This window comes from Rhinopithecus roxellana, chromosome 3 (genome assembly GCF_007565055.1).
Source record: "Rhinopithecus roxellana isolate Shanxi Qingling chromosome 3, ASM756505v1, whole genome shotgun sequence".
Lineage (NCBI taxonomy): Eukaryota > Metazoa > Chordata > Mammalia > Primates > Cercopithecidae > Rhinopithecus > Rhinopithecus roxellana.
Window position 1 is genome coordinate 152628449 of NC_044551.1, and position 71471 is coordinate 152699919.

The 71471-nt window shown below is 46.8% G+C and overlaps 1 protein-coding gene across 1 annotated transcript; it reads left to right on the top strand.

The window, feature by feature from the left end:
- Positions 1–20652: 20652 nt before the first annotated feature.
- Positions 20653–54479, top strand: TGFBI (transforming growth factor beta induced). Its single transcript, XM_010359903.2, has 17 exons — positions 20653–20947; positions 25527–25625; positions 35100–35164; positions 37387–37547; positions 37901–38065; positions 38323–38469; positions 40484–40625; positions 43968–44180; positions 45022–45159; positions 45767–45912; positions 46711–46847; positions 47672–47802; positions 50091–50215; positions 51484–51586; positions 52151–52230; positions 53320–53344; positions 53842–54479. Exons 1-17 carry the CDS (start codon positions 20814–20816, stop codon positions 53880–53882), a joined length of 2052 nt encoding a protein of 683 aa, XP_010358205.1. The 5' UTR covers positions 20653–20813; the 3' UTR covers positions 53883–54479.
- The last annotated feature ends 16992 nt before the right edge of the window (positions 54480–71471 follow it).

Here is a 71471-nt window from a genome sequence, read left to right on the forward strand (position 1 = left end):
GTGGAGGGCTGAAGTGTAGGCTAGGGCCAGATCACACAGGTTACTCTGATTGCATCGGGGAGCTACTAAGGTACTTTGAGCTGGGCAGAGGAAGGTGGGACAAATCTGTTCATGGAGACATTTTGAAAAGACCTTTTGGTAAAACCAGGGTCCCATCCTTCATGTACAGGGATGACCTTATACATCCATTCTTGTCGTTTTCCAGGAGGCAGAGGAAACTTGCCTGCTTCACCATCTAGTGCAGGTTTGGACACATGGGGAGAGGAACGTCTTTGGCTGTGGGGCAAGGAGGAACAGAGTGGCTCCCATGAGGAGAGAAGACACAAATTTGGTCGTGAAAGCATTGAATGGTTCTTCATTGACCAGGGCTCTTTTAATTGCAAGTGACAGAGGCATAATACAAACTAGCTAAAGTCAGAAAAATAATTTGTTGGCTATCAAAACTGATCGTTCCCAGGGCACAGCTGGCATGGAGGGCTCAGTGTTTGCAGGACTCTCTGTCACTTGGTCTTTCCCACTCTGCTTCTCTGTTTCTGTAGATGTTATTCTCTCTTAGGAGGGCTTCCTCCCAAATGTCCTTAGACCCATGAAGTGGCATCTCTGTCCTGGGCTTCATGCCTCTGGGGACCCTGTGCTTTGAGGTAACTTCCTTGAAATTTTCTAAGCCTCTTGGATGCCTGGAACCAGCTGGAGCCATCACTGACAGTCAGGCAGGGTGCCCGAAACCCACACCAGGACTCATACGGGCCCCGGTACTCATGTCTCCCCAGGGGGACATCTGACTCCCTTTCACCTTTGCAGGGTCAACCAGATATTCTGAGGAATTTTAGGAATCACATCCATGGAATTATCCAGGGACCCTGGGGCCAGGCCCCAGTTCCAGAAAGATGGTTTGGTGAATAGATCACTCTCATGAGGCAGTGTATTTCTTTCAGAGGATCCCGTGAGACTGGGCCTCAAGAATGGTGCTGACAAGCTGATTTGGAATCCTCTTACTTCCATCTGATCTGAGTTCAGAGCTCTAGGCTATACTGGCCTTTGGGCTTCCACTGTGTGTGAAGGCCCAAGTGCCAGTCAATCCTGTTCATTCATGTTCTGATTATGGGGCACCAGAGGGTGGTGGAGGTGGTGACCGGAGTCCTTTATCCTGTGTGCTTCCTGCTGCTGCAGCCAGGTAGCCGCCCACACTGCTGCACAGGTCAGGATCTGTACCATGGGCTGTGCCTGTCTCCTCCAAGAGTTTCCAGATCATTGTTTCAAAGCACCAATGGGCCCTTCAAATTGATGTCCTCTCTTGCATATGATTGATGTGCTGTCTTCTTGGGCTAGTTGTCGTTCATGCCAAATCAAGGACAGAGGTTCCTTGTGTAGATCCAGATAATAATAGAGTTCAGGCCTCTGCCCACCAACTCCCACATGGGGAATGGCCCGCGACCATCAGCATCTTTCTACCTTACATTTTTATTTACCTCTCCTTCATCCATGATTAGATATATAACCCTTATACAGTCAGCACCAAGTGGTCCAGTTTCAAGGAGGTGCTATTCAAAGAAACACAGTCCATCCACCCTAATTAATTTCAAAATAACTCAAGTATTTTGCTCCTTGAAAATTACATGGCTTGGTGTGGTGGCTCATGCCTGTAATCCCAGCACTTTGGGAGTCTGAGGCAGGTGGATTACTTGAGGCCAGAAGTTTGAGACCAGCCTGGCCAACATGGCGAAACCCTGTCTCTATTAAAAATACAAAAATGAGCCTGGCATGGTGACACACACCTGTAGTCCCAGCTACTCGGGAGGCTGAGGCAGGAGAATCACTTGAACCCAGGAGGTGGAGGTTGCAGTGAGCTGAGATCGTACCACTGCACTTCAGCTTGGGAGACAGAGCGAGACTCCGTCTCAAAAAAAAAAAAAAAAAAAAAAAAAAAAAAAAAAAAAAAATTAGCTGGGCACAGTGGCGCGTGCGCTTGTAACCCCAGCTACTCAGAAGGCTGAGACACAAGAATTGCTTGAACCCAGGAGGTGGAGGTTGCAGTGAGCCAAGATAGCTCCACTGCACTCCAGACTGGGAGACAGAGCGAGACTCCGTCTCAAAAAGAAAAGAAAAGAAAAGAAAAGAAAAGAAAGTTATATAAGGGATCTAAGTACATGCTCCACAGGAATCCCATACATTCACCAGACAGTCCACAGCTGCTCCAGCCAACTCTCTTCAAAGTTCTTACCTTTGCCAAAACTCTTTCTAAATCCACAGCTCTTAAGGCTTTTCTTCTTTATTTCTATGCCTCCCTCCAAGGAATGAATTATCTACATTTGTGCTGTCTAATATGGTAGCCACTAGCCGTATGTAGCTATCAAGCACTTGAAATACGGCTAGTTTGATTTGAGATGTGCTGTAAGTTTAAAATGCACACTGGAGTTTGAAGACTTGGGATGAGAAAAAAAGAAACATAGAATGTCTCACTAATATTTTTCATATTGATTGCATGTTAAAATGATAATGTTTTAAATATATTAGCTTCCATAGAAATATTTTTAAGATTAATTTGTACCAGTTTCTTTTTACTTTTGTAATATGGCTACTTATACAATATGATTTTATATTTATAAAATATAAAATTACATATGTAGCTCAGGTTGTATTTCTACTGGGCAGCCGTGGATCAGATCAATTAAGACTACCTAGAAGTCTTCATTTTTTTCTCCTTGCTCTGTGGTTCTTTCTTCTTTGCCCCGATATCTTGATTTAAAAACACAAAAGCTCCTATTACTGATCTGGCAGAAATGAAACTCTTCTTAGATAGGATGTCAAGGAGCAAAGGCTCTAGAAACAAAGGCATCCATCAGCTTTGTCCCATCACACAGATGTTAACTTGCATTTGGATTCAAACTGACATTTTAGGAAATAACTAAATTCACAGTCTGTGGAAATTGCCGCCATAATACTTCACCACATAGAAACAACATCGAGTGGAGGAAATTTTTTTTTCTGAAACTCTAACAAATCCACATTTTAGTCTAGAGTTTAAATTATTTCATTCATGAGGGAGCTTCTCTCTAACTTCTGTTCTTTCCAGGCCCTGCCACAATCCCATACTACTTAGTTGGCACAACTCATGTAAGACAATTAGCTCCTTTGATTTAAAACTGGCAGGAAACATTTTCCTGTTTCATTTTCTGCACTTGGATAAATGTCCAGTTCCCAATCTATCATCACCAACAACTTAAGACTCCACCATTTAGTCCCCGCTTCAAGGAGACTGTCTTGAACCATGAAAGCAAAGCTGCCATGACTCACACTTCAATAAAACATGTCTGGAAGTTTGGGAAAACAGCCAAAAGCACTTAATATAACCTTACGATAAGAGATATAAGGTAGTTGGGAATACAACAGGAGGATTCGTTTTAAGCTTTGAAATACTTTTTATCTGATAATCTTTTAAGTCTTTTGGATTAAAAAGCAATGCACATTGACAGCTAACAGGAAAAGAATTTCAATATCTAAGTGTTCACATATGTGAAAAAAATTGAATGTGAACTGAAAGCATGCATTTGAAATAAATCATGGCTAATGGGCAAAATTATTCTCCCTAGATTAATAAGGGAACAATTTAATCTGGGCGGCTGTAGTGAAAGATTTAAAAGCTAACTACTTATTGTTATCAGCCTGTGGTTTTGAAAATCAGAAATGAACTTGAAAAATGGTTTCTTAGAACCTCTAAGGAATAGGGGAGAGGGGGAAGACTTTCTCAGGTACATATTTTCTTCCTATAGTACCATTTTTTTTTTTTTTTTTGGCATATAAAGGACACGCATATACAATTTTAGAATTTGTTAGTATTTTTCCGTAGTTTTATATGTTTAATATTTCAGACAATTGCTTGTTCATGTTATTTGAGGAAGAGGAAGTAGAGTGTTGTGCAATTAAATGGAATCTCAAGAATTAACGCTGATATTTAGTAAGCCATTTCCTCTTACTGTAAGTGTCTAATTCATGCATTTCTCTATAAATGGCAAAGCTGCAGATCTCATCAAAAATTTCATACTCAAAATATGAATCTCTGAGTTCTTAGTTAACTTTAAGATGTCATTTCTTAAACATTTTTTGAGACAAGAGGCAGATCAGAATTTAGATATTCCATAACTGTTTTATTTTATGAAGAGATGCATGTACAGACATGAGCAAACAAAAGTTTCTTGGTGTTTGGCCTAGAAGGTTCTATTTTTTTCTCCTCTGAGCTGAAGTTCCTGTGTGAGAGTGAGACCTCATAGTAGAGTGGAAGTTGGAAACATTTGTGGAGATACAGGCACTTAAGCAAAAATCAGAGATGAGCTGCAACTTTTCCTGGCTCTGGCCTGAGGCTGGCTGCACACATCACAAAACCCCAGGGTAATGTCCTCTAGCTCCAACCATGTTGTTGCAAATGACAAGCTCTCATTCTTTTTATGGCTGAATAATATTCCTCTGCATATGTACCATATTTTCTTTATTCATTTACCCACTGAGGGACATTTGGGTTGATTCTATATCCTGGCTATTGTGAGTAGTGCTTCAATAAACATGAGATTGCAGATATCTCTTCAACATACTAATTTCCTTTCTTTTGGGATTATTTCCAGCAGTGGGATTGTTGGATTGAATAGTAGCTCTAGTATTAGTTTTCTGAGGATTGTTCTCTATAGTGGTTGTACTCATTTACATTTCCACCAACAGCATATGAGGGTTCTCCTTTCTCCACATCCTGACCAGCATTTATTATTGCCTGTCTTTTGGATGAAAGCCATGTTAACTGGGGTGAGATGATATCTCATTGTAGTTTTGATTTGCATCTCTCTAATGATTAGTGAAGTTGAGCATTTTTTGCACAAACCTGTTGGTCATTCACATGTTTTCTTTGGAGAAATACCTATTCAGATCTTTTCCTCATGTTTTAATTGGATTATTTGATTTTTTCCTATTGAGTTGTTTGAGCTTCTTATGTATTCCAGTTATTAATCCCTTGTCAGGTGGGTAGTTTGCAAATATTTTCTCCCATTCTGTGGATTGTCCTTTCACTTGTTGATTGTTTCTTTTGCTCTGCGGAGGCTTTTTAGCTTGATGTGATCCCATTTGTCCATTTTTGATTAGGTTTCCTGCGCTTTTGAGGTCTTACTTAAGAAATCTTTGCCCATATCAATGTCCTGAAAAGTTTCCCCAATGTTTTCTTTTAGTAGTTTCATAGTTTCAGGTTTAGACTTAAGTCTTGAGATAAGGGTCTACTTTTGTTAAGTGGAATAAACCAGGCACAGAAGGACACATTTTTCACATGTTCTCACTCACATGTAGAAACTAAAAATTTTAAAAAATTGATCTCGTGGAGATACAGATGATTACCAGAGGTAAGGAAGAGTAACAGGAATGGTGGTGTAAAGTGGGGATGGTTATTGGGTACAAAAATGCAGTTAGATAGCATGAATAATATCTAGTGTTCAGTAGCACGATAGGGTGACTATAGTTAACAATGATTTATTGTGTATGTTTAAATAACTAAATGAGTGGAATTGAACTGTTCCTAACACAAAGAAATGACGAACACTTGAGGTAATGGATACCACAATTATCCTAATTTGATCATTATACATTGTACGCCCTGTATCCAAACATCAGATGTACCCCATAAATACATACAACTATTCTGTATCCATAACAAATAAAAATAAAACAAAAATGACCCCAAGAAACCCCAAGGTAGCAGCAGCCTTCAGAAATCTTTTTCCCTATCCTTCCTCTTTGCAGGGCTTGTCCTCAGACAAGTGCAATAGATGGCTGTATGTTCTTAAAAATCTCCTTGGGAAGCTGCCCAGCAGCCTCTGCAGCCTGTTCCAAGCCTAACACTCAGGAGGCCCTTTTAAATGTGTAATATAAATTTGCCCCGCTCTAACCTGGGGCCCTGCGGGGTACTGGCCTTAACACCACATGCCTAGGTGAGACACAGGGAGAGAGGCTGACTCATTTCTGTCTCTGTTAAATATCCATTCTCTTATGTGTACTAGGGAAGCAACACTTTCTAACATTTCTCTTGAGACCTATGATTTGGGCCTAAGAAGATAATAATGAAAGAAATTATCTGGCTCTTTAATAAATCCTGCCATATGCCTGCAACCTCATCGGTACAAATTCTTATCTCAGAGAAGAAATGAGTCTTGAATGCAACCTACACTGATACTTATCAGAATCCTGTCTACAAAATGGGAAGGCAGATCCTTATTAGAAAAAGGTGTCTGGCAAGGGCAAGAAATGAAAGTGAAGGTCACCAGCAACTAGAAAGAACAGCAGCTTGGATTGTAGAACCCTGGAGAGGAAGGCATTTTGTCAGCCCTGCTAAGGCACATGAATGGCAATGATGGTGAGGTGATGTCTCCACCCTGTGTGCTGTCTGTAGACATTAAATATCTGGTTCTCTGCCTGATTTTTATGACGGCAAATTACTAAATGATTTCCATAGCATGAAGGGAAAACAGAGGAGGAGTCCAAGCCCAAATGCAAGTCTCTGCATTAAAGGAACATTTATCATGGACTTGAGCTGAGGCCAGGCTCAGGCTGCCAGATGGATCTGGAAGGAGCGATTGGAGAATATTTCCTTTGAAGTTTGGTGGTCAGCTGCTGCTGGCTTTGCTGATGAACCCATCTTGTTCTAGGAAGAGTAAGGCTATTATTTAGAAGGGAGAGAGTCCACATTTGAAGTTCTGTATTAACATTGCTACAAATGATAGAAAACTTTTTATTTCTAGGCAACGTTTAAAGCAACTTGCCTGGTGTGGGTTTTGCACACTCCCCTTAGGGTAGTAATTTTTAAAGAGCTTTAATTTAATGGAACAATTAGTATGTGAAGTAATCGCCAGCGGTGGTGGTGGGGATGGTTTGCAAGGCTCCCTGAGCCCCTCTCTGCCTGGGGAGGGAGCAGGGCGGGGGTGCAGCTCTGTGTGCCCAGGCAAGTGGCAGGTCTTTCAGGGTAAATAAAGAGAAGTGGGTTCCTACTCTGTCCCTGTAGCCCACAGGCTAATAGGATGGGGTGAAGTAGGGAAAGAAGGCATACAATGTGAATCCGAAGTAGAAAGTATAAGCGGAGAAAACACTACAGGGAGGTCACAATCAGGCAGAGGGGATCCAATAGAGGAGGTATCTTAACACTCTCCCCAAAAGGAGCAGAAATTTGGGCAAGAAATGGAGCAGAAGACGGCAGACTGTGGTGGGTATGTGAGAAACTTTGAGGCACGTTAGGGAAGAGAGAATCATCAGGTTGGATTGGAATGGAGGGGAGTGTCTGGAGAAAAGTCTGGAAAGAAAGTCAAGGCCATGTTGTGAAAGGTCTTCCTTTGGGTGGGAAGAGCTGGAGGCTGCCACGGTAGCCCAGGTGAGAGAACGAGCATGCAGCGGCGAACGGGTGGGCAGAATGCACAGAAGAGCTACCACAGATGAGGCTACTATTTAGAAGGGAGGGAGCTCACATTTAAAGTTCTGTATTAACATTGCTACAAATGAAAGCTATTCTCCATTGTGGCTGCACATCAGAGTCACCTGGGAAGCTTAAAAACTAGTGATGCCTGGACCACATGACCAGAGATTCTGGTTTAAGTGGTCTGGGGTGTGGCCCTGGGCATCAGGATTTTTTAAAAGCTCCCCATGATTACTTATTCTAAGTTGCAGCCAGGGTTGAGAACCACTGGTTGTAGCAGATTCTAGAAAACTTGAGGCAAGGTTAGTGATGCTGGCCCATAGACCATTTTTTGAGTAGCACTTGACCATGCCACATCAGCACAGCACCTGCCTGCATTTTCACTTCTCTGGGGAGGAGAAATTACAAAAACTTTCACCTTTTTTCATCAGCTATTCCCTGGGATGTTGGGCCCTGCTAAGAGAGGGCTGCCTCATTCACTGGTGGTTGCTGCCCTTCAAGGACAAATGGGGACTTCAAACGGGAACACACACATCCTTGGGGCTATAGGAAGACCTTTCAGGGAGCATGCATAATTTTTACCAGAATCAACTTCCAAGTCCTCAGTTTCCACATGTGCCCTCTCCTAAAACAGATCAGCCTGAGCATGTGCCTCCCCTCTGCCGATGTTCCTACTTCCCCTTCCTCAACCTCCCTTCTCCATGAAGGCAAGATTTCCCTCTCACCCGGCTTACCATGGGGCATAGTGCCAGGACTTCTAACAAAGGGGAATTAGAAAAGGCAGCCTCTCATTGTGCAATTAGAGTTTATAATAATAGCAAACACTTACACAGAAGTGTGGAGCAGTCCTTTTTCTAAGTACTTTACATAAAATTATCTCATCTAATCCTCCTAATAGTCCTGTAAGTAGGTATTATTCTTATTCTCAATTTGTAGAAAACATTGAGGTAGAAGCAGTTAAGTAACTTGCCCAAGGCTGGTAAGAGGGATAGAGCTGAGATACGGCAGAAATTTTCTATCAACTGCATAAACTAAATCTAAAGTTCCATTATTTTGACAAAAATGTAATATAATGCTCATATTCAAAATACAATGCTCTGACATCTTTTACTGTTATTTAAACACATGATAAAAAATCTTTATAAGTCAACTTTAAAATGTGCAAAAAAGGTCAATTCTTAGAGTTGGGTTGTGAGCAAAATATCTGAAGATCATTGATTTTGAGCCAAATAGCCCTGGCTATGACTCTTGGCTTAGTCACCATGCCATCTTGGCCAAATCCCACTCTTTCTGAGGCTTAGTCTCTCATCTGTAAAAATGGGAACAACCATCTCAGCAGGGTTGTTGAAAAGATCAAATGAGACAGCCCAAGAAGTGGCCTGGCCTGCAGCCAACTCAGGGTGAATGGCAAGTATTATTAACGTGGTTTGCGTCTGGCAAATCTTGGCATGTGGTAAGAGCTCCATGAATGTGAGTGCCCTTCCCCTTAGTAATGGTTCCCAGATTTGATTCCCATGGAAGCCCAGACATCTTGTGGAGAGGGAGGGGGTAGCATGAGGCCCCCAAGTTTCGTGCCTCCCATTGTTTTCCCTTTTCAACTTCCTCAAGGAAAATCTCAAAATGCACCTCCCCCAAGTTGCCTTCCCTGACTAATACAGCTTCACAATGACGTTTCTCTTTCATCATTTGACTGGCTCATGCCAGGCACTCCACAGTTAATTAACCAATGAATGAATGAATACCGGGAATGGGGTAGTGAAGAAGGCAGGCATTTTTCCCTGCCCTCATCAAACTTGCCGTCTGGTAGAGAAAACAGACATGTCACTGATAGATGCTATGGTGGAAGAAGAAAAGGAGCCACTAAAAGCCCACGGAAAGGGCACCTACCCAGGCTAAGGGCATCAAGGAGGGCCTCCCAGAGAAAGTGTAGTCTAAACTAAAATCTCATGGACACATGGAAGCCAGACAGCAAGAACATAGGTCTGTGTTCACAGGTTTGGAGGTGGAAAAAAAGCATGCTAGGTTCAGAGAACTGAAAATATTTTAGTAAACTCGGCTATAAAAATGTATGTTTTCCAGTCTTGAACTTGATTTATTGCCTTTCCTTGGCCCTCCCAGACAATGGTGTACTTCTGGAAGACATGATGGACCTTCTACATCTTTCGTGTTTACCCTGTATTTGCTTGACTATGCAATATCCACAGCTGACACTTTAATAAATGCTTAGTGGGTGTGGAACTTACTAGAAAAGGATACCTCTCTGAAGCTTTCTTGGAGCTCATTTCTACATTCCCTGGGCCTGGGCAGCACTGTATAGAATCCCTTCTAGCCAGAAAGGGGCTAACAGAATCCACCTATTGGCCCTTAAGACATGTATCTCCGGGAAACCATGCTCTGAAATATCTTTTCATGCATTATCCCAAACTCAGGGTTATGTATTAATAGGAGCATTTCCCCTGCAAGGGGTATTCATAGCCAGTGGCCCTGGGGCTGGGGCTCTGATTCTGTAGGATGGATGAATGACAATGAATGGCTTGTCTCATTCTGCATTTCCTGTCCAAGACCAAGGAAGGGCACAGGGTTGGCAGGAGGGAGGAGAGAGCAGGATTGTCCAGTCAGCCTCTGGCTGTATCATGGACAGGTCAGATTCAGTCACCAGCAGATGGACTCGGCCTTTCTTGCTGTCCCAAAGTGGCCCTTGCTAGCCATCTGTTCTCCTCTTCTCACATCCTTCAAGGCTTTCTGATCGAGTCCACAAAACTGACTCTTGCAAATGACATTGGGAAATAAGCTGTGGTCACCAAGTCAAAACCAACTGAGATGGGATATTTCTTTTGAGGCATGAAAACAAAGATTTTTGGTAATCTTTTAGAGCATTCCTAGCTGAACACTTTTCCCGGAAATCCATAAGTAAGTGCTCCTTGTGTCCTAGAGAGCAATGAAATTTATTCTTACACCACCCACACCAACTGAATGCTAGTTATGATAGGCTCTAAGGTGGTCCATGATACCACCACATACATAGGTAAGCTTACTTCCTGTGTGTCTGCTGGAGAAAGCCATGTTTATGGCAAATGCATTTATGTTTCCAGTTTTCAAAGTTCAGATCTGATTTTCCCTGGTTTGTGGGAAGCGGGTTGGCCAGCAAATGAAAATCAGCAGGAGGAGACTTTCCCAAAAATCAAAGGAAGATGGACGCAGAATGTGAGAAGCCTGGACTCCGCTAGCCTGGTCTCCAAGCCTTGGGCCACATGCAGTCTGGCTGGTATATGACCAAGGTCTGAGGTCAAAGGTGAGATTCCATACAGATGGAGACAGGCCAGTTGAACCATGCCAGAAACTACCACTTCCTAAGTGCACCTCTTTTCTCTACTGAAAGCAGACCCAACTGTCTTTAGTGAGTCCTTTACTATGTCTGTTTTGTGTCACGCGTATTGACCCCTCATATGCACTCTGAAGTCAGGAACAATCTTCTCTCACCTCTCCCCTCCAGAACTCTAGAGGAAGCAACCATTTCATCCATGATAAGAACAGGATCCTGAGCTGACGACTTCCTGCATACCATTTCCTTGGTTATGAGATGTTTTTACCCCAAATCCAGCCCATGTCTTTCCCTGTTGTTTATGATTATTAGATGTATGCACTTTTCTACCACCTTCTTTTTCAAGAGACATCTTGTCCTGAGGTTCTTGTGTCATTTGCTATCCACAGCATATGCCAGGTAAACATTCAGCAAGAAGCAAATGCTTCCAGCCACGTGAGTCATCTGAAAGGAAAACACAAGCAGGCCTTCTGCCGGGACCAGTAGCCGCCTGCTGTTAGCTGGGGAGAAAAGACTTTCATTCGTTTTTGTCACCGAGCTGATACTGTGCCAACGCCCACATCTGGAAACAGTTATCAAGAAAGAAGAGGCATGCAAGCCTGGGTCTCATGACCCTGCAGTCTTCCTTTCTGCTGCTCTATTTATTAACGTACTGGTTTAGAGTGATCAACCTATGTCCCCAGAGTAAGTTATTGAAACTAAATTTTTAAAAGACCACTGCTGTCACACCAATCTACAAAAACAGGCCAAGGTCTAACTTATGGGGTCTTGGATGGAGTTTGTATCTAAACACATTTTAAAGTTGCTTATTGTGTTGTACTTTAATCACTGAGCCAAGCCTTTTTAAGCTTTGCCTTAAGGTCTGTGCCCCTCCCCAGCTTGGCAGAACTCTGTCCTGTCTGTCTCAAGGGCTTGATAGAATTTGTACTTATTGGATCTGGACACACAGATAGAGGAGTCTGTTATTTTCACATCACACAGACCAATACACACAAATACATACTTGTTGCCCTTCCTTGCCTCTTTCACTATAAGTAACTAGAAAGTTAAGAAGGAACCTGAACTGTGTTTGTGTAGCACCAGCGCTATGTGATGGTACTTGCTGATCAGGCCCCGAAGATGTAAATAGAATCCACAAGGGCTTATTGGTTTTGGAGTTTGAAAAGTGCCCACAGAGAAGACTTGAACCTATTTTTGAGAAGGACCAAATCAAGTCATAAGATATTTAGTAGATCTCTCTACAACAGAGGGAGGAATAAAAGTGGCCATTAAGAATGAATACAGAGGAAAGCATTTCCTTCAGGCTTATATATGTCTCAGGAATTGTAAAGCGCTAACAAGAACCAGAAATTCAGACCGGCAATCCTGTCTCTAGTACTAACCCCGTCTCTGGTTTCTGTTTTGATGAGTTGCAGTCTACCTTGCTGACTTGGCTTCACTGTCCACCAGATGATGAATCACCTCTTCTGGGAAGAATCGGGTTCCCCTCTGGCTACCCCAAATTCCCCCCGTCAATCCTTGCTACCCTCCCACCCCCGTTGTGTGGTGTGTGGTTGGGTACTTCCCTTTGGAGTCCTTTTGCGTATAGCCATGCATTTGGCACTTATTTCATTGTATATGTGCCTGGCTCCCCACCAGAGAATGACTCACTTGCGTCTAGAACCGTAATAAGCAGCCGACTGCTCGGCTCCTAACATGAGCTCAGTAAATACTGGTAGAATCTATCAAGAACTGCTTTCTGGAGCAAGCTGGTTGTTCACACATTGTCAGTAGTATTTTTAAAAAGTAATGTAGAATAACAGGACTAACTGAACTTCTAGTTAGACTGTTACTTCAGGAATGTGCTAACTAACATGGCAAATCTTTTCTAGGCACCCTGGAGGTCATTTTAATTTTTTTGTTGTCCTGCAATTTTGGTGTATAAAACGTTCATTGAAATGACCATGCCACGAGTTTGAAGATTTCTCAAATCTTGATATTTAATTGATATTTCATCAGTGATTAATGAGGGATTAAAGGTTGTTGAAGACTACTAAGCAATTCTAGTTGATACACTGAAAGGAATACTGATTCATGGTCATCTAGAGAGTGGCTCCAGCAGCTCATGTCCCCTGCCTGTCTGGAGAAGGAGATGAGTGGCTGTATGCTGGCTGCTTTCTTCCCCAAGCCTGCCTCACTCACCGGAGCAGCTGCTAGAGTGTTGCTCAGTGAACATGTATGCGAGGGAGAAGATTTAGGGATTGTATTAGTCTGTTTTCATGCTGCTGTTAAAGACAGACCTGAGACTGGGTAATTTATACAGAAAAAGAGATTTAATGGACTCACAGTTCCGTGTGGCTGGAGAGGCCTCACAATCATGGTGGAAAGCGAAATGCATGTCTTACATGGTGGCAGACAAGAGAGAAAGTGAGCCAAACAAAAGAGGTTTTTCCTCATAAAATCATCAGATCTCGTGAGAGTTATTCACTACCATGAGAACAGTAGGGGGGAAACTACCGCCATGATTCAATTATCTCCCATCCAGTCCCTCCCACAACACATGGGAATTATGGGAGCTACAGTTCAAGATGGGATTTGGGTGGGGACACAGCCAAACCATATCAAGGATTTTCCAAAAATATGCAACTACATTACCTGGGGAGGGGACACATAGTGGTTTAGGTAGGACAACTACTGGGGGCTGGGCTGCCTCTGTTCAAATGCTGGCTCTCCTACCCACTAGCTTTGTCACCACTCCAACAAACTTCTTCACCTCTCCAGCCTTGCCTTCTTCATCTGGAAAACAGAAAAGAGGACAGTACCCAACCCATAAGATTATTTTAAGGATGGAATCACCTAATACATAAAGGTATTGAGAATAGGACCTGACACTGGTAAGCTCTTATTTTTCTTTAATAAGCCAGTATTCTATGTGGGCACATGCATGCACATGTCTGTTTTTTTCCTTCTGCTTGCTTCCCTGCCTCATTCTCAAATATATAGCCTTTCCTAAACACAGCCTCATCTGGAGGAAGCTTGGAGGCTAATTCTTGCTTTTGTTATCTTTAGAAGCAGAAATCATTCTAAACGTTTGTATCTTAACTGCAGAGCACTATGTGGTTTGTGTAGAGCACAGTATTCACCCCATTCCTGTCCCAGTGAAATATGAGGAGTCCCAGGGATGGAAGACTGAGGAAGCAAATGCTGGGAAAGACTGGGGAAGGGGGCGTTATGGCTGGCCTGCCACCGGGCTCAGTACCCAATCACTCGATGAGGGACAGTGGAAGGTCCAGAGAAGTCTGGGGTGGGTATCATGGGGCACTCTACATGGGGTTTAATTTTTGTCCTTTCCTGCCAGGGCAAAGGTGCTGATCTGGACAATGAGCAAGTTCTAAAATGTTAAAACCAGCAGGCAAAATACGGTGGCTCTCATCTCACCAGCTCTCCAGCCTGCACAAATTAATTTCTATACCATGGATTTGAATGTCCAGGGCGTTTTGGAGTAGGGTGGATGGGGTCAGGATAGCAGCAAATTCTTAGCAATTTTGAAAATGGCTCTCAGAATGGCTGCTGTGGAGTCATCAGTCATGGCTGCATCAACCCTTCTTCCCCTTTCTACCTTCTGATGCTGGCACAACATTGCAGCTGGGGAAGCAGAGACTTTCTTTCACCTAGCATGAGGGAGCATCCAAAGGATCAGGATGTGATGTTGGGAGCACCGGTCCCAGAGAAGCTCACTCCTTCTCCTTCATGCTGGGACTTAAGGCCTGTGCTAGGGAAGATGGGGAGGGAGCCAGGTCCAATGTTCTTTAAAGCCCTTCAGAATACCTGCCTGACCCAGAGGGCCACGCAAATGAGTCTAGTCCACAGCATATAGTGGAGCAGTCACCTACAGCAGAGCCAACAAATGTCTTTGTCTATTCTGACCACTCTATTATAGAATAGGTGTGAATTATGTTAGAAAGAATTTGGGAAGCCAGTCAACTGATGGATCCGCAAATGCTAACTGGGCTCCATGCTGACTTATTAGGAGGCTGTAAAAGAATCAGGGAGCAAACACATGGGCTCACTGTGATGATGGATGTTAGACTTCAAAAAGGAGAGGCTCCATCCAGTGGGAGAGCCATGGAAGGGAGACCAGCTGAAAAAACAGCAGTCCAGAGAGGTGGAGGAATTTGCCTGGGCAAAGCTTCTCAGCAAAGCTGGTTTTGGAAGAAGAGAATCACATACGTGTGTAGAGGCAAAAAAGGAGCATAGTGTTCACTACACGGGGAGCAGAGCAAGGCTGGGGTTGGGGGCCTGAGTGGGTGGAAGAGGCACAGGCCGGCCCTGCAAGAGCCCAGGCTGAAACTGGGGCACAGGGAAAGCAGGTTACATGAAGCAAAGGGGGAATTTTGCAGAGGACTTTAGAAGCCAGGTACAGTAGAAAAAGGGCAATACATGGGGATTATGGATTTATGTGTTCTTTCAGTATAGGGATTATGGATGTATGTGTTCCTCTTATCTAGTCTTTTTGTATTTTTTAAGGTTTTTTTGTTTTGTTTTGTTTTTGTTTTTTGTTTTTTTGTTTTGTGATGTGCCTGTGTTTCTTTTTAACATGGTAGGGTGCTGGAGAGGATGAGATGTTCATCAAAAAAATAAATAAATAAACCGAGAAGTCTGGATTTTCTTTTACAAACAATAGAAGCCATCGGGAGTGTCCTAGAAGTGCAGTGTTTTGGTAGAAGTGGTGTTTTAAGAAGATAAGACAGGCTACGTTGGGAGATGGATGACTGGGGTGGGAGCTGATGTCAGACTGGCTGGAGGCTGTGGGTGGGGAGAGGCAAGGCAGTGGGGACCTGGAGTATTTGAGTAGTAGAAGGGGGAACAGAAACATCTAGGAGAGACTTGGAAAGAACACCTGCAGGATCTTGGTGACTGATTGCATGTGGGTGACCAGAGAGCAGGGACCGGCAAAACTGAATGCAAGATTTCCAACCTTGAGCTGCACCACGGGCAAGAATGAAGAAATGAAGAAGGGGAGCTGGACCAAGGAGCCAAGGGATTTCTGCACTTTGGAATGAATCGCTGCCAGGTGGTGTCCATTTCCCTGAAGGCCTTTGTTCTACGTGCAAGAAAACTCAAGGGAAGCAGAGGAAAGACGTGTGTAAGCCAACAATCATCTGTGGGCATCCCTCCACTAAAGTATTTGAGGTCAGGCAATTAAAGCAACCTCAAAAGTGCCTCTGGATTCTTCTTAGATATTTTAGCAGAGCCAAATCAATGAAACTCTCATGAAAAATCAATTTCCCTGGAAAATGAAATTGGGTTCTAACCAACAAGTAGCATTTGGCAGGCCCTGATTAAGAAAGCTAGTGTTTGGAGAAGTTCTAAAAACAGCCAAGTCATTTAAGAAACTAAACACTGGGGCCTAATGCCATTCTAGGGCTGCGACGGCTGTTCTGTTCCCATCAATTGCAGAGCCCGAAGCCTCAGGTTTGTTTTAAGTTCCTGCCGTTACAAACCTGTTGATCATCCCAGCCTCCCTTGCAGGCTTTGAAAAGAGAGAAGAATGGAAGTTGACTGAGCCCAATTTCCCCTCCCCATCCAGTGTGTGGAAGACACTGAATATGCAACAACTGACCTTGCATCTGGGCATCTTGAAAGTCATCCACAAAGTGAGCTGGGTGTCAGCAGAAGATGAGAGTTCCTCTGTGGTCATTTCACTGATACGCATTTTCAGGTGCATTCCGTTTTCTTCCATGCCTACATAAATCGAATCCTGTTTTAACTGCCTCTGAGCTCATAGCTATTTAACATGACCCTGTAGTCCTGTGCATACAAATCACCTAGGGATCTGGTAAAAATGTGGATTCAGTGAGTCTTGGGAAGTTATAAGATTCCGCATTTCTTCACGAGAGCTAGAAAATAAAATAAATAAATAAATAAAAATGTTTTAAAAGTTTCCACATTTCTAACAAACTCTGGGGTTGTGCCGATGATGTTGTTTTGCAGATCACATTTTGAGTGGCAAGATTGTGGAAAATGCTTGAGAAATCAGTCCAAAATCCCCTAAATGGTACTACGATCATGCCTTAATGTTAGTAAACTGGGATGTTTCTTACCTTTATTTGTAACATGGAAAAAATAATTACTGTATATGAAGTACCATTCTAAGTTCTGTGTGTTATACAAGGGATGGCAATTTTCCCCCAAATTTGATTCACGTCTTTTCATTTGGATATCTCTTGCCAAAACTTACCTTTTTTTTTTTCCTCCCTAGCAAGTCTTGGGGAGCTGAATTTTAAGAGCTCTTTATTTAGCTACATGTGCCCTCTGAAATGATTTTGACTGTGTCTTCTGTCTCCATGGATGCCCAAGCATCACCAGGAACTTTAGGGAGTATGGAAAAGGCAGGCCTGGGGTCAGCTGGGCTGCAGATGCCAGCTCTCCCACCAACAGGCCCAGACCAGTTTCTTTCCTAAGTTTCTTTGTGAAGAACTTGTTGGAACGACTAATTTATCGTCATGCGTAAAGCTTGTTGTCATGCCCTACAGGGTTATTTTCAAAAACTGAACTGTTTTTGGTGACCTTTCATGTGCCACAGAATGTAAAAGCAGTCATTTTTTAAAGTGCTTGAAAAAGTCGAGTAAAGATTCTTCTAAGCAAGCCTCACTTTCTCCTGCTTAGATTGTTTAATCTGGAAGGAAAAAATTCTTTCTCAAATGACAGGGCTTCTGGTGCTCTGTGTTTGCCTGGTTGGCTCTGGGTCATCTGGGGATGGAGGGAGGGTCCCTGCTCCTACCTCCAGCAGCATCACTCTTGTCTCCAAAGAAGCACCAACCTCAGGTGGGAGAATGTTTATACTCACAGGATTCTGCTTTTCGTGTTTGAAAGAGGGAATGGGTGGTGGGTCACGGAGGTGGGATTTTTAAAAAAATATCTAAACCATAAATAAAGTATTACTGCAATCTCTTTACTGAGCTCATGGAAAAACTCAAGTCATCGAATGTTAGTTTTGCAGACTAGAGAAGTGAGGTCCAGTGAACTTGCTTGACTTGCCCTAAATCTTGCTAGAGAGAGCTGGAACCAGATGGCAGGGCTCCTGGCCTCTTACATACAAGGAGCATTTTTCCTAGAAACTGCAATGCAGCCAAATTCTACTGATCTCAGGGGAAACTTATTCTGGGAGTCAGCCTGAGCTTGAATCCCTTTGGGTTCTTCCCATTATCCTATGCCAAGCTGTCATGCCGAAACCGAGAAATGTTTTGCTTTCAACAAGTGAAATGAGCATTTTCAGATAATTATTTCTGTAGTTTCTCAAAACTATCATATCATTTAATTGAACCCTACTATATAGAACAATTACTGGGAGAGATAATAATAATAATAGCAATGCATATTTATTGGCCATTTTAGTCGAATTGTATCATGTAATCTAGTTTAGAGTCCTGTGAGGTGGGTTTTATCATCCTCTCTCTGAGGTTGAATAAGTTGCTCAAGGCCACACAGCTAGGAAGTAGTAGGACTGGTATTTGAACCCATCTTCTCCTTTTCTTCCCCTTCCTCCTCCTCCTAATCCTCTCTTCCAACACCTGCTCCCGAGGAAGCTCATCCAGTGCATGACTTTAGCTACCACCTGCTCGTGATGGTGACTCAAATCTGCATCTCCAATCCTGACACCTGTCCTGAGCTCTAGACCTTTGAATATAGCTCCCTCCTGTCCATCCTTCCTGGAAATGAAGGTGGCTGGCTTGTCACGCATAATGTGAACACAAATGGAGCACTCTCCTCACACACCCAAATGTGCACCTTCACCAGGGTGCCCAACACAGGTATCCCTTCCTGCCAGCTATGAGCCTGAGCCTCGAAGTTAGCTCCACTCCCCCTCCCTAACCCTGCATGCCCAAGGGGTTTCCAAGTCTAATCAATGCTGCCACTGAAATCACCCATACACCTGTTCCCTCCTCACCACTAGCTTGGTCACTCCACCTGCAGGCCCTCAGTTGCTTTATGCTCTTAGCAGGCAATTCCTCCTTCAGTACCCACACCACTCTGCTTCCTGCTTCCCCTTGCTCCTGTCCCCTCACTCTCATTATCCCTCTCCTTCCCCCTTCCCACCTTCTTTCTATTAGAGTTCTAACCTCTCCAAGCCCCTCTTGTCTTTCCCTGGCTTCCATCCTAAATCACCCTTTCCCTTCTCAGGCAAGCTTCTACATGCTACTCATCTCTCCATCAAACCACCATATTCAAGCTTCGGATATCTGCTCTCCACAGCCAAGTCCCCAGTGATCTCTCTGCTTCTGACACAGTGGACGCCATTCAGATCTGTCTTGCTGGCAGCAATCCTCACTTTGAGCAGCGCTTTCCTACTAGGACACCCCTCCTTGCCTACAACCCCATATTCCCCACTTCCTGGACTCTTCTGTCACTGGAGGATGAATTCCAGGTGTGAATCTTCATCCCGCGTCCCTTGCTTAAGCCCCCGATCCTCATATCCAGCTTTATCCTCATGGGATGCTTCACGAGGATGAATCTCAAGCACCTCAGACTCAGGGTGTCCCAAACCACTCACCTACCTGGCAAGCCTGCACCCTGCATGTGCCTCATCCTGAATGTGGCACCATCACCTGCCACAATATCCAGACCACAAACACCCTTCGATATCCTTGACTCTCCTTTCTCCCTCTGTGTACAGTATGTATACAGACTCCAAGTTCTACTGAGAATATTACCTCCTACCCACCTCACATTTGCCCAGCCTTTCCCATCTCTGCCTCTACCACCATAGTTCAAGCTCTCGCATGGTCCCTTCCTGGTTACCTGTTCTTCTTGCCTCCTTAAGCCTGCTCATGACACTGGCCATGTCACTTGCCTCCACCCATCACCTGCTAGGCTCTTAGCTGGAGTCTGGGACCTGCTACTTTCCTTCTCTTCTTCCCTACCCTTGACTCCACCTCCCTGTGCTTCAGTCAACCAGATAACTTGAGTTTCCTGAATGCATGCCTCAGTTTACCTGGTTAACTCCTTTTCAACTTTGAGGCCTCAGAGCCGGCATCACCCTGTCAGGGCCAGGTGCCTCTCTCAGCTCCCAAAGCCTCAGCTACTCTTCATGGAACATCATTGGCTTGGGTTGTGGATTTCCCCAACTGGGAGCTTTTTCACAAAGGGCTTAGGTCTCACTCATTCTATTCATCCATCTGTGTCTCCCCAGGGCTAGCAGTGTCAAGTAATTGATGGGTCATTAATAGGTGCTTGGGTGAGTATTACCTCTTTACCATGTGACAATTTGTTTACCTGCCCTGAGCTCCTCCAGGGCAGGACTCTTGACTTTGCAGCATGTATCTGGCAGGTACTGTTGCAGAGATGTTTACTGAAGGAGGGAATGAGTTAGTACCAAGGTGAGGACCCCACCCTTCCCTACGGGCTCCAAAAGCAGCTTAGAGCCCAACAAAACCTGCCCCACATTTTTGGCGTTTCTGTGGATCACACGATTTACTCATCAGTCTTTCAATGAGCTTGACAGGTGGGGTGGGGGTGGAGGGATTAGAGATTGAGGAGCTGGGGAGGGGGGGTCGGCTCCTGGGGTGCAGAAACGAGTCTGATGGGCCACAGTGTTTTGGGAATCAGCACTGCCTCCCCTCACCCCTCCCTGCAGTGTTCTGTAGCCTCAAGATCAGTGAGGGCCCCCAGCATGCAGGACCCAAGCCCCAGAGACAGCTGTCCCTCAGTCCCAAGGTCCCCATTTGGAAGCAACCACAGGAGGCCTAGGGGGCCCATACCCTTGGTTCGAGGGAGCCTGTGGCGAGAGAGGGAGGGAGGGAGGGCTGGCAGTGAGGGCGAGGGCTGGGAAAACTGTGAGCACGGGCACAGTGCGGAACAGGGTGGGTGCCCAGCGCAGCCGGGGGCGCGCGGGTTGGGAGGCGCCAGGCGGCCCGCCCTTCATGCACGGGCCGGCCCAGCTTCCCCGCCCCTGGCGTCCGCTCCCTCCCGCTCGCCGCTTACTTAACCTGGCCCGGGCGGCGGAGGCGCTCTCACTTCCCTGGAGCTGCCCGCTCGCCCGTCTGTCGTTAGCTCGCTCGGTGCGCGTCGTCCTGCTCCATGGCGCTCTTCGTGCGGCTGCTGGCCCTCGCGCTGGCTCTGGCCCTGGACCCCGCCGCGACCCTGGCGGGCCCCGCCAAGTCGCCCTACCAGCTGGTGCTGCAGCACAGCCGGCTCCGGGGCCGCCAGCACGGGTAAGCCGAGTCGCCCGGCCAGGGGCTGCGGAGGGTCAGGTCGTCGGGGCTCGGAGCGCACGCCGCTGGGGGCATTGAAGTGGGCTGGGGGCGCAGGGAACAAAGCCGGAACTAAAAGCCGGCAGCGTGGAGCGCTTGGACACCAGCCCCGCACGCGGTGGAAGGAGAGAGGGAGGGAGGTGGGAGACCATGGAGGGAAAGCGGTCGGCCGCCGCTTTGTAGAGGAAGTGAGTAGGAAAGCGAACCAGAGATCCTCAACTCAGGCCAAGAGCCTGAGACGGATAGCGCTTTCAGCTTCTGCTCCCAGCCACTGGAGAAAGGGGGAAATGGCAACTCTTTGGCCATAATCACCATGGGAAGGTGCCGAGGGCAAAGCCCACCCAGCAGTGCACCTATTCCAACCCAGCCAGGCCCCCGGCCAGCGACTCCAGACAAGAACCTAGGCCACACACGGTGGCAGCATCCAAGGTGCCCCAGGCTCCTGTGCACCTGGCCAGGCCCTGCACTCAGATACTGCTGGCACCCGACACTACTCTCTGGGCACAGCAAGGGCAGTGTGGCACTTCTTGCCCTGCCTGATGAAGAGCAGGAGAATGCACTGGGCCCTCACTCACACTGTTCAAATGGGGAAGCTGAGTCCCGAGTGGTTCCACTTTCCCACAGTCCTGAAGTGTGCACTGGAACCAGGATTGGAGTCTGTCTTAAAGTAGTAGCTGGGTTTGTAGATGTAGGACACTATCGTTGCAGGAATTCCTTTGAGACACTGAAGATGTGTTGACTTTAGGAGACAAACTCAAGCAGGTCTGATCTGATAGTGGCCCTAACACAGACCCAGGCAGAGGCAGGCAACATTTCTACATCAAAAACCAGGCCATACCTGCGTCACATATACCTAGGTTTTGCTGCAGCTTCCAGCCTACCTGGTTGCACCAACTTCTTTTTCACAACTAGGTACAACTATATATGAGTAGAATCTTGTAGTGACTCCTCAGAGGAGTCCCCAGATACCATCAGGGTCTGGCATTCATACCCACAAGCAATGCCCAGACCTCCAAGAGACTGGGCAGATCTGTACTCAAACCAAAATTGATTGGTGGGAGTGAGAGAGTTGACTTCATAGGCCCTGACAGTCTTGGCTCCTTGCACTAGGAGTGCTCTTGGTATGGGTACAGGCTGCCCCTTGTAGGGCATAGTTGCCCTTGTTTCCTCTGCTTGTGGCTTTATGGTCTAGGCCTTTCAGGAGTTTGGGACTTTGGGGGAGAGGGCCTGCTGGGAACACATCTGGCCACCCTGCACAGTGAAATCAAACCAGGCCCGGCTGCAGTGTCAACACCGTCCTGGAAATAGGAGAACACTGGGGATATCCTGGGGTCTTTCTGGAAGTGGGATAATCACCTTTGATTTGGGCAGTGTGCAGAATAGAGTGAGGGCAGTGTGCAGAATAGAGTGAGGGGGGATGTCAGAAAGATGAGAGGAATATGAGGCTCAACATCAAAATGCGAGCAACTGGCATTTTTATTGTCTCTGCCCACCTCTCCGTTGGTCTGTCTGTCTTTCCTGCCAATGAATTGTGTTATGTTAGGGTGCCTCAATCTGCTTGGGAGGTTTCCATTTCTTCTGTATCTTCACCCTAAGTCAGGAGAAGATCCTTATAGCATGCCCTGCAACAGTGTCACTTATAAGGGCATCTCTCTGCACAGCCACAGTGAAGGATCCTCAAAGGTGTGGAAGGCTTTCCATCAAGAGCCATCTTTATAGCAAACATCTTTCTCTTCAGAGCCCAGAAGAGTGGTGACCAGCTGGAAAATAAGGTTTTTTTCTTAAATGCAGATGCTCCTGATTATGAGTTCCAGATATTAGATCAACTTCCCCATGATACCCCTGCAGGCAAATCCTCTTGATTAGCTTCCTGCAGCACAGCTGGAAAGGCCTATTGTAATCTGTGATGGGCAGAGTAATCTAAGAAGTCACAGGAGCACCCCTCTCCCAGTAGAATCTGGATGCGCATGCACATGAACCATAGCAAAATGGTTGCAGGCACAGTTGTATTTACTGTGATCTAACTGTCCCTGTTAATGCCATAGGGCTGCCTGGCCTGGCACACATGGGTGTGGCACCTCGTGCAAATGGATAACATTGCTCAAGCTCCAGCCTTTCATTCAAAGTGGAAACTGGTATAAAGGGAAGGAAAACTTTGCTATTTTAAGGAATTGTAGCGTGCTGCCTGATACGAAGGAAGAAGTAATAGCTGTGCCTTGCTTGTGCGCAGCACTTGATCGCCACTTTTGCTTTCATCCTTACCACAACACAGTGAGATCTACTGTTCATGTTCCCGTTTTACAGGTGGTGAAACTGCAGCTTAGTGAGATAGGGTGTGACTTAGTTCAGAAACAGAATGCTGTTGGGAGAGTAATAACTATGATGTGGTCTCTTGACTCCCAGCTATATCTGTGTTGCTATAGGGGAGGGGAAATATAATACTGAAAGAGAAGTAAAAATACGATCACACTTCCAAACATCAACAACCAAAAACTGAACTGAATTTCCTGAAGCACTTGGTTTTCAAATCTAAGCTGAACATCAGTGCTGTTATTCTTGAGGCAGAAGGCCCAGAAGTGACTTGCTCATTTCAATTAAGCTTCAGCATAGATTTCCTATGTACACAGCCCACCCACACTCCTTGATGTGAGAAGGAGAGGGTCACAGCCGCCCCCAGCCTCTGCTGCTGCCACAAGGACAGCAGCAGTGGAAACACTCAGCAAAGGAATGTTGGAGCCACATCCACAAGAGACTTACTGAAGATTCGCCAAACGCCTACGGAAAGTTGCAGGGAATTCATCGACAGTAATTGCTTCCTGCTTGGTCAGATTGAAGAGCTTCTGGTATTCTATAACAATAAATAGGACTGGTGGCTGGATTATGGCCAGCAAGGACTCTTCAGGGGTTGTTCCAGGACTGTCTAACCTGTGAATCCTAGGCAGCAAACAGAAACCAGGTATTCAGAAATCGGGAGGATTTGGTCAGTCCCAGCTAGGACTAGGGAGGCACAGGCCTCTTCTGGCTGTGGTCCCTTCTCCAGCCTTCACTTCTCTTGCCCCCAGATCCTTACGTGCATTCACTAATGCTCATTGTCCCTCCCGGGCCCACTCACTTTCACCTGTTGAACAAAAAACTGGCCAAGAGGTGACAGTTATATCACCGTAGAAGAGACAGGGCAGAGAAATGAAGGGGCAGAATGGACTCCCACCCAGAAGCTTGACTCTGAACATTTGAGAATTGTTTAAGTTCCTGCAGAGGAATCATGATGGGGACAGTAGGTGTAGTTCTTACTGCAATATCGGTGTCTTCTTAAAAAATACGCCACACATCAAGTGATGTATGTGGATGGCATTTTTAAAGTAATAGGGAAAATGATGTTAAAGAAATACTTGACCCTTTGGGTGATACCTGAAGTTCTCTGAGCTCGGAGGTCTTATGAAAGCCCTCAGTATTGTTTGTTTTCTTTGCTTTCGCTGACTTGTGATTCAGTCAGATGCATGCCTGCCTCAGGCTCAGGAACATCAACCCTCTCCTAACTGTGACTACCTACGTAGTCCTAGGGGCTCCTAATGAAGCTTTTACAGTCACCTGGCCTGAGCACGGTTTGGGTCAGGACTTGGTATATGTGAATAAAATACACAAAATCAAAATCCTATGGTTCTGGAAAGGCTTCTTAGCAGAACCCCCAGGCATTTACACTCTGCTTTTTCACAGGGTCCCTGAGGATTCTTTGGATCTGGGTAGTTTGGGGAGCAGTATTATCAACAAGTTCATTTCACGCTCCTTCTACACCCTGCCTGGATGCTAGGCCCCATCTAGAATGTGAACAACAGAACAAGGCAGAACACTTGCCCTCAAGGTTCTGTTGAGTGTTAGATGCAGAGAAGAGATACCCCCCACCTCCCTGCATCACTTATAGGAATTCTGTTTGGAACCCAACATCAAATAAGGACTGCATCCACTGTCAGAGGATGGAAAGCAGCATGTCAACTGGGACATTGGAGAAAGGCTGTCTGGGTGAAGTGAGACTTGAGCTGGTATCTAAGTAATGAACAACTGAGAGTTAAATGGGAGAGCATCCCCTATCCTATCAGGGTCCTGACAGCAACCAGCCATGCTTTAAACTAGCTATAAAGCCTCTGGTTTATTGGATGGACAGTAACAATGGCTCGTCTTTGGGAGCCAAGCAGCTGGTCCAGGGATGCAGAGCATGTCTGTGTGGAGAGCTGCCTGAGAGATGCTTTCGTTTACATTTATCAATTGCCCGTGTTGAAGAAGGATACTTACATGAAGTTACATCAATGTGTAAGACAGATTTTAACAATTTTTGCAGGGGAAGCTTTCATGGGGGGCTGATGGGAATCTAGGTAAACAGAACCAAAGTCTACACCCAAGATACCCCCAGTACCAAGATCAAAATGACTGTCTCTCCTCTGTCTCTAGAAAGTTCCAGTGACCCAAGGAGGCCAACACTGTGGGAGTCATTGAAGTGGGGTGGACGTGCTGATCATCTTCCTAACTCTGCTGCTTCTGTTTTCAGCCCTAATGTGTGCGCCGTGCAGAAGGTTATTGGCACCAATAAGAAGTACTTCACCAACTGCAAGCAGTGGTACCAAAGGAAAATCTGTGGCAAATCAACGTGAGTATCGGTAACCATCCAGGAGACCAAGTTGTATACATGCTGGCTGCGGTTCCCCAGGGCCTGGGCCAGCCTTCTAAAAGGTCAGGCTGCCTAAAAAGCCATGAAGATGCATGTGCAAACGTGTCTGGGACCTGCGTGCTGGGGAGTGGCATTTTTAGGAGGCTGGCCAATTTTGTTTTGCATTTTTAAGGCTGCTGACAAGACTTGGAGACATTTTTCAGGGCTGGTTTGGGTTTGCAAGAAACATGAAACTGTGTGTGTGTGTGTGTGTGTGTGTGTGTGTGTGTGTGTGTGTGTGTCTGTGCATCTGTGTGTTTTTCAATCCTCACAAAATAATACAGATATGCAGTGGAGAAGCCACCATCATGTGACTCTGGAAAAGAAAGCCCGTTGGTGAATTTGTACTAAAGAACACTATCTCTATCTTACTAAGGTAAACACCCCAAAAAAACTTAGAGCGCTACATACACACATTATGAGACAGCATAGCATATAGTATTTGCACAGACTTCCTGATTCAAACCCTGGCTCTACCTGGGCCAGTTGATTCATCTTTAGAACCCTCCATTGCTTTACCTGAAAAGTTGGTATAACAAAAGGACCCACCTTATGGAGTTGTTACAAGGATTGAATGAAATAATGTACATAAGAGACTGAACATGGTGCCCAGCACATGTCAGTGCTCAATAAATGCTAGCTACTATTATTATTTTTACCCTAGAATTTGCAGATCTGGACCATACAAACAGAAGTAAGAGTGCCAACGGGGTGTGGACCAGCGTGGTTACAACAGGGCTTGTTGACGTCTGTATCAGCAAGGAGGGAGGCAGCTTTTACCCCACTGCCCAGCTCCCTGGTTGAATCAGGTGCATGTTCTAACAATTCTGGGGAAACCTAATCTGTTTTGGCGCTGTCAACAGATCTCAAAGCTGGCTCTCTCCTACAGTTAGGAAGATAGATGTGTGTGACAAATCTCCTGAGCCACTTGTGAGGGCCTGACCTTCCTCCTATCTCCATACATAATGGGACAATTAAGAAACTCTAAGCCACTATCTTGAGTGCTTTCCAGTGTTAGGGAGTTCTAAGTTTATTGTTGTGACATTGCTTTTGAGCAGACATCTCCTCCAATTTAATAGCCAACTGAAAGAAGAGATAATGCTCTTTCCTTAAACTGTACATGGAAATAAATATCCCAATGTGTGACCCTGATCATATCAGGCAGCTAGCAATCCTAATATGAATTGAGGGAAGTTGGGATTCATGGCAGAGCTGGGGAGATACCAGCAGACCCTGGGAGCCTGTCCAGGGCAGGTCCGTGGCAGCTTGCTCCATTCCTGATCAAGAGCCCAGCCTGCAAGCTAACAGTTGAGTGAGCTAGGAGGACACACTGCCAAGATTCAGCGAACAGACACCCAGCAATATTCAAGCTGCTACAAATGAAAGGAGACTATGCAAATTATATACCACCCATTCTTCCATGATGCCTGACTTAAAAAATTAGAAAGAAGAAAACCTTTAGTACTGATTGATTTTCTCCCATGTGTGTATATTATCTACTCAGATTAACAATTAATTACTTAATTAAATGCAAAGCCAGGCCTCACCTAATTGCTTCTTGGAAGGTGACTAGAGCACTAGTGCCAAGCAAACAACTCTTCTATATCTCAAGAGCCCTGGGCTTCAGAGGACCATCTTTTTTGTTAGTTCAAGTTTCTCTGAAAATGGAGACCTGTTTATGATGACAAGCTGGCTACAGGGTAGCATCTGCCACGCTGTTTCGGGGGTGCCTCTGGGCTGGCATTTGCCCAGCTAGTTAACAATAGCTTGATAACATTCTCTGGCAGTGTCCAGCCTGATAATACTGTCAGTGATGAGTCGCCTTGGCTCTTATACCTATATCTTGGTGTGCCAGAACAACGCACAAGCAGCAGAGCTGTGTGTTGCCACAATGTTCCTGATGAGTAGGTCATCCCCTTGGGGGCAGCTTTGGATATGATAATGTGATGATGTGGTGGTGCAGCTCCCTTACCCAGTGAGCACAAGGGGAGTCCTCTGGGAAAAGGAAGCAGTGGTCAGGTGGGAAGGGGAGAGGGCTGTGCTGGCTAGAGTTGATGGCATCCTGGGGAAAGCAGGTCCCTAGATGCCTTTAGTTGGATGAGGACCAGATTGGGAAATGGGAGTACAGTAATGGTTGGAGCAAAAAGGACTGTCTCAGCATGGGGTCCATAGGCAGTTGGAATTTTCTCAGCAAGACTCCAGAGAAGGAGACTGGAGCAGAGGTGTATGTTGGGATGAAAAGGAGCGAAGTATTATGGGGGAGGAGGCAGCTCAGGTCATCAAGCATCCCAAAACCAGAAGGAGAATTTCACCTTGGAAGCAGACAAGGGGTACCAGGCATACAGGGAAAGACTTTGTGGTAAGAAGTCACGCAGAGATACAGGAGCTGACTTGGTGAGACAGGAGCCTGGAGCCACCTGCCTGCTTTTGTGAGGCCCAGAACACCACTGCTATCATCAGGTGAAGCTCTGTTGCCTGCATACAAAAGCTTTTCTGCATTTACAGAGAGAGAAGGGCCTGAGTCTCCGGTGCAATGAGTCAAGCTGACATATGGACTTTATTACAGGAAGTGGTTACCAATGGGTCCCTATTTAGTGGCTTTTATTGTAAATTTTATTGTTTGGAAATTCACTTTAGCATTTATTTCAGATCCTAAAAAGCACCGGAGTGATACAATGGCTAATCAAACAAAGAGGACTGTGGAGGGCAGACAGTCAGCATCCCCCTCTGTGATTTCAGGCCCTGGTTTGATTAGTAGCCATAAAATTTTTACATGTGGCACTTTGAGCAAAGGTGCAGGAAATTGTAGTCAGGAAGCCTGGCTGCCTCTCGACAGGCCTCCTTTGTGCTAGCCCCAGGGAGAGGAGGCCTATTTAACAGCCAAGTCCACGTTGACATCATGGGGCTGGAATAGTCATAGCAGGAGCTCAGACATCATAAACGTGGCATAGGGAGGGCTGGTGGAGGAGCTAGTGGGTATGGGTGGCAGCTATTCATTCCAAAAGTCTTGAAATTGTTTCACGAGCAATACATTTCACAAGTGCAAAGCCTTTCTCTGGAGCCAAGACGAGCTGGCAGGGCACTCCTGTTTCTCTAGTAGCAAGTGTTGCTTTGCCCACGGGCAAAAATATTAGTACTTCTTCAGCACTGCATTAATGCTCGGAGATTTAACTTTTAAAGAGATCAGCTGGTGCATGGTCGAGCTTTTCCATCAGCTGGCAGGGCTTTTTCAGTAGGTGTCCTTCTGGGCAGGGCACCAGGGACAGCTGATGTGAAGCTAAAGAAGAGCTGTCCTTTTCCTCCCTTATATCCCACAACCTTGGTCCCAAGAGGAAAAAAGAAAAAGATGGTGGGAAACCATCCAAGCAGACCTCAGACCCATACTAGCGCCTCCTTTCCTGTTTCATATTTCTGGGCAGCCAGCTGCTGCTCTGGAGGTACTGAGATTGGACATACACCACACAGCAGAGATCGACCAAACGCCTCTGTTGGGCAGTGTTTCCTAAAGGTTCTGTCCCATTCTGTAAACTAGGAGGCTGACTAGCTGACAAGGAATTTTATTATGTTGGGTTTTTACATGAACCTATGTGCCACCTGGGGTAAGGCCCTGTGGTAGGTAGAAACATGACCTCCCAAAAGTGTCTACATCCTAATCTCCAATCCTGTAAATATATTCTCTTACTGGAAAAAGAGACTTTGCAGGTGTGATTAAGTTAAGGATCATAAGAGGAGGGAGATAATCCAGGATTATTTGGTGAGTCTAATATAATCATCAGGGTACTTAAAAGAGGGAGGCAGGCTGGGCGTGGTGGCTCATGTCTATAATCCCAGCACTTTGGGAGACTCAGGGGAGTGGGTCACGAGGTCAGGGGTTTGAGACCAGCCTGACCAATATGGTGAAACTCCCCCTCTAATAAAAAAAAAAAAATACAAAAATTAGCCAGGTGTGGTGGTGCACACCTGTAATCCCAGCTACTCAGGAGGCTGAGGCAGGAGAATTGCTTGAACTGAGGAGGCGGAGGTTGCAGTGAGCTGAGATTGCACTACTGCACTCCAGCCTGGGCAACAGAGCAAGACTCCGCCTCACAAAAAAAAAAAGAGGGAGACTGTGGGATCAGAGTCAGAGAAGACAATGTGATGATGAAAGCTGACGTTTGAGTGATGCAACCACTAGCCAAGGAATGCAGGCAGCTTCTAGAAGCTGGAAAAGACAAGCAATGGATTCTTCCCTACAGCCTCTGTAAGGAATGCAGCCTTTGATTTTAACCCCATGAGGCCTATTTCTGACTCTGGCCTCTGGAATTGTAAGATAATTTGCATGATCTTAAGCCACTAAGTTTGTGGTAATTTGTCACAGAAAGCAATGGGAAGCCAACACAGGCCTTATTTGTTGAGTTATAGCTGCATTTTTCTTTATTTCAATGTATTTTTATCCATAGTCTCATGTAGGACATTGCTTTCAATGAAGTTATTAACATAGCTTCAACTTTAAAGTTTATACCTGGAGTTTCTTTAGAAGCTTCACAACTGACCACTTAGTAAATCGTAAGCATCTGTTAAGTGCTTCTCATATGTTAGTTTATTCAATTCTCACAATCACACTATAAGATAAATATGATTATTAGCCTATTTACAGATGAGGAGATAGCTCAAAAGGCTTATGCAACTTGGTCAAAGTCATTCACTGGTAAGTTGAGGAGGTCTGTCTACTTCCCCTTTGCTGCCCCCAGGGAGTATCAAGCCTGGCAGTTAGTGTCAGTGACTTGGGAGGTGAACAAGAGAGCAGGCCTGTAGGACCTGGCTAAACTGCCCCAGGTCTCTCTCTACAGCCTCAAACCTGTGACTGTGGGTCCCAGAGACAAGGCCTCCTCAGGGTCAGAGAAGGATGCCTTTGGCTCAGAGTCATCAACCTTCTCCAGGTTGCTCACCCCCTGCTGTAAAGGGGATCCCCAAAACTGCTCATCAGACAAGGAACTTGGGAACTGAGGAGACACAGCCTCCAGGAGCCCTGAAAATGCCCTCACAGGCTGCACATAGATTACCACAAATAAAGTACATCCACGTTCTGAAGACTCTGTCCTCATCACTAACCAGGCTGGCCCCTGGCAAAAGCTGTAGTGGTTGAGGCCTTTGGTGGTAGACAGTAGGTTAAAGCAAGCCCTGATTTTCTATTGGGAGGCTTCAGAATCAGCTCAGCCATGCTTCCAAGACCAGAAGGGCAGAAAGCAAACCATCCCAGGCAAGTAGTCTATGGGCCATGTCAGATGTCTAGATGTTATGGGTCTGTGTTTGCTCTGCCATTCCTCTTGGAAACTATGATGCCCTGCATGGTTTACCTTCAGTCGCAGGTAACTGGCCTACAGGGCCATTCCTTGCTCCAACGACTTCTCAAGTCTAGTTAATCCCCAGGCATTTACAGCCAGAGCAGCCGGCCAAATCTGTGAAGTGCAGTAGTTATTTTAAATTATATTAACTTCTTGGAAACCTATTTTAGGGAGAGAAATCTCAGTACTTCTCTCTATCCAATCATGAATAAAAATGTTAGAAGGGACTGATGGAGAGCCTCCCAGACATCCCTACACATAGACTTTGGGTTGACATTATCTCTTTGCACACTCCTTTAAACTTTCTACTAAATTAGGTGCCTTTCCTAATTTAGGCACCTTCCCAGTACTGGTCTGTGACCTGTTAGGAACCAGGTCACACAGCAGGAGGTGAGTGGTGGAAGCGAGCATTACTGCCTGAGCTCTGCCTCCTGTCAGATCAGCAGTGGCATTAGACTCTCATAGGAGTCTGAACACTATTGTGAACTGTGCATGTGAGGGATCTAGCTTGTGCGTTCCTTATGAGAATCTAACGCCTGATGGTCTGAGATGGAAGAGTCTCATACCAAAGCCACTCCTTCCACCTGCCACCATCTGGGGAAATATTGTCTTCCACGAAACTGATCCCTGGTGCCCGAAAGGTTGGGGACCACTGTCCTAGGGGATTTGCTTTTTCTGACCTGAGTTTTGTCTGGCAGAGGAGAAGCCTGAAGCCTTTAATCAGAACAGCTTTGGCTGATGAGATTAGATTCAGAAACCAATAGATTGGTCTTTTCTATGCAGGGAAGCCTAGTAACTGGGGGGCTCCAGCTGGGAAGCCCCCTATTGTTTCCATCCTTTCCTATGTTCATCCTGGAGGGATGACATCAGACCCACGCCTCTGTGATTGCCCCCAGCCCATCCAACCACAGCATCTGTGTTCTCCCTGGGACCAGGGCCAGGTAGTGTGGCACACTGACCTCAGTATAGGGAGAGTGGAAGAGGCCACTGCCAGCCCAGAAGATTTTGGTCACAGTTTTCTGAAATCTTCTCAGCCTTCGATTCACAGCTGCTTTCTGCTGCTCTGGGGCCATGCAGACCAGTTCAGAAAAGAGCTAGTTTGTTGGGGCAGTTGGAGGCAGGTGGACTGCAAGCTTTGACACCTTCTCGACCCACAGGCTGCTGCACTGGGGCTGAAGGCGTTGCTAACCCCTGTACATCTAGAGAGTGACAGAGATACCAGACTGGGCAGCAGGAAGGCAAGAGGATTAAGAGAGAGCTTCGTGGCAGAAAGCCACACTCACTTAACCAGGAAAAAGCCCTTGGCGCAGGAAGACTCAGTGGCCTGAGGGACTGAGCCTTGGTTGTCGGGCGTGTGCTGCATAAGTCATCCATGTGTGACAGTAGAGTGTAGTCCAGCCACTGTGGGACACGGGTGCTGAAAGCCCACATGGAGAGGAACAGTGGGTAATGAAAAGGGCTCTAGCCTTGATCACTTTGGAGACACCCCCTGTGTCTTCTAGATGTCAGACTTTCCAAATCCGTCTGCTATCCTCCAAACACGTGCATTTTCAAGAGCAATGGAAAAAGGATTGGACTTGATGGAATGCAACAAGAGTCCTAGGTCTATTACTAACTACCTATGACCTGAAGAAACTCCCTCACGCCTCAGAGTCCTTACAGCTTTCTTTCTGATTCTATTGTGAGTTACTCTACTCCAAGCTGAGATTTTTCTGCTTAGATCTATCCCTTCCTCCTAAACCCCCAACCTCCATTTCTCCTGGTGTCATTCTTTACACACCCCTGAACATACACACACACCTAGCCACAGGAACCAATGAGTTAATATTTGAGGAGTTGGTTTTCTATTGTCCTCAATGGAATCCTGGTGAGGTCACTTGAGCTGTTCAGCTCCCTTGTGGTTTTTTTGGGGATGGAACTCAGAAGCCAACAATATGGAAAAAGAGTCTTTGGCCAGCTTGCCCAGGGGCTCCATGCCATACAGAGCACTGCACCCGTGTGCTCAGGGGGCCCTGACACGAGGACTTTGAGGATAACACTATTCCTCAAGTCTACTTCAGCAACTCCATGGATTTTCACACAGACACTTTTGGAAAGAAACTAAGTTTTGGGGGATTTGACCTAATCCCACATCCCAGCCCCAGTAATACAGCCCTGGAATTTATCACAGAAAGCCTAGAATCCCATGCATATGCATCCTTAGTCCTATGGGTTCAAGGCTTGGAGCTTTCCCTGGATTTAGCTGGGAAAAGTTGGCAGATAGTGTCCTTTGAAAGAGTTCTTCTCTGTCTTCCAGAAATATTGACTAGAATTGTGAGTGTGAGATTGCAAGTAACTTTTGAAATCATCTGGTTTAACTTCACCCCATTTCATAGACCAAGAAACTGAGACCAGAGAGAGAAATGGACTTTCAAGTTCACCCTGCTAGTTACTGATGGATCACAAGCCAAATCTCATGATTCTGGCACTGTTTCTGTTACACCACACCGCCTTTGAAAGTGTATCAATCAAATCTTACTTTAGTTGCAGAGGATGACTTTAGTTTCTGAAGAGAAAATTGTGAGTCAGTCAAGATCAGTCCCAAGACAATAGCCTGTTTAGCCCTTATAAGTTCAGGGATGAAAGCTTAGAAAGAAACAGGATGGAAGGAGGACTGGAGAAAAAAGCAAAAGAGGAAGGAAGAAGGAGGAAGCAAAGAGGAAAAAAAAAAAAAAAAAAGAATGTGCGTAGCTTGTCACTCCTCAGTCATTTCCTGGGGGCCCATTTCTAGCAAAGTGACAGCTGCAACTCCCTGCCCACCTGAGCATCTTAGCTGATCTGTCTCTGAAACACTCCCTGGATAACAGATGAATCAGCCTTCATCTTCGCTTAACTAAGTCTTCCCTGAGACGACTCCATTTAAAAATGAACAAGAGCAGGATGTCCTGGGCACACTGAGAGCACCTTCCAGAGGCCCCTCCAGAGCCCTAAAGCCTGTATTTCTTCCCAGTCAGCCTGTTTCTTTTCTGGTGATGTCATTAAATGTCGTGTGAGAGTCCCACAGTGAGCATTTCTGTGGTAAAACCCGCTGCAATTAAAGTCTGAGTCCTTTCCTGTCTCAAAGGGCATATCCATGTAGAAGAAAGGAAAGGGAAGGACTGGCTGTTTGCATTTGGTTCCAAGCCTGTTGAGTAGAGGTCGTGCTCACTCTGCCGGTACAGGGTAGCCTTCAGCAGAACCTGGGGATTTGGTTTTAAGCAAGTCTTTCTTCGGTGTGGGCTTTCAGAATGCTTCCTTGCTTGCAATATTATTTGAAATTCTCAGTGTTTTAGGCATCCCCAGAATATTGGTTCATTAAAGCTGTGTATTTCAGATCTCTAGACAGTGGTTAATGTTTGTATATTTTCAATTTCAAACCAGAAAAAAAGTTCTTATTGATTTTTTTTTTATTTAAAAATAAAAAGTAAGTATCTTCATAAGAGGAGCTTTGCTTTAATTTTAAAGTTTAAAATTTGATTGGGAAGACAGAGAAAAACTTGATGATTGTATATATGCTCCCCTCTTTGGTTATTCGATCAGAGAACTAGAAAATCATGAGAGATTTAATGACCACTGCCTGATACACATACGTGTTTTACAGATGAGGAAACTGAGAACCAGAAAGATGATGAAATTGGCTGGGGATGTCCCCGCTGGTCGGTGACAGTCTCAGAGCCAGAGCTGGTGCAGGCCCCTTTCTGTTCCTTCCTGTTCCCTTTCAGGAACACTCACCATTGGATTTTTCCTGTGAATAATGTTGAGATAAAATCCTTGGTGCGTTATGTTTTCTAGTCACAACATTGACTAGGCTGCCAGAGTCCTGTGTTCTCCCAGTTGGTTGGCTGTAGGTATTGGCAGCCGCCAGGAACATTCTACAGAGCAGAGGAGGCGTGAGACTCTCCTTGCTCAGGAAAGGCAGACCTATGACTAAGCAAATGACTCCTAAGAGGAATGTGTTTCACCCACCATTCCTCTTCCTTGGCTGTGGAGGTGACTTTGTGGAGAGGGGCCCGATGACCTGTGAGGAACAGTGAAGCCCTGCCTAACACAATGTATGATTGTCTTGTTACAGAGTCATCAGCTATGAGTGCTGTCCTGGATATGAAAAAGTCCCTGGGGAGAAGGGCTGTCCAGCAGGTGAATGAATCCGCCGGGCCTCACCTGTTGGTGTGGGTGGAAGGGAATGGTGGGAGAGAGGAGTCCCCACATAAAAGGCAGCAGAGTGTGAATGGGGGCGGTGGCACAAGGACGTGGCATTCTCCCCACGTGCCCATTGGCCCCAGGCTCTATGCAAGGGGCTAAGGATGGAAGCTGGAAACAGTGCATTTCCTGAGCTGCTCCTTCTGGCCTCCTTACCACACTGGTGGAGCAGACTCCAACTGTGGCCTGTCCATGCCCTTCCCGGTAGGCACAGACTCAGGCTCAGGCTCAGGCTCTTGGCCTCTGCCTCTGGCTAGGAGTGATTCTAAACACATCCAGCAGGGTCGGCCTGATAGGCCATCAGTTTCTGATCAGCCCTGCTAGAGAGCAGATGGGATGTGGGAGGAGGGGATCTCTGGTGGGCTGGCAACTCCAAGCCATCCCCATCTCCCTGTGTCTAAACGTGGCCCTTTGAAGTTCAGCAGGGAGAACAGCCGCAGGACAGGTGGGCTCACCCAGAGTCAGCAGAGAGTCCCACAAATGGTTGCATTGGGCGAAAGACAGCATGGCACCTGTGAATTTTATTAGAGCCTTTGTTTTAGTACCACACACAAGTGACTGTACAGGGGAGTTAGTATTTTGTTTTAATTTTGAAATAGAGTCATCTCTTGGTATCTGTGGGGGATTGATTCTAGGACCGATTCTAGGATGCCTCAGATGTTCAAGTCCCTGATATAAAGTGGTATAGTATTTGCATGTAATCTATGCATATTCTACCATATACTTTAAATCATCTCTAGATTACTTATAATACCAAATATAATATAAATCCTACATAAGTCGTTGTTATATCCTCTTTTAAATTTTTGTGTTATTTTTATTGTATTTTGTAAAATATTTTTGGTCCATGTTTAGTTGAATCTGTGGGTGAAGAACCCACAGATATGAAGGGCCAACTATATTGGCTATTTTTTTAAGTTAAGAATGTGAGACTGAGGCCTGGCACAGTGGCTCCTGCCTTTGATTCCAGCAGTTTAGGAGGCCAAGGGAAGAGGATCACCTGAGCCAAGGATTCGAGACCAGCAGCCCGGGCAACATAGTGAGACTTTGTCTCTTAAAGATCATGAGACTGGGCTGGGCGCAGTGGCTCACGCCTGTAATCCCAGCACTTTGGGAGGCCAAGGCAGGCAGATAAACTGAGGTCAGGAGTTTGAGACCAGCTTGGCTAACATAGTGAACCCCCGTCTCTACTAAAAATACAAAAAAATTAGCTGGGTATGGTGGTGGGTGCCTATAATCCCAGCTACTTGAGAGGCTGAGGCAGGAGAATCGCTTGTACCCAGGAGGCAGAGGTTGCAGTGAGCTGAGATAGGATCATTGCACTCCAGCCTGGGCAAGAAGAGTGAAACTCCATCTCAAAAATAAATAAATAAATAAATAAATAAATAAATAAATAAATAAATAAATCGTGGGACTGAGACATAACAGGAAGGAGGGCAATTTGGTTGGTGCCAAGGTCCCTAGAGTATGTGATGGGAGAGATTGGTGTGGGTGGGGCCATGGAGGTACTGAGTCAAGTTGAGGGACAGGTGGGGAAGTGGGATGGGAAAAGAAGATTGACCTTAGAAGGGGAGCTCAACTCTGAACCCTAATTTCAGACCCTTCAAAATGAATATTAAGATTTTGGTCTAAGAAACAAAAAAACAAATGAACATGAAACTCATTTTGGTCTTATAAGGTCTGAGAAATCCCTTCTAAACTTCAAGCTACTTTAAGAAATAACATTTCATTACCTGCAAATACACACAGTACTTTGGAGATTTATAATAGTCTCTCATTCTAACAGAAGCCATTAGGGAACCAGTTTCAATAAACAGGTAAATCTGTAAGACTAGTTTGTAATTAGGATATCTGTTTTCAATGTACATTCCTGCCTCTGTTATCTAAATGTCTGGGAACAAGAGCTTTGCTCTGCTGTGTTTATATTAAAAATCACCAATTAGTTGAGTTCATGTAGCGAGGCATTTGACTTATTGAGTTGTTTTAGGAAGACTGTAACAAGCCTTAAGCCCCCCAGAAACAGCCTGTCTTTGGGCTTTCCCACCTGCCTCCTCGTCCTCTCCACCTGCAGATGTATCGTGCTCTCTGGCAGAGAAGGGAGGGTCTGGTTGGGTTGGACCCCCGGAGGCCATCCCTCATTCTGTCTTCTGCTCCTGCAGCCCTACCACTCTCAAACCTTTACGAGACCCTGGGAGTCGTTGGATCCACCACCACTCAGCTGTACACGGACCGCACGGAGAAGCTGAGGCCTGAGATGGAGGGGCCCGGCAGCTTCACCATCTTCGCCCCTAGCAACGAGGCCTGGGCCTCCTTGCCAGCTGTGAGATGACCTCTGTCTGCCCGGGGGACTCTTATGGGGAACTGCCTTACTTCCCCGAGGGGTGGGCATGATGAATGGGAGTCTGCAGTCATTTCCTACTGTTTTGGGAAACTTTTTCCTTAACCCCTTAGAAAAGGCTATGGAACTTGAGCTAAAATATGTCTTATCAGGTTGCGTCTAATGCCCCCGTGCCCACTGGGCAGAAAGACTTGGGTGCTTCCTGAGGAGGGATCCTTGGCAGAAGAGAGGCCTGGGCTCACGGGGGCTGAGAACATGTTTCCCAGAGTTGCAGGGACCCATGTCTTGAACATAGAGTCTGCAGCCCCTAACTGATACCCTGTCCTTCCTCCTAGGAAGTGCTGGACTCCCTGGTCAGCAATGTCAACATTGAGCTGCTCAATGCCCTCCGCTACCATATGGTGGGCAGGCGAGTTCTGACTGATGAGCTGAAACACGGCATGACCCTCACCTCCATGTACCAGAATTCCGACATCCAGATCCATCACTATCCTAACGGGGTAGGGGATCCCCAGCCATACTGCATGGCCCTTGGTCCACAAGGAACCCACTTCGTTTCCATGGGTGGGCTGGTTTCTGGGGTTTAAGCTGTAGACAGCCCTCCCCTTTGTGCCTGCTTCTCTTTGGGGCCTCTATTCCACAGCTTGTAAAACCCACATTCTGCTACTGTGTTTGAAAACACTGTTTTCTCCTTCTGGGGCTTTGGGACTATGCCTGTATTGTGTTGACTGCTCATCCTTGCTGCTTCTCTGGGCAGATTGTAACTGTGAACTGCGCCCGGCTGCTGAAAGCCGACCACCATGCAACCAACGGGGTGGTGCACCTCATCGATAAGGTCATCTCCACCGTCACCAACAACATCCAGCAGATCATCGAGATCGAGGACACCTTTGAGACACTTCGGGTAAGGGACTGCTCTGCGTGGAGGCCTAGGCTTGGGACACATTGCCTCCCAAGAGGGGCCTAGCAGGAACTCTTCTGCAGGAGGGGTAGAGGATGGCTGCTGTAGGGGAACGTAGAGCAGGTTCCCCTGAAGGCCCTTGAACATGGAGAATCCATTGACCAGATGTTCAGCTTGACCTAACCTGTGATATTCCCCATCTGTCTTCTTTATAAAGTGTTCTTTTCCTTGCCTCCCCTGGAAATGTCAGTGGTGTGTGGCTGCAGCAGCACAGGGTCCTCTGAGCCCTGGACCTGCACTGTGGCTTCCAGAGGTGGCAGTTCCCACATGGGGGACTAGAATAAATAGCCTATCAGGCTGTGTGTGCTTTGGGATCACATGTCCCCACCCTAGGACTCTGGTTCCAACCATACCCATGTTTTCTTGGAGCCCAGAACAGCAGAGAGGCCACCAGTGTGGACACAGAAGTCAAGGGTCTGATTTCCAGCCTGGCTTCTGACTGCTCTGGGGCCACAAGAATACAGTTCCTTCCCCCATGCCCAGCAGGCATTTGTCTTACAACTGGAGGGGAAGGCATGTTCCTCTTGGCAAGGGCTGCTCAGGAGGAAGTGGAGGCAGGCTGCCCTGTCAGGGTTTTTGCCTTGATTCAAGGAGAACTTCCTAACCACAAAGGATACAAGTGGGAGTGGAGTGGTCCCTCCCTAGAGATCTCCAACACAGAGAGACAAACACACTGGGGCCGGCTGGCACTAATCGGCCTTGCAAGCGCAGATGGCTGTTAGCTGGGAGTCTGGCTCTCTAAGCTCCTTTCCCATGCTTTTCTTCTGGGTTGCTTGAAGGGCAAGGATCTGCAAGAAAATGATGTTCCCACATAGTTGGCAGCACATGAACAGCAATTGATCCCTTTGCGTCACCTTCTCTTACTATTTAGATTTGGTAAATATTTCTTCCTTCCCTCTTCTGACCCTCCATTGTGCCCATCTTCCCTTCTTATAACACATACTTATTAGGTACCTGCTACTTCCCAGGTGGGTCTATGTTCCAGGAGTATAGAGGTGAACAAGGCAGGCAAAGTTCTATTCTCAGTGGAGCTAATATTCTATCTGGAGAGAGACAACAAACAAATCAACAAGGTAGCCATGGGCTGTGATAATTTTTGTCAAGTGGGCAGGTAAATAGGGAGTGACAGTAGTGCAGGGAGGATTGGAAAGTCAGGGAGGTCTCTCTGGAAGAGGTGACTTTTGATCTGCAGTCTAAAGGATGAGAATGGGTCCATTATACAAAATGCTGGGGCAAGAGCACACCCAGTAGAGGGGAGAGCAATAGCAAAGGCTCAGGGCAGGAAGGGCAAGGAGGAGGCCAGTGGGTCAGGTCACATGTGAAGGGCATACAACGGGCAAAGGCAAGGCCAGCGTGGCCAGGCCTGATCCTCCAGGACTTGCAGACCTGGGAAAGAGTCCATCTCCATCCTGGGAGCAGCAGGAAACCACTCAGGCCTTTAGAAGATCCTTCTGGCAGCTGTGTAGAGAATGGGTAGTGTGATCCTTCCATGCATGCGCTCATGTATGTGATTACCAATAACTGTTGAGTGACAGTGTGAGGAGGGCTGCAAGCCATGAGTGTAGGCACAGCAGACAGATACACCTTTGTCTGGCTGTGGGATGAGGTGGGAAGTGTGCCGAGTTGACCTCCCAAAGAAATGATATTTTAGTGGAAGAAGGAATACAATCAGAGAAGCAAAGAAAGAGGGAAGAGCAGAGGGGACAGCAGGGACAAGGACTTGGGGGCAGGAAGAGGAAAGACAGGTTAAGGACGTGAAAGATGACCAGGCTGGCTGGAGCTAAGGCCCAGCAAGGCCCCCGGGGGTCATTGGTGAGCTTGGGTTTGGCTTCTGTTTTCGTCTTGGGCTTCTGCAAAAGCCTTGAGCTCTTGCAAGGAACCAGCGAAGCTGTGTGTGCATCTTCTGTGGGGAATGCCAGCGTCTTCACGGAGTACTCCATCTTCTGTCCTCCCCTAGGCTGCTGTGGCTGCATCAGGACTCAACACAATGCTTGAAGGTAATGGCCAGTACACGCTCTTGGCCCCGACCAATGAGGCCTTCGAGAAGATCCCTAGTGAGACTTTGAACCGTATCCTGGGTGACCCAGAAGCCCTGAGAGGTGAGCATCCTTTGGCTCCTGCTGCTGCCTCATTTGTGCAGCTAGGACTGAGCCCAAGACCTGCTCTAGTCCAAGATGGACATGCCACCTGCCATGAGGTGACCCTCAGGATGTCCACTGTAGCCATGGGCTGGGGTTATCCTATCCCGTTGCTTCAGCTAACCGTGTCTCTGCAGCAGCCACGCTGCTCTGAGGGCTGAGTACAGAATCCAGCAACATTTTTCTAGGGACAGCTGGACTGAAGAGAGACATAGCTAGAGACCCATAGCTGGCCCTGGCCAGAAATAGGGAGAGTGAAAGGCTCGAATGGCCAAGGCCAGAGCAAAGCTAACAGGTAGAGCAACAGCTTACAGGTGTGGAGGTGACAGATACTGGCACCCTTGAAATGAATTCCTCACGCCGACTCTTCACCATTCCTCTCTGTGGCTAAGGGCCTTATGGATAAACCAAAATTACAGTTAAAAACCCGTTAGAGGCCAGGCATAGTGACTCACGCCTTTAATCCCAGCACTTTGGGAGGACGAGGCGGGCGGATCATCTGAGGTCTTGAATTTGAGACCAGCCTGGCCAACAGTGGCAAAACCCCGTCTATACTAAAAATACAAAACTTAGCTGGGCATGGTGGTGGGTGCCTGTAATCCCAGCTACTCAGGAGGCTGAGGCAGGAGAATCACTTGAACCCAGGAGGTGGAGCTTGCAGTGGGCTGAGTTCACACCATTGCTCTCCAGCCTGGGTGACAGAGCAACACTCCATCTCAAAACAACAACAACAACAAGAAAAACAAAACAAAACAAAAAACAGTCGTAGTCAACTTTTGACTCTCCATTTCAGATTTCATCATGCCCTCCTCAATGAGCTGCTAAGTGAGGCAATGCCTTGATCATTGCTGCAGGAGAGGGAAGGAGCTAACGTGTTTTCACATGTTTTCCTTTTGGAGATGAGAAAGGAGAACTCTGCCTTCCCCCACCCTGCCCCTTTCTACTCCAGGACCTCTGAAAGGCCTTGAGCACAAAGCTGCTGCCTGAGTCCCCTGAAACGCAGGGTATGCCCCACATCTCTGGTGCACCCCATCACACTTTTCCTCTCAAACATATTCCAGGATCACTTCATTTCTTTTGAATCTATTTAAACCCACCTTGTCAATGTGCTGTATAAAATGTCTAATGCATTTCAGACACGCTATACATTTAAAGTGCTCTCCTTCTATCTGTGCAGGAATGGGAAAGGGCATATTCCTGAAAGCGCAGATGGGAAGACAGGATTTGTTCTGTGTCCAGATGATTATGGTGCTTCTATGTGCCTGGCCAGCACTGGGGACAGAGGCCATGAAAATGAATACAGCACAGCCTTTGCCTCCAAGGAACTTAAGACCTAGTAGAAACGGCAGGCTTTAAAACAGGTTGCTGGCATCTGATTTGGTGACTGCAATGACAGAGATACTCACAGCACAAAATGGGGAATGAGGGCAGGTGTTGGGACACACACAGCCTCAAGGGGCCCAAAGGCTTTTAGAACTGTATTCCCTATTAAAACATGGTTTGTACAGAGCAGATTTTTTGCTTTGGAGACCTCAGAACTCCTTACTATACGCCGGGCATGCTTGTAAGCCCAGCACTTTGGGAAGCCAAGACGGGCAGATCACTTGAGGCCGAGAGTTCAAGACCAGCCTGGCCAACATGGTGAAACCCCATCTCTACTAAAAATACAAAAATTAGCTGGGTGTGGTGGCGGGTGCCTGTAATCCCAGCTACTCAGGAGGCTGAGGCAGGAGAATCACTTGAACCTGAGAGGCAGAAGTTACAATAAGCCCAGATCATGCCACTGTACTCCAGCCTGGGCAACAAAGCTAGACTCTCTCAAAAGAAAAAAAAAAGAATTCCTTATTATAAATTATAAGAAAAAAAAAGCCCCTACTTCCTCCCTTTTGCAAATCTGCCTTTTCCTAATCAATAACTGGCTGGTTCAGAGCGAGAACACTCTGTTTGGTGCCGTGGCTGCAGACTGGAAGGAAGAGGTCCTTGCCCCACACCCAACAGTCTCCTGCTGTTACCAGCAGGTTGGCAGGCAGGCAGGCGAGAAGCAGCCAGGGCTAGTGGTATGTCCCATTTGAAGACTGGTTTCCAGCCCTGGCCCTGCTCACCCTCCAAGTGGCCCTGGCAGGTTCCTCTACCACACCCCGGATTTCACCTTCCTTCTCTGAGCTCAGTCCCCAAGGCCTCATTCCCATAGGCCTTCTCACCCTTTTTCTTTCCCTCTGGCTGAATGTGGCCAGCACCGGCTTTCAAGGCCATCAACTCGTCTGCAGCAGCCCGATGTCTTGCAGGGCCTCAGAGCTTCCTCCTGCCCATGGCAGTGTGGTTTTGGTTCCCACACTCGGGATCAGATTGAAACTCGCCTCCGCGGTGAGAATGTGGGACAAAGAGCCTCGGTGACCTTGGTGAGCAGCAGTCCAGGCCACCTGCTCAGCCTGGGGTGGGGAGGGGCTCTTCCTTCTTGACTGGTCCTTACATTCGCCTCTGTCCAGCCTGTCTGGGCTCTCCGAGACAATGGAGGCCAGCAGGAGTCATGATGGTTCGGGAGTCCCCCTCGGGCCTCAGCCCTGCCCTGCCCTGCCCCCTGACGTAGCACTTGGACAAGCAAATAAATGATTATACCTATTATTTATGGGTATGGTGAATGGGATGGCAAAGGCCATGTCTTACTGATCACCAAACCTTAAGATATATCCTGGCAGCTAGTGGACCATTGGGCTAAATGAACAGAAATCTGGACAAATAAAGTGTACAAATAATTCAAAACTGTCATGTGTACACTTGTCATTTTTTCCTACTACAGTTTACATTTTTATAAAAGTCAGTGGATTTCTAAAATCCCATGGTAGGCTCACTTGAGTTTTTCTTGTATCCCTGAAGTTCAGCTACAAATAAGCTAATCACTAATATTTGTTGAGCATTTACTCTGTTGTCAGGCGCTGTGCTGAGTGCTTTACGTTCAGAATTTCATGTCAACCCTACAGCACCCCTAGGAGATGAACACAATTCTTATGTCCACTTGACTGATGAGAAAGTTGAGGTTCAAAGAGGCTAAATGACTTACCCAGGGTCCCACAGCTGGAAAGTGGCCATGGGATTCAAAGCAGGCAGTCTGGCCACAGAGCCCCAGCTGGTTTTCTAGGACAGCAGGCAGGAGGCGAGGAGGATCTGGGCCCTGTGGTGCCCCAGCCTCATCTGAGGGTCCTCATCTGAGAGAACAGGATCCTCACAGCTTGGGCAGGCTGCAAGCAGCCCCTGAGGTCATGCTGGAGTGGATTCTGACTTGACCTGAGTCTGTTTGGCCCCCAGACCTGCTGAATAACCACATCCTGAAGTCAGCTATGTGTGCCGAAGCCATCGTTGCGGGGCTGTCCTTGGAGACCCTAGAGGGCACGACACTGGAGGTGGGCTGCAGTGGGGACATGCTCACCATCAATGGGAAGGCGATCATCTCCAATAAAGACATCCTGGCCACCAACGGGGTGATCCACTACATTGATGAGCTACTCATTCCAGACTCAGGTAGGCCAGGCCTCCAGGGTCTTGGCCCTGCCTGGCCCACCATCCCTTCTGCCATCCCTTGTGGCGGCGGGGGGGTGGGGGTGGGGGGGTGGAATTCAGGGATCTCTGGGCGACTTCCCTGCCTGGACTCAGCTCACAGCCTCTCGGCCACTGCAAATGTGTGGGTTGTGACCAGACTGATGCATCTTGAGTTTCAGGCATGCAAGTGCAGTGGAGAGGCAGTGGGGAGCCGTTGAAGGGGTCTGGGGACAGACACAATCGCAGAGGCCTTTCAGAAGATCTGCCTGCTGTGGATGGGCAAAGAGGGCCATTTGCTGACCTCAGAGCATGTGCTTTCTCAATAGTACCCAAGCTGTCCCATGGTCACTGACCCAGTTAGAATGACTGAATGGACTTTGGCTTGTGTTTCATTCAGAATCCTAGCCCCACTCTAGTCTTCCAGTGAGATCTGTCCATGAGTGAAGAAATCTCATAGGAAAAAATAAAATGCTTCTATGGGTGTGGTTGCTGGCCTTATCTACACCGCAGAAGCCATCACACAGACTGTCTTCTTTCTCCCTAGTGTTAGAATGTGCCCTGACCAAGCAGCCCACAGGGCCTGGGACAGCGGCTGATCTCTGTCTCACTGAGCTCACCTCTCCTCCCTCTCCTCCTGACTGGTTAGATTTTCTAGGCGACTGTTCCCCTGATGACATGAGCCCGCTGGGCCCCAGCAGTGTTTAGAGGGGTTGTTGACTCACGAGATGACATTCCTGCTGATGTATGTCATGCCCTGGGGTGGATGAATGATAAATGAAAACAGCATTTTTAACTTTTGAACCCACTTTCTCCTTCCTTGTAGCCAAGACGCTATTTGAATTGGCTGCAGAGTCTGATGTGTCCACAGCCATTGACCTTTTCAGACAAGCTGGCCTCGGCACTCATCTCTCTGGAAGTGAGCGGTTGACCCTCCTGGCTCCCCTGAATTCTGTATTCAAAGGTAACATGGGGAAGACATCCCTGTTAGTTTGTCCCTGGAGGCAGCTTCCCCACTCCTGTCACCTCTACAACACTCTCCGATTTACAGCACCCCATGGGACATTAGAACTTCCACTCAGCTCAACCAAAAGCAGATGTGACTTCAGCAGAAACTTCAGAGGCTCTGTTGTTTCATTAGGCAGTGCAGAGAATGCCTTTGGGGAGCCATTCCTCAGAACTCAAGACTTGACATCTGGGAGAGCAGAGCATTCCCTTGCCTTTCTATTTCTATTTCTATTTGCAGAGTCACTTGCCAATGTATAGTCAAGAGGTCAGAGTGAGGGTACAGCTGAGCTGCAGCCACAGGAAGGCAGAGAAGGGGGCCAAGTTGTATGTGTGCCTGCCCTTCCCTTTTATGTCAAAACCCCAAACACCCTTGATTATCTGGATCTTCTTTATTTCTCCATAGAAGATACCAGATGTTAAGGAATATTGGCAGCTCCACTTGGTTTCTCAATCCCTGTTTCCAAACTCAAGGACGGACAGGCTTTTTCACTGTATTTATCTCTCATCACTCTCTTCATTGCAGGAGCACATCTCTCTGGACTTAACCACACCCTTTCTTGCAGATGGAACCCCTCCAATTGATGCCCATACAAGGAATTTGCTTCGGAACCACATAATTAAAGACCAGCTGGCCTCTAAGTATCTGTACCATGGACAGACCCTAGAAACTCTGGGCGGCAAAAAACTGAGAGTTTTTGTTTATCGTAATGTAAGTTCTGGGTCCTAAATCATGCTCCTCAGAAGCTCCATATTGTGGGACTTGTATTAGTGTAAAAAAAAGTCCTCTATAAGCAGGAGTTTGCATGAGGACTGGCTGCTGAAAAGGAAGGAAATAATTTCTGGAAAAGTATTGATACCAAAATGAGATCCTGCAGAAGGACTGGAATCTCTTTTTCTGGAGGCCTTTGAGAATAAACCACACAATTATCCAACCTTTATTGTGAAGGAACAAGTCCTTCTTGAATTTAGGAATGAACATCTAGGAGGAGGGATGGAGTTCGGACTCCTTCTGAGCTTATGAGAAGAGAAGCCCCCTAAACTAAAATGCAGCCCTCCTTGGTCCAAAAGGTGCCTTCTCTCTTCTGCTGTATCTTCTTTGTTTTCAAATCCAACAGTTACCCTGGAAATCAAATAGGAAGTACAACTCAACACAGCTCTTGCCTGGGATCCACCAGCACCATTTGACTAAAGATGGCTATCATCTGTTAAACAAATAAATAAATGGGTTCAATCTATTTATTTGAACATTGTCCATGGGCCTCATGTGTAACTGATATTCTCATTATGGGGCCTCTGTAACTTTATTGGGGCCTCTCTAGCCATTCTTTCCTTAAGGAAGACCATTTATTGAGAAAATACATCATTTTATCCCAGCCTTAATAACCCACCCCAATGTATACTCCTTCATCTTCATGGATGATGACCCTGCTACATGCTCTGAACAAATCAGGAGGCCCCTTGTGGGAGGATAACCAATCCTTTCTTTCTCTGTCCCTCTTCTGTGCAGAGCCTGTGCATTGAGAACAGCTGCATCGCGGCCCACGACAAGAGAGGGAGGTACGGGACCCTGTTCACAATGGACCGGGTGCTGACCCCGCCAATGGGGACTGTCATGGATGTCCTGAAGGGAGACAATCGCTTTAGGTAATTAGTTCCATCCCTGGGTGGGGCTTCTGCCCAGTGGTCATGCTGGAGTGGGATGTGGGGCCCCAGCTACTTATCAAGCTTTCTTCTACCTTAGAGATTCAATTAACACTAGTGGTGCACTGCTGTGACCTTCCAGACTTGGGATGGGGAAAAGGGAAGGGTCGCCTTGAAAGCTTACATTGGGAAGAAGGGTTACTTCTGAGAGTGTAATCCTCACATGCGTGGGAAGCAGGGAGGGGGGACTACATTTTTATGACTGAAGTGCAAGGAAAACATCACTTGCTCATTGTAAAGCTCCAAGTGAGCCGAGAGCACGTAGTTTACAGGGCATGATGAGTCTCTCACTCTCTGTGCAGTATCTGTTTATTGCAACTGAAGCACCCTTGTGAGTTTGTTTTCTTGCCCTGCTATCTCCATTTCTGACTTGCTCATTCACCTCGCAGTGCTGTCACATTGAATGTTGCCCTGTCACTGACTTCAGCTACCTGCACAAGGGCCTGGAGACCACACCCCTCTGCCCTCCCAGAATCATATCCCTGGAGGCTCAGTTAGTCTCTGGGTCAGCCATACCTCTGCCCTTTCTTTTCCACCTTTCTCCCATGGCCTCTGACCTCTGGCCATTTAACAGAGCTTAGCATTGTTGCTGGGTGGAGAGGAGATGGAGTCTAGAATCGCTCCCTCTTTGTACACAGGAAGAGTGTGAAAACCGAGGTGTGAGCATTCCAGTGGTCTGGGCTCTACTATCCCCAGTGGTGAAGTATTTAAGGAAAATACCTCTTGGCCCCCAGGACAGATGACATTTTCTGTGTGTGTATCTACAGCATGCTGGTAGCTGCCATCCAGTCTGCAGGACTGACGGAGACCCTCAACCGGGAAGGAGTCTACACAGTCTTCGCTCCCACAAATGAAGCCTTCCGAGCCCTGCCACCAAGAGAACGGAGCAGACTCTTGGGTAAAGACCAACTTAAGTACACATCTCCACTTTTCTAAAGTAATGATCCCTCAGGGCCCCAGCAGCAAACAGTTGGCACATTAGGGATTGGCTTGAAGGGGTTTAATGACAAGACTATTTGTGGAAGAGTGGGCGAGATTAAAGGAACTAGCAAAGAATGAGGCCAACCAGGGACTAGCAACCCTGGGAAGCCTTTACTACCCCTAGGCCTGGGAGAATGGGAGGATTAGAGCAGGAACCAGGGAGGTCATGGGCCTTGGACAAGGGCACAGAACAGCAGCCAATGCCATGTGCAGCCACTGTCAGAACCATGCAAGGAGGGTCACTCAGCGCCCCAGCCTCCCTCTCTCCAGTTGCCATCTGGGTCTGTCGTTGGCTGATGCGAGAGCAGGAGGGAGTCCACTGATGCCGTTTATAGAGCTCAGTCTCCTGGGCAGGAAGCCAGGCAGAGAGGAGTAGAAAAGAAGTGAGGGTGGCTGCGACCAGCCCAGTCACTGAGGCATGTTTTCCACTGGAGACCTATGAGCACAGTGATAATGAAGCTAGTTACCTACACTGACGATCCCTCCAGACAAAAGCTTTCCCAAGAAGTTAGTCATGGCTCTGAGAGATCTAGCTGAGGATGTTTGGGAGGGGATCTAGTGGTTACAAGTGGCTAAGAAAAATGAGGAAGGTAAGAGTATCTTGCAGCCTGTGTTGTGAGGATTAAATAGGATGCCACACACAGCGCCAGGCACACAGCCCTGGTCAATACTAGCCATGACGATGGGGGTGAGTGGAGCGGGATTGGGAGTTGCAGTGGTTATCTCAGCTTTGTGCCTGTGAGAGATGCTTCCGCTCTCACAGAAAGGTGAGACTGAGGAAAAGGAGGAGGAAGAGGAAGGACCTTGACAAACCTTGGGGCCCACATTGTCTACACCTCCCTTCCTGCTCTTGAGCAGAATAGAAAGTTCAGGTTGCAGGCAGCTCCAAGGTGAATTTGTGTCATGTTTAATTTTCTTTATTGCTAAATGAATGCCTATGTCTGTGATGCTGACGTATATTCCTAAAGAGAGGGGAGAAGTTCATTACGAAATAAACTTCTCAACCTCTCTCTGTCCAGCAAGAATGGAATATTCCCCAGGTGGCCCAAGCTGGCTTGGCTTTCTTTCCATTTTCAATTATGTGGGAGTTGAGGAGGGGGATGGAGAAAGCTTCCCTAACACACCCTCCCCCAGGCCTGAGGCACCCCTGGGGAACAGAGGGTGTTAAAGGTTGGTCCAGGTGTTAGAGATATTGAAAGGACATCCCACGCACCCCAGGGGTTAGTGTGGCTCTGCACTTCCAGGCAGTATTTTGTGGAAGGGGAACCTTGTCAGCTCCAGGTTGTGGATGTTTGAAAATTGGTTGGTACCCAGTGACTCCGTCCTCTGGCACTCATGTGGATTTGTCAATAACCAAGTGAACTCTCCAAAATACATGAAAACTTCCTCCCTTCTCAGTTTCAAGATGCTGGAAATAGCTATTCATAAGCCCTGGGGAAATTTAGCCATTTGGCTGGTAATGGGAGTATCCAAGATGAGAGGGCAGCTGGAAACTTTCGGAATGACCTCCCACACTTAATTTGGGAAATGCCTGTGCACCTTTATGGGCAATCAGATGCCTGCCCCAGTTGCTGGAGACACTGATGTGGGCTGAAAGGAATGCTGAGACGTGACAAGGAGAGATGCTGCGGAGGGAATATCCCCCTCAGCCCTGACCTCATCGGTTCCATGGCTCCTCCACAGTACAGCTGTCTACTCTTTTAAGTTCGCCCTTCAGGAAACAGCCGTCTCAAACAGAATGAGCATTTGAGGGCAGAATGGGTAAATATTGCACTACTGTGTTATAACCGTCGGGAGCCACGCTGATGATGAAACGTCCCAGATGCCGGTGCTGGAAAGGTCCCTAGCTTTCCAAGCAAATATTTATCTCATGGAAACATGAGTCATACTCACAGAGGAGTATGGATTAACTCCTTCTCAGCAGCCAGGGAGCCCAGCATCCCAGAGAGCATATTTAACCCAGAAGCCCACTGACTGCAGGGGCAGATTTGTGGTCATGAACATGTGTTTTGTGTCCTCTGACCATTAGACAGACTGTGGGTCACAACGCTGAGTAACACTGGGAGCTTAATAAGTGCTTATCCCCTGGGCAGGGAGTTCTTCTTCTCAGGGCTGACCACTTACATCTTCTCCTCTGGGCCCTCCTTGACCAGGCTAATTACCATTCTTGGGATTAACTCTATCTCCTTTTCCTGCAACCTGCAGGAGATGCCAAGGAACTTGCCAACATCCTGAAATACCACGTTGGTGATGAAATCCTGGTTAGCGGAGGCATTGGGGCCCTGGTGCGGCTAAAGTCTCTCCAAGGTGACAAGCTGGAAGTCAGCTTGGTAAGTGTCCTGCAAATCAAAGGCTGGCTGTGCCCTGCCACCAGGGCTCCAGGACATATCTCACCCCCGGGATGGCATTACACACCTTCAAGATGCAGCCCGAATTTCTGAGTGTAATTCATCCAAAGAAAAAGAGAAATGTGAAGAGGGTCTTCAGGGAAATCAAGTAAGATCGTAGTTAACATGAGTAAGAACTTCCAGATTTACGTGGGAATAGAGCATCTGATTTGGCATCTGAGAGAGGCTATTAGATCTTCCTTCTGTTAAGGAGATGGTAGGCAACTAACGTGACTGAAGAGATCAGTCTCTATACTCACCCCATCCCACCCCCCTAAACCCAGGAATTCACTGAGTTGTACCATGAACCAGACCATCCCAAGAGGCTTTTTGAGTTCTGACACTTGCTCTGTGAGCCCCTTGCTCTGCACATTGATGATATACATTCCACTTTGGAACTGCGCTAAGATTGTCCCCAAAGCAGCTAGCCAGCCAAGCTCCAGAAATCTCCCTGGCTGCACCTGAAGAGGCCACTGACCCCTCTGTGGAGGGACCACTCTTCAGTGTGTGGCTGCTTCTGCTTTCTGCTCCTTTCTCCTGGTCTTCAGCCATCCTTTGCTCACCAGTTTCTCACCAGGAGCATAGGAAGATATGCATGTAGGGAGGTAGACATGGGCATGACTTGTTTGACTTTAGCAGGTCGCTCAAGAATCTCCTCATACCTGGTTTCAGATGCTGGGGTCCTGTCTGTCACAGGCTTCTGTGCCTCCTACACCCTTGAGTCTGTCGCATGGACCCTTCAGGAAGGCCTGAGATAGATTTGCCCTGGGTGGGCATCCTGTGAGAAAATCTTAAGTCAGGCACCCAGGCAAAATGGAAGGAGACTTTTGTCCAGAGCAGGAAGCCTGGCTTCCATTTCCGGCTGTTCCACCTACTTAGCTTAAAAGAGGCACTTCTCCTGTCTTCAGTCTCAGTCTCTTCTTCTGTTGAATGGGACAATAATATCTACTCTCCTTATCATACACTGCTGTGAGGACTAAGTGGATCACACAAAAGAGCATTATGTAGATTGCAACGTGCTAAATCCACACAGGAGATTTGAATTAATCCACCACACTGAAGGTCTGTCAAGGGCAGAGACTGTTTCATTCACCAGAGTATCCCCAGTCTTATGCAGGACCTGGCATATGAAAAGTGTTCAGTAAACACTTACTGAGTGAGTAAAAGAAATGTGCTCTACTTTCAACCACTACTCTCTGTTTTTCCTTTAGAAAAACAACGTGGTGAGTGTCAACAAAGAGCCTGTTGCTGAGCCTGACATCATGGCCACAAATGGCGTGGTCCATGTCATCACCAACGTTCTGCAGCCTCCAGGTAAGTGTCGCATCCCCCACTGGCTCTACAGTCAGTCCTTCTCTCCACGTGGCAGTTGGTGGAGAGAAGAAAAACTGTTCCAAACAATGATCAGAATAACACGTAATTGTGATAGTTAAACTGTGCCTGTGTGACTGATTGCAGAGTGAACTGGGAGCTGTTGGTTTTGAATGCACCACACTAAGGAATGTGAGGATGCATTGCTCTCTGTGGAGTTGCCCAGCTGTATTAGCTCCCCTCGGACACACCCCAGTTTTCTATATTCATGTGAATGCTGTCCTCGCGGTTCCCAGCACTCCTCTTACAGCATCTCACATCAGTGTGTGCTCCTTGCCTCCAGTGCAGTTGAACTTCCATCCTGCCTCTCCTCATGTGTGCATTCACCTTTCTTGGTGCTCTCTCCCCATGGGCCAAGTTCTACCATGAGTTATGAAACATTATAGAGAAAACATGTCTTTGGAAATGTGAGCCAGAAAGCCCACCAGTGTCCCTCAGTCATGGTTGTTATGAATGACATGCTATTGGTTTCTCTCTGGTCAAACTTGCCTTTTCTTTCCTCTTCAGCCAACAGACCTCAGGAAAGAGGGGATGAACTTGCAGACTCTGCGCTTGAGATTTTCAAACAAGCGTCAGCATTTTCCAGGGTAAGATGCCTGCTAGATTTGCACCTCGCCTGAGCAGCCTTAGGTCCTCTGTTTGGGCCATAGAGGAGTCTCTCCAGCCCCTGTCTTCCTTGGCTGCTCCCCAGGGCTCTCTTAAAACTTCTCCCTACTCCCACTGGGGCATCCTCAGTCCCAGCCTGTGTCAAATTCAGAGTAAAGAACCCAGGCAACTCCTGGACTTTCATGGGCCAAAGCACAGGCTTTCACACAGAGGCCTCTGAGCCTCAGATCATGGGGAGGTCACTACTGGTGAGAACAGACACAGCTCTGGAAGCCATCTGCCCAAGAGGGCAGCCCATCCCAAGCTCATCTTACAGTGGCCAGACCTGCCCTGAGCCCGGGCCTCTGGGTCACTTTTCTGCTGTCCATGGCATTGCCCATCGTGGGTGAGGCTGGGGCTCTCCTGGGCACTGTGTGGATTCTGGATACGGGGATACTGGGCTTCCTATGTGTGTGGAGTCATCCCTTCCTTGCCCCAGCCTCACCTCCCTCTCAAACCCTCTCTGGCTCTTTCTGAGCTTCATTTCCTGCTCCCCATCTTGCCCAGTGCTCAGTGCCCTGCTTGGCTCTTTTGCTGCTTCGGGTCAGGTGGAGCTTCGTGGGAATTTGAGGTGCCTTACAGAAGGATTGCACTTCAAGAGGAGAGGCTGCAGGGAGCGGTCCTGAACCCAGAGGCCTGGAGCTTACCGTGCCACTTCACTTTTGTACACAGGGGTCTCCTTAATGCCCTCGAGAAGGATTCTTAGCCCTGAACTCCTACTCCTGAGGCCACCCCTGTGCAGCCCCAGCTCCCTCAACTCTAGGCTGTAGTCTCAGTGGGAGAGCCTGGCTTGGGGGTCTCCTAGGAATGTCCACCTGAAGCCACACTTGATAGGGGTTTGCATAACTTATGTCTGCCAAGGCCACTTGAGGGCCTTGAACTCCCCAGGGCCTATAAGTTCCACCTTCCCCTTTCTATTCCTCACCCCAGCATTTTTTCTGAGTAGGGGTGGCAATGGGCAAAGCCATCATCATAAGCAGGTGCAGGTATAACTTTCACTAGAAAACCTGACACCTTGTGTTTTCTTTCAGGCTTCCCAGAGGTCTGTGCGACTAGGTAAGTCTGGTCTGGGTTTGAAGTCATTGCAGACCTGTTTAGGCCTTACCCCCAAGCAAGTCCAAGCCTGCCATCTGCTGTATATAGATAAGAACATCATGGTGCAGTAAAACAAGCCTGGCCTTTGGAGTCAGAACAGCAGGGTGACTTGGGGTCAGACCCAGAACACCCCATTTCCTTCTCCGTAAGATGGGGATAATAAGAGTAACAACCTTTTAGGATTAATGTGAGTTTTCAGTTTAGGGAGTCTGGGAATATTGCAAAGGGCTTGGCAGGAGCCCATCATGAGGATCTAGTTCCAAGTTGATAGGTACAGAAAACCAGAACATCAGGCCTTGAGTAAGACTGAAGGTTCACAAACCACAAAGCACCTGCTATGTGCAGGAGAGCACAGCAGAAGGAGGCCGCTTGGCCCCGGTCCTTGAGATTCTGACAATGTCCTAGACAGACATGGGGAGATCTGCACCTATTTGATGTTACAAACTTCTCTTTTTCAGCCCCTGTCTATCAGAGGTTGTTAGAGAGGATGAAGCATTAGCATGAAGGACTACAGGAGGAATGCACCACGGCAGCTCCCCGCCAATTTCTCTCAGATTTCCACAGAGACTGTTTGAATGTTTTCGAAACCAAGTATCATACTTCAATGTACATGGGCCGCACCATAATGAGATGTGAACCTTGTGCAGGTGGGGGAGGAGGGAGAGAGATGTACTTTCTAAATTGTGTTCCTCTAAACATGGCTGTTAACCCACTGCATGCAGAAACTTGGATGTCACTGCCTGACATTCACTTCCAGAAAGGACCTATCCCAAATGTGGAATTTATTGCCTATGCCAAGTCCCTGGAAAAGGAGCTTCAGTATTATGGGGCTCATAAAACATGAATCAAGCAATCCAGCCTTATGGGAAGTCCTGGCACAGTTTTTGTAAAGCCCTTGCACAGCTGGAGAAATGGCATCATTATAAGCTATGAGTTGAACTGTTCTGTCAAATGTGTCTTGCATCTACACATGGCTTGGATGCTTTTATGGGGCCCTGTCCAGGTAGAAAAGAAATGGTATGTAGAGCATGTAGAGCTCAGATTTCCCTATTGTGACAGAGCCATGGTGTGTTTGTAATAATAAAACCAAAGAAACGTACGTCCCGTGTGCATGGTACAGTGTGCCAGCCTGAGGTCATGCTGCTTCACACCTCAATTCCGCTCTGGAGAAGCTCAGCAAAGAGCCCCGAGGGATGCTTCTGGGGAGACTCCAGCAGCCAGCCCTCAGACACCCAGACAACTCGTGGGGGTTTGAGCCTGTCTTTGCCAAACAGGTTTTTATTTCACCATCCTCTGGCCCTGGGGTTTCAAGTTTTCCGTGTTCCCTTCACCCCGCACTTGATTCCTCTTATTATCTGGAAGTACCTTCCCTCCAGCATGGTGATCCCCTGCCTGTGTGCTGGACTTTTGAATCCTCAGCACCAACCTGTGAAGTGGTTGCCAGTACAATCCCATTATGCGGATGAGGAGACCAAGGCCCAGGGAAGGGAGAACCACCGGCAACACGTAAACTAGCTGAGCTGGGACTGCAACCCACGCGTCCTGACTCTCAGGGACCATCACTGACAACAGAACAAGTCCAGGTTTTCCAGGCCCATCCCCTCTGTGCCAACCCACGTTCGGATTCCTTCCCTGGCTCCCGTAATCGCTGGCATCTAGAATATCCTCAGCACTCTGAGAGGCGGTGTCATGTGGCTGTGGTGTGGTTGCCCCCTACCTGTGTGGCCTAGGGCCAGTCATGTGACCTTCCAGAGTCTCCTGTTCTGTAATAGGGAGATGACCGTCACATCTACTCCATGGGTCTGTCGTGAGGATGAAATGAGATGATCCATATAAAATGCTTGGTACGGCATTAGGTGGCCTTATTTTTATCCTGCTCTCTGGGACTGCTCAGGATCAATGCACCTGAGAGCTTTTATTTGTGTCTTTCCCACAGGTGGGCTGGCCCACTTTCTTGGAGAAGGAGACAGACCTCCTTCCCACCCACATCCCCTGCTGCCAAGGCTGATTCACTACAGCAGGCGGAGCTCGTTTCACTTCATGGAACCAGTGACCCAAAGATATATCCCCAGCACTACTGCTGGACAGTCCACTGCTGCTGGGAATACAGCAATGGTAGTGGCAGACAGAGGCCCTCTCTTAAGTAGCTTCCAGTCTGAGGAAAGACAGATATGACATCAATCCATTAAAATCATTCATCCATTGGTTCCACAAATATTTGTTGAAGGCCACCTATGTGCACCCCCATGTTAGACCCTAGGGAATAGACATGTCATTCTCATGAGGCTTCTCTACTGATGCGGGGGAAGATAATTGTCAACCAGATAATGGCACTACAGCCTGAGTGTTCTTAGTGACTCTGAGGACAGCACTGTGGTTCTGTGACAGATAATGAAGGATTTGGAAGCAGGAATGCCCAGGGGCTCCCAGAAGTGGGAGGAGATGAGAGGAATGGAAGGAACTTACCTGGAGAGGAAGGCATCAGGCTAGCGGGCTCAGGGAGAAGGTGTCCTGAGAGGTAAAGCTTAACTTTGGGTGTGCACTCGGTCCCTGTCACTCTCCCATAGCTCTGTCCTGCTGTTCCCACCTCCCCGGCAGCCATGCGGGTTTGGACGGCTAATGAGGGCCTTGCTCATGCTGGGTATCCTATGCTATGCTTCACTTTGAGCACCCAAAATACACACACTGCACTTTACCAGGGAGACCTCAGAAACCAAAGAGGTGATCAGCATAAGTTTTAAAGACCCTTAAATTTAAAGTAAAAATCACTACAGAATCCATTATAAATGCCAAACACTAAGATGTGTGTTTCCACTTCTCCCCTTCATTTGTCCCTTCCACTCCCTGCCCTGACTTTGCCCCACCCCCTAGTAATGTGGGCTCTACTCTATTCTCCAAACTCTCCCTGGAGAGCAATACTCCTTGTGGTTGAGGACCAGGCACAGCCTTCCTCTCCCACCAAAGAAGGTCAAATTCCCTTTTCTGGTTCCTAACCATCCACATCCCTTCTTTTCTCATGAAGACTCAGGCTAAGCATTAATTACAGCTGCCATCTGGAGGATGGACCCTTAGAGCTGAGGGGCCAGCACTGTGTGTTTCCAGGGGTGGGTGATTTTTGGGAGGGAGGTGTGCCTCACCCCATCAGAAGGCCAGAGGGTAGCCCAAGCTAGAAGGAGGTCACCCAGGCCTTGCCTGAGCCCTGACCACTGAGCCCCAGCCAAGGAAAAGGAAGGAGAGGAAGAAGGGGAATTGGCTCTTCTTGGTACTCTTCTGTCTTTGCTGTCACTCTGGGAATACAAAGCCTTCTGGGATGTAGAGAGGACTGCAAAGACCCTCAGCACTGGGCCCTGAGGCCTCCCAGGATGGGGTATGCCTTTCCCACACAGGGGACAGGAGTGGCCTAAACGTGGCCACATTGGCCAACTAAGAGGCCAGCTCAGTCATGGGGCCAGAGAGGCCTGCTGTATTGGGCTCTGCACCTAAGTGCATTATTTTTTCTATTACTTACATTGATACTCTGACACAGGTAATTCCCATTAAAATTCTCATTTTACTGCTGCAGAAATAGAAGCTTAGAGAGCTAAAGTAGTTTGCCAGGTCACGAAATAGGAAGAGGCTGAAACACAAATCCAGCCCATTTGGCTCCCAAGCCCACATTGTTAACCGTGCTTCTCCCTTCTGCCCTACTATACCAGAGGCCAGGAGGGGTAGCCAAGGCAGCCATGGACAAGCAGACATGAATGCCAGGGTGGTCAGAGGGGCTCAAAATCCCCTACCCTCCTGAGAAGCCCCTGCAGGCCACGTCTCTGCTTGCACAGCCTAGACCATAACTTGTTTCTATGGTGCCAGGGCATTAAGAAGAATTAGCAATAGCCATGAGTGCCCCAGAACTCATGTCAGGAAAAAAAGAGGAAAATACCTCTGTGCTTGAAAGCATAATTCAATGTTATGCTCTTAGAAGAGCTGCCTGGAATATTATGCTCAGAACTCTTTTCAAAGCCAGGAGAGAAAGCCATGGAATGAGGGATGGGCCTGAAGGCCTGTCCAGAGAAGTCAAATGAGGCCACCTTGAGCCATCCCTATCTGGCAGGGAAAGAAACTCATCCATTCCAGAAAGCCAGAGAGCCTGTCCAGAGAATAAGTGGTGGGTGGAGAGGAGAGGAGTCTGGGACAACCTCTACACACACGCACATGCATTCACACACACACACACACACACACGCACACACACACCCCTGCATGGAAAACCCAAGACACAGCCTTAGGCAGAGAAAACATGCACAGCATACCCAGTTGTGGCTGGAGAGAGGACTCCAGGACCTGGTGGCGGAAGGCAGCAGCCGGGGCTTTGGCCTCAGGCCTGTTAGGGGAGCCTCCCCAGAGCTACTGCACCCTGTCACCCCTGCAGGCCCTAACAGTCCCTGCAGTGGAGCTCGCCATCATTTGCGGAGGCAATGGAGGTCATGGAGACCTGAAGAATGAAGAGGCTGGGGAAGAGAATTCAGTCTGAAGAACAGTGTCATAAAGCCTCTGAGACAATGTGAGAGAGTTTTGTGTGGCTAGAGAGAAGAGAGACAATTCCTCTGGTGAGAGGTTTGGGAGCCAGACTGTACTGGGCCTCGTAGGCTAAGTACTATCATAATTAGTGTTAAGAATTTTAGACATTATCCTTAAGACCATGAGAAGCCACTGGAGGGTTTTAGATGGGGGAGGGAGATAGAGAGGGATGTGCAATGATCAGATTTTTTTTTTTTATTGTAGTAAAATAAACATGGCATAGAATTTACCATTTCAACTATTTTAAGTATACAATTCAGTGGTATTCAGTACATTTCCCATTGTTGTGCAACCAATCTCTTTTCATCTTGCAAAACTGATCTGTTCCATTAAACACTAACTCCCCATTCTCTCTTCCCTTTTGCCCTTGATAACCTCTGTTCAATTTTCTGTCTCTATGAATTGGAGTTCTCTAGGTATTTCATGTAAGTGAAATCAGTATTTGTTCTTTGTGACTGGCTTATTTCACTTAGCATAATATCTTCAAGGCTTTTCCATACTGTAGTGTGTGTCAGAATTTCCTCCCTTTTTGAGGCTGAATAATATTTCATTGCACATATATACCACTCACTTTGTTTATCCACTCATCTTTTAATGTACATTAGGCTTGCTTCTACCTTCTGGGTCTTGTGAATAATGGTGAATAAATGTGGGTGTACAGATATCTGTCAGAGTTCCTGCTTTAAATTAGTTTGGTTATACCCAGAAGTGGACTTGACAAATCATATGGTAATTCTATTTTTAATTTGGAGGGGAATTACTATAGTGTTTTCCATAGTGGCTGCACTATTTTACATTCCCCCCAACAGTGCACAAGGATTCCAGTTTCTCCACATCCTCTCCAATACTTGTTATTTTCTGGGTTTTGGTAATAACTATTCTATTGAGTGTGAAGTGATATTTCATTGTGGTTTTGATTTTTGCTTTGTTTTTTAATGATTAGTGATATTGAGCCTCTTTTCATGTGCTTATTGGTCATTTATATTTCTTCTTTGGAGAAATGTCTATTTGATTCATTTGCTCATTTTTTAAATGGGTTTTTTCTTTTTTAGTTATTGCACTTTAGGAGTTCTTTATATATTCTGATATTGATTCCTCATCAGATATATGATTTTCAAATATTTTCTCCCATTCTGTGGGCTGCCTCTTTACTCTATTGACAGTGTCCTTTGATGCATAAACATCTTTAATTTAGATGAGGTTCACTCTATTTAATTATTCTTTTATTGCCTGTGCTTTTGGTGTCATGTCCAAGAAATCATTGCCAAATTTAATGTCATGAAGCTTTTCTCCTGTTTTCTTCTAAGAATTTTAGTTCTTACATGTAGGCCTTTTATTCATTTTTAGTTCATTTTTGTATATGAAGTAAGGAAAGGGCCCAACTTCATTATTTTCCATGTGGCTACCCAGTTTTCCCAGCACCATTTGTTGAAAAGATTGTCCTTTCTCCATTGAATGATCTCAGCACCCTTGCTGAAAATTATTTGACCATACAGGCAAGGGTTTATTTCTGGGGTCTCTACTCTATGCCATTGGTCTGTATGTCAGTCTTTATGCCAGTACCACACCGTTTTGATTACTGTAGGCTTGGAGTAAGTTTTAAAATTAGTAAGTATGAGTTCTTCAACTTTGTTATTCTTTTTCAAAATTGTTTTGGCTATTGGGAATTCCTTAAGATTTTGTATAAATTTTAGGGTAGACTTTTTCTATCTATAAAATATATCATTAGGATTTTGATATGGATTATATTGAATCTGCAGATCACTTTGAGTACCATTGACATTTTAATGATAGTAAGTCTTCCAATTCATGAACATGGGATGTCTTTCCATTTATTTGGGTCTTCTCTAATTTGTTTCAACAATTTTTTTTTGCAGTGTTCAGTGTACAAGTCTTTCATATCCTTTGCTAGATTGATTCTTAAGTATTTTATACTTTTTGATGCTATCATACATAGAACTGTCTTCTTAATTTTTAAATATGTTTTTAAATGATTGTTTTGGTTTTGAGTGGAAAGTGGGTTGAAGTGGAGGGTAGGAGTAGCAGCTGGGAAGCCAATTAGGAGGCTGTTGCAGTCATCCAGGCAAGACATGATGGAGTACCAGGGCAGTGGCACTAGAGATGGAAGGACACAGAGGAACTTGGGACACATTTTGGAGGTAGAACAGATAGGACTTAAATATGGGTGGGAGGAGGAACATGAGAGAAAGGGAGAATTCAAGAATGGGACCAAGGTTTTTGCCTTAAACAGCCAGCTAAAGGGTTATGCCATTTTTTTTTCTAAAATGCAGAGCAGGGAAGAAGCTACTGGTAAAAGAAAACTAAGAGTCTACTTTGGCTAGTTTGAGTTTAGAAAGCCAATTAAAAATCCAAGTGGGATGTTAAAAAAAGCTGTTAGATATTCAAGCCTAGAGTCAAGGAAGAGGTCTAGGCTGAGATGGAGTGTTGGGGAGTTAGTAGATATAGGTGCTATTTAAAAAGAGTGACTGGAGGTGATCTCCCAGGGAGAGAGTGTAGAGAGAGAAGAGAGCCTGAGACAGAGTCTTGGGTAGTTCCAGCATTTGGAGATCTAGAAGAGGAAGAAAAACCTGCAAAAAGGGTCTGAGAATATGTATATGGAATCCTAGAAGCTGAGGAAGGACAGCCTTTTAAGGACAAGCATCAACTCAGATGAATTATTGATGTGTCCGATGGGTTTAGCCATATGCATGTCATCAGGAACCATGGCAAGAGCATTCTCAGGGGAGATGAGAGGACTGCCTCTGGGCTGGGAGGAAAGGGGGCAGGAAAGAAGGATATATTTGCTGCTGTGAGTGCTTGAATGGATGCCATTTTTCAGGAATTGAGAACCCCACAGGCATATGAAAACTTGGAAATCTACTCGTTCAGTCTTACCCTTCATGTCAGAATCAGCAGCTCCTTCTAAACCCCCATGCATGTGCTGCCATAGCCCTAAAGACTTATTTGGGTTAATTTCCCACTTCTTGTTTGGTCTTCCCTGCTAGGAAGTGAGCTGCTCAGAGGTACGTAGGGACTCCACCCAGTGCCTAGCACAGGGCCTGGCACACAGTACGTATTCAAAAAGTGCTATCTCAGAGCCTGGTTTCCAGAGAACAAATGGCTCCTTCAGTCAACAAGGTGGGTTCAGGCCCCTGTTGCTCTCTAAAAAAAGGAAGAAGAGGCTTCTCCAGACCCTTGAGGTATTCTTCTGGGGTCTCTCATGCATGTGGGCTGGAGGAAGCCTGCAACCAGAGCTCTCCTCGGGTCTCCTCAGGAAAGCAGGGTGACTTGTGGACATCACCATCCCCAGGGAAGCCTCCTGCCCAGCTATGTGTGCCTCAGTCCTCTCTGGCTGAGACTCCCTAACTGAGAAAGGGCACCCCTGGGCCAGCAGGCCCTGGCTCAGAGAGAACATCTGGGCCCAGAGAACAGGTAAACGACTGCTGAGTCACACTGCAGAAGGGCTGCTTCATCTTTAGCAAGTGACTTGACCCTCTAACCCTTGTGGGGAGGAAGTTTCATGCTTGGAGGGTTTCTCCCCATTCCGAGTATCCTAATTGTGTTAGAAGAAATTCTGACATTTGGTAGTAGCAGAGACAGAGGGGAAAGACGTATGATTAAATATCCTCATTTGAGCGGAAATGAGTTTTTGAATGAACAGATGGAAAACTACTCTCTTCTCCTGTCAGTGGGGCGGGTGAGTCCCTGCGGCTTCTTGGCAACAGCTTATGAATAATTCAAGTTCAAGAAAGCCATCTGCATGCAGGGACCTTTTCCTGCTGACAGCTCTCAGTTGGGCTTCCAGAATTGGAGAGTGAGGGGAAAAGCCCTGCTAGAAGGGCTATTTTCAGCCAGCTTTGGAGTGAAGAAGGCTTGGTCCCTCCTATAGTGGAGGGAGGAGAAAAGAAGGGGTATAGGAATAAGCACTCCTGGGTCCTCAGTTGTTCAGTGATGCCTGAGAACTAAGGAAGAACATGATCTTTGAACAGCCAAGATGCAGCCTCAAATCCCAGCCCTGCTTTGAGAGGAATCACCTACAATCAGATCCTATTCACTTCTAGACTAGAACAGGATTCCTAGTCTTCCTTAGGCCAGGGACTCCTGATAAAAGCCATGGATCCTCTTCTCAGGAAAATGCACAGGTACAATAAACACGATTTTGATGACCACTCCCCCTTGAACCCTGTATTACTGCATTTTCATATTGCTGTGAAGAAATATCCAAGACTGGGTAATTTATGAAGAAAAAGAGGTTTAACGGACTCACAGTTCCACATGGCTGAGGAGGCCTCATAATCATGGCAGAAGGTAAAGGAGGAACAAAGGTAAGTCTTACATGGCGGCAAAGAGCGTGTGCAGTGGAACTGCCCTTTATAAAACCAACAGATCAAGTGACACCTGTTAACTATCACGAGAACAGAACAGGAAAAACCCACCCACATGATTCAATGACCTCCCACTGGCTCCCTCCCGTGACATGTGGGGATTACGAGAGCAACAATTAAAGATGAGATTTGGGTGGGGACACAGCCAAATCATATCAAGCCCCTACTTGAAATACATTTCATACAGACCTGAATTCCACAGCACCATGTGCTTCTTGCTTGCAGTCAACAAGTCCTCTACCCGCAAAGCATCAACATTAGACATTGCACACAGTAGGTCATGCATAAGCATAGAAGAATTAGGCTATCCAACTGCAGCCCAGTTTCTTTGCCTGCAGCAGGGTGTAGAGGCTATCCCCCAGTGGCGCAGTGGCAGCCTAAAAGCAAGATAGAAAAGAGAAGAGCCATAGCCAGGTGGGCTGTGGAAAGGCCTTCAGAGCTCACGGCACTGCTCTGCTTAGTAAATTATGCTGCAGAGGAGAAACCCTGTGATGTCAGGAATGTAGACGACCTTTACTCCATAGGCAAAATGGTTTCAATATTGGAGAATTCACGGGCTGGGAAACCCTGAGAACTTAAGTAACATGGAAGCACCTTCTTTGTGGTTTATTATTTACATACTCAAGAGAACTCAACCAGGAAGGAAATCTTCAAACACATTTTTCAGTAGCCTATTTCTTTGTTTGAAGATCATAGAATTTACACAGGTGAATGATTAAAAATAAAAGCCCTTTTGTCATCTTTCTAACCAGATTTTTAGAAAAATTGTATTTGTGAATTTAGTTTTATTTCCTAATGTGTCTATTGTGTTATTTTTAACTTTTAAATTCAATTTGAATTTCATTTCCTCTAAGATGGAAATTCAGGGTCTTAATGAATTAATTTCACCTCAAAATTTTTATTCCACCATCAAAAATGTATCAATTATTTCCTTATTCATTGTGTTGTTCTGCCTTCTTGGAGATATGTTTCCTTATTCATATCAGCTTGTGTCTCTGGGCTACAATATCTGTTCCTTTGATCTACATAACTGTGCTTGCACCTGGATCACACCATGTAAATTGGTGTTAATTTAGTATCTTTTAATAACTTATACAGTCAGATTTCTTTGCTTTTGAAGATAACTTTTTTCTTTTTACAAAATTGACACTTTTTTCTTGTGGAAGTTTTAGAAAGTATAGGCAAGCAGAAAGAAAAAAAGTAAACCATTATCAAATCACTAGAGCAGATTCTTTCAGATACTGTGTTTGAGGAAAACATGAGCGTATATAATATATTGCAGTCTTCCCCTATTTTGCTATAAGTTTCAAAATAAAAAGAATATAGGTATTGTGGTAAGCAGAATTTTAAGATGGCTGCCATGACTTTTGCCCCACAATGTTACTTCCTTGATAGCAAAAAGGAGATTATCCAGGTGGGTCCAATCAAATAACAGCCTTTTAAGCAAAGCCTTTTCTCTCCCGCTGGTGGCTGAGGTAGAAATCAGAGATTTGAAGCCTGAGAAGGACTTGGTGCAAGGTTGCTTGTCGGAAGAAAGAGGAGCATGAGAAAAAAGAATGCAGGCAGCTTTAGGCTGACAGCCAGTGAGGGAATAGAGACCTCGGACCTTCAGCTGCAAGGAACTGCATTCTCCACTAACCTAAATTAGTTTGGAGAGGGAGTCTCCTCTCGCACCTCCAGAGAGGAGCCCTGCTGTCACTATGCCTGTGAGACCCTGAGTAGAGAATCTGGTTGAGTCCACCCAGAATTCTGACTTTTAAAAATTAGGAAATCATTGATGGGTATTGTTTTAAGCCACTAAATTTGTGGTAACTTGTTAGGCAACAACAGAAAACTAATATAGGCCTTTAAACCAGTGGATGATAGAAAGAAATGCCCTTTGTCATGTTTCTTACTATATTCCTAAGAAAAATCATATTTGGGAATAAACCTGTGAATTTTGTTTCATTTTCTTCACTCTGCCTCTGCAGAGACCTCTGAGTATATGGAAAGTCTGAGTCCTGGGCCTAGGCATCAGGGCCAGGCCCTGTGAGGCATTACTGTGAAGGAAAAGACCCTTAGGAATCAGGGTAATTCCCCAGCCCTCAGATCCACAGGGACCTGCCGAGAGCTAGGGTACAGAACTCCCCTGGGGCTCTGGCTGCACCTTCTACCACATGTGTTCCTCGGCTTCTGCCCTGGTAAGCTAGCTGACAGCCTGAGGACATCCACACACATCAGGATGACATTGACTGACAAACTGTCATCCCCATCAGCTGGGCCTGTGAGATTCCACAGGGTCTTCTGGGAATAAGTGTCCACTTTTGCATTTTAACACACTGAAGGCTTCAAATTTCTGCTCCAAAGCAGTCAAGGGTGGCTTTAGGGCTGGCTGGAGAGAGAGAGACCGTGTAACAAAGGGCCCTGGAGCTCCTCACACCCTCCAATCAAAGCCATCTCTTATTGAAGGCCTGGTTTGCACAAAGCCTCATTCTCAGTAGTTTACATTCACGTTCTCATTTGTTGTAATTTTTGTTTCCAGTTTACAGAGGAGAAAACTGAGGCTCAGAGAGATTGAGTAATTGCTATGGACTGAATGTCTGTGTCTTTCTAAAATTCTTATGTTGAAAATGTAATCCTCACTGCGATGGTGTTTGGAGATGGGGCGTCTGGGAGGTACTTAGGTGATGAGGGTGGAGCCTTCATGATAGGATTAGTGTCCTTATAAGAAGAGTGGAGAGAACTTGCTTCCTCTCTCCACCAAGTGAGACTACAGCAAGAAGGCAGTAATCCCCACATCAGGAAGAGGGCCCTTACCAGTAACCGAATGGGCCAGCACCTTGATCTCGGACTTCCTAGCCTGCAGAACTGTAAGAAATACATTTCTGTTATTTAAGCCACCCAGCCTATGATATTTTTGTTATAGAGGCCTGAACTAAGGCAGGAATTTACCCAAGGAAGCATTGTTATATAAGTGATGAAGTCAGGATTCTAACTCAACTCTGACTCTAGGTTCTTTTAACCACTACCTTGGGTGGCCAATGACAGGGTGTGCATTCAGCAACAACACACAGAGAAGTGGTTCTCAATCCTGACTGCATGTTAGAATACTCCAAGGAGCTTATTAAAATGCTGATGCCTAGACCAGAGATTCTGATTTTAATTGACCTTAAGGAAACCCAGTCCTCAGCAGTTTTAAAACCTCCCCCAGGTGATTTCAATATGTAGAGCAAAGGCTCTCCAATATTACCATGCATCAGAACCCCCTCAGAACCTTGTTACATATACAGATTTCTAGGCTGTACCTTGTCATCCTGTTTCAGTTATGTAGGGAGGACCCCAGGAATTAGCTTCTTTACCATACCTCCTAGCTCAGTGTTTCTCAGACTTATTCAGATGAAGATTCTGACTCGAGAGATCTGGGATGGAGCTTCAGACTCTGCATTTCAAACCAGTTTTCAGGTCACACTGCTACTGGTCTAGGGGCCACACTCTGAGTGGCAAATACTTCAACAGGTGTGGAAGAGCTGCCCTAGGCTAAAGTTTCTAAAAGAGTAGTCCTGGGACTGGCAGTATCGCCTGGGAACTTGTTAGAAATGGAAATTGGGAGACCCCCCCTCAGCCCTACTGGGTCAACAATTCAAGGAGTGGTGCCCAGCTGTTTGAGAAAGTCCCCACCCCAGGTGATACAGGGTACAGTGTGGGAACCACCACCAGAGGAAGGGACCACATCTGCTGACACAGCCACTCAGGGCAAGCAGAGTGCAAGGGTCTTAGAGGTCTCTTCTTTGCTCAAAGGCAAAACTCTGTTTCCCCAGGGGGCCCAGTCAGGTTGAGTAGTAAGAAGACTAGCGTCCTATCAGCCACATCTGGAATCCAGCATGAATTCTCCAGTTTCCCGGCAAGGTCAGGGGCAGCCATGTTGGTATCATTATGTAAATATGCAAAAAGCAACATTCTTGAAGAAAAGCCCTTGACTTTGATTTTAATGAGATCTGGCTCAGTCCTCTCTCCAGATGTCTATTTACTGGCTTACCAATATTTGCCAGGGAGATGCAATGCAGGGTTGATTTGTTTGTTTTCTCTCAATTTAATGCATCAGTTTCTGGAGCCTAAATACCCATATCTGGAAAGCTGTGGGATTTCCATGGCCTGGGGACATACAGAAAGTTAATACCTTCTTGAAAGGAGGAGTAAGATTATCATTCTGAACATGTATTGATTTATTCATTCTTTCAGTAATCATGTATTGAATGCCTGTTGTATGCCAAGCACTATGCTAGGGAGAAATGATAATACCCTTTATTGTGTTAGTCATATCTTTATCATTTTCTCATCTCACTTCTATGAGATAGACAATATTATTAACCTCCCCTCGATTTTGTAGATCAATGAGTTGGGGCTCAGAGAAATCATCACATGCCCCCAGTCACAGGTTGATTGTGGGGCCATGAGGCAGGGAGGAAAGTGGGAAGTACAGTGGCTTTATCCATTACCTGTGGGCCTGCAAAACTGTGGATTGAGGCACTTGTTAAAGATCCTAAAGCGAATGGCTACTTGTGCAGAATTAGCCAGCTTGTGTCTGCTAGGTTGGTGCACAGTGACTCCCTGTGCCACTGCCCCACACAGGTCTATACTATCCCCAGGAAAGCTAGAGAAAAGAAGAGCTATTGACTCTGAATGTCCTCCTGGGACAACCGCCATTTGGTAAGTTGTCTCTAATTTGTCCATTTATTCACTGTCTCTTCATTGGCCCCTACTTTATGCCAGCAGTTTCTCATCACAGGGGAGTGAGAAAAACAAGAGAGGGATGGAGAAAACAGATTGGACTCACTGGTCCAGTTCTCAGGATAGGTGGGATCCCACAGCACCCTATTCCTTCTCTACTCTGAAGAGATCCATCCCACCAAGCCCACACCCCCTCCAGGGTTCAGGTGCCAGGATCCCCTCCCCCAAAAGTCATCAGGTACCCTTTTCAGGGGTCTTTGGCCTGGGCAAGAAATCTAAATAAGCTCCCTTAAAAAGCAGAACCCAGAATGGCTGTGCCTCTCTGAGTTGGAGCCCTGGCCCTCTGAAGACAGCGTGCTCAGTTACAGTTGAATGTGGAAGGAACAAGAGAGCTGGACCTCAGGATGGGGGTCAGAAGTGGTTCCTTCTGCTTTCTTGGAAAATGGCTCCTGTTCTCCAGTTTCCCACTCATGGGCTCTGGGGAGATCACATGAATCTCCCATTTAAAGCTCAGCTGCTCTGCCTGGCCCTGAAATGGAAGCTTTCAAAATCCAGGACACCTACAAGAGGAGCCAAACGGGCAGCAGGGCACAACCCCACTGAGAAGTCTCTTACAGCTGAGGGATGAGTTCCGCACTAAGAAGTTGTGTTGCTGTACTGCTGTTTCAAGTCTGAAACAAAGGGAGCATTAAGAACCATACATCAACAGCTTCAGAAGGCAGCTAGTTAGAGTTCCCTTTGAGCAGGAAGAGGAGAGTGCTGTCTCCATTTCATCTTCTGCCAAATACATGCATTTTTCATCATCCACTGGTTTCCTGCCTGAGGCTCTTGAATTAAGATGGGGTGTGTCTCCAGCCAATCTCACAAGGTTCAGATGTAGGGATTTAAATAGACTCAGAGCATCCCCCCACATCCCTCTAGGCCAGCTAGCTTCTATATCCCAATATGATCCCAGGAGCTTTGAGCATTTCCTTGCCTTTTTCATAAAAGAAAATTAGAAGGAAAGGAGATCAGAATGGATCATCAGTCCACTCTACTATGTGAGGAATGGGCCAAAGGGTGCTCACAGAAAGCAGGGAGCCCAGATAAATGGCTGTTAAGTAGTCCAGGTGAAAAGGGATGGAGTCAGAATTTATTTGGACCAGGTTGCAGTGGCAATGATAAGTGATTGAATTCAGGATGTATTTTACAAGTAGAACCAACAGGACCCATCCTCCCCTCCCAAAGACCTCTTGTCTAGAAGCCAGTAGTCACCAGGGTAGAGGAATATATGTCCCTGAAAAGGGAATGTGGTGATCTTATGGGGGAAGGGATCCTGGCACCTGACCCCAGAGTAGGTGTGATGGATATCTTCACGGTAGAGAAGGAAGACGATGCTCTGGGATCCCATCTATCCTGAGAACTGGACCAGTGTGTCCAAGCTGTCTTCTCCATCCCTCTCTTGTTTTTCGCACTCCCCTGTGATGAGAAGTTGCTGGCACAGAGCAGAGGCCAATGAAGAGACAGTGAATACATGAATCAGGTAGGGACAGAGAGGCTTTGCCATAAAGGGGACAAAGAAATAGATGTTGTCAGGAAGGGACATGGGTTAGGGGAGGTTTTGTTTGTGTTTTACTTCGTTTTGTTTTTGTTGTGAGGGGGACCATATTAAGGCGAGTTTGAAGGTTGACGGGAATATTTTGGTAGAGCTGGGGAGCTGGTGATGTGAGAGGTTAGGCAGGGGTGTCCAATCTTTTGGCTTCCCTGGGCCACATTGGAAGAAGGAGAATTATCTTGGGCCACACGTAAAATATACTAGCACTAATGATACCCGATGAGCTTAAAAAAAAATTGCAAAAAAAAAAAATCGTAATGTTTTAAGAAAGCATATGAATCCATGTTGGGCTGCATTCAAAGCTGTCCTGGGCCACGTATGGCCTGTGAGCCACAGGTGGGACAAACTTGGGTTAGCAGCTGGGATCTGGAGTTGCAGGAGGCGTCTCCTGTGGTGAATGCCCGTACCCCTCCACTAGAAATGGTGAGAAGGCAGGCAGAGAGCCTAGAACCATTGTGGCAAAGATGTTGGCTTTGATGGTGGGAAGGTGAGGAGACTCTCAGGTTTACGTAAATTCATTGCATGAAATAAAAGGCAGATAAATCAGTTTGGGAGAATGTTTGAGGAGAGGAAATATGAAATAGCCATACTAGTGTTCTTTAAAAATGCAGGTTCCTGTGCACCACCCAGTGATTCTGATTCAGCTGTCTGGGATGGGTCAGGGGAGGAAGCTGAAGTTTTTAAAAGACCCTCAGTTGGTGCTGATGTGGGGCTTGTCCCTTTCCTACCCACAGCAGGAAGGATTTGGTGTTGGTTTTATTTTACATTAAGTAATCTGTGTTCTTTATGGTAAACTGGAAAATGAAGATTGACCAAATGTCGAGTTGAATCCCCCTACTCCCTCACTCCGCCACCACCATCACCACTGCTGATGTCTCGGCTTCCATCATAGGTCTAGCTCAGTAGTTTCCCCTTAGCTCAGTTTCTCTCCCTTAAAGGGTTCAAGTTTGGGCTCCTCTTTCTGTGCCTGGGTTGTTTCTCTCCCAGAGGGAGGTGCTCGCTCCTGATGGTTCGCTCTTCTGAAACCCCTATAAGGATCCTTCAGCCAAACCTCTTGGGTGGGGAACAGAGGGCGTCCGTGAGTCTCCAAAGGCCTTCTTCTGCTTGCCAAACTGAGGGAGGAATTCCCACTAGCCCTAGGTGTAGCAGGGGGCCTGCCAACAGTCCCTGGGGCTCTCTGCTTGGGGGTGAGCGTAGGAGGGGAGGCGCACACTGGAGGGGAGGCGCGCGGGACCGGAGGCGCACACCGGAGGGGAGGTGCCCCCACCAAAATTTAAGTGCGGCGCAACATGCACCACAGGTAGGGGCATTACCGGGCAAAAAGACTTGGTGAATGCGAGGGCCGGGCCTGATCAAAGGTGCCTGTGGTGGTACCAGAGCGAGGCGGAACAACTGCTCAGCGGTCCCCAACTGGGTCAAGGGACAAGAAGACAGTTCTGGATTGTAGGCCGCCTGAGAGCGTCCCCAGGAGCCCGTCACCGCAAACACCCACTGCCTCTGGGCTTGCATTCTCTGCCTCCCTAGAGACGCAGGCCTTTTCTCCCCTGGGAAAGACCCCTCCCCATACCAGCCCAACCTTTCGCAAGGGAACTGAGGCAACTTCAATCTAAAGCCTTGAGTATAGGCAAGTTGTGTTCCACAGTTCTACTTACAGGAATTTAATATGAAAAACACGTGTGCTTGTCCCTGTGCATTAAGCTACTTAAGTCAGCTAATACTCAAATCCGGTCAACAATGTACTAGACGCTGTGAGGACAGCAAGGGCAGAGGCCCCTGCCCTTGTGCGGTTTCTAGCGGGGAGCCCCCACACTAAAGGTAAAGAAAAATTGCATAAAATGTCTGGACACGATGCAAACAGGTGAGAACAGCGTAGGCACAGGCCACCAGGGAGGAAGAAACTTGGAGCTTTCAAAGATGTAAAGAAAAATTCCGAGGGGGTCTCACTCGCTATGGTCCAACAGGCAAGTCTGGGTGGGCGGCAATATATGTGAAGGAAACAGTCATACAGATAAAATAATAGATGGCAGCTATTGCTGTTAAAGTTCCACTCTACATGGGACGAAATCCGTAACGCACTCCGCGGTCCGAAGTTGTGGGGTCTTGGAGCTTCAAGGTGTGTGTCTCGTGAACTGCACGAGCATTTTTTTCTCCACCTGCATCCCACCTGGCAGTACAGGCCGGTCACGCACGCCCTGTAAGACCAGTGGCCCACCTTCATACTTTCTGTCGCACCATCAAAGCGACACCAACTTATGTTATCAACCTATTAATTTAGCGAAGTTAAAAGAGACAAAAAATAGCAAAGTCTTCAAAGAGACAGAGTATACCGAATTTAGTGCCTAAAAGGGTCAGTAAGCACCCGCGGGTCTCGAACCCCAGCACAGAGATGGACAGATAGAAAGTCCGGCATGAGGAGGTAACCGCTTGAGCTAACTCCGACCCGGGTAGAAGTGTGCGATTGAAACTTCTAAACCATAGAAGAGTGACGATGTGGAGAGGGACGGGCTGCATGTGTTCCCCGCCCCCAAGAGGCCTGCGTCATGCGGTCCCGCCCGCTCTGCGCCAGGCGTCCTGCTAGCGTGTCCTGGAGGGCCTCTCAGTTCCTCCCGCTCCCATCCTGCGCGGGAACCGTGGAAGGGGGCACAATTCACCGCAGGAGGGGAGGCAGGAGGGCGCGGGGGAGCATGTGGGCCGCCTACCTAGGTCCAGCAGCCAGGCTGCTGAGGAGTACCGCCGCCAAAGGCTTTTTGGGGTTCTCTCCAGCAGACCGGGGCAGCCTAAGGCCTCCATAAAACTGCCCCCAAGCAGCCTATGAACTTGCCGAAGGCAGGGGTTCTGTGATTTC

Bases quoted from the DNA above. Each gene is read 5' to 3' on its own strand.
- TGFBI (XM_010359903.2), top strand. From the start codon at position 20,814: ATGGCGCTCTTCGTGCGGCTGCTGGCCCTCGCGCTGGCTCTGGCCCTG. The intron at 35,165-37,386 runs GTGAATGAATCC...CTGCTCCTGCAG, and splicing joins GGAGAAGGGCTGTCCAGCAG to CCCTACCACTCTCAAACCTT. The intron at 45,160-45,766 runs GTAACATGGGGA...CCTTTCTTGCAG, and splicing joins CCTGAATTCTGTATTCAAAG to ATGGAACCCCTCCAATTGAT.